Raw genomic sequence first — 72,089 nt, 5'->3', positions numbered from 1 at the left:
ATGACTTTCGTAAATTGAACAGTGTGTCAAAATTGGATGCCTACCCAATGCTTAGGGTGGATGAACTAATTGAAAGGCTGGGGACAGCCAGATATTTAACTACTATTTACTTAACCAAAGGGTATTGGCAAGTACCATTAACTGAGAACACCAAAGAAAATACAGCTTTTTCTGCACCAGAGGGGTTGTTTCAATAGAAGATGTTGCCATTTGGGCTACATGGGGCACCTGCTACCTTTCAAAGAATGATGGATAGGATTCTAAGGCCCCATAGACAGTATGCTGCTGCTTATCTGGATGATGTAGTCATTCATAGTCCTGATTGGCAGTCTCACTTGCCCAGAGTTCAAGCAGTGTTGGACTCCATCTATAAGGCAGGTTTGACAGCCAACCCAAAAAAGTGTTGTCAAGGGATGGAAGAAGTAAAGTATCTTGGGTACACCATTGGCAGAGGTTTGATAAAGCCACAGCTCAATAAGATAGAGGCAATCCAAAACTGGCCACGACCCCTGAATAAGAAGCAGGTGAGAGCCTTCTTAGGGATCACTGGGTTTAATAGGAGGTTTATACCCAATTTTGCCACCATTGCAGTCCCACTGACTGACCTTACCAAAGGTAAACAGAAAGTCATGGTGGAATGGAGTCCTGAAGCAGAGAATGCTTTCCAGGAGTTAAAAATAGCATTATGTGCCCAACCAGTTCTGATGACCCCTGATTTTGACAGAGAGTTTGTTGTACAAACTGATGCATCAGATGTAGGCATTGGAGCGATCCTGTCCCAAATCAAAGAGGGTGAAGAACACCCGATTTTTTTCTTAAGCCGGAAATTAAATGTACATGAGAGAAACTATGCTACGGTCGAGAAAGAAGCATTGGCCATAAAGTGGACATTAGAAACTCTCAAGTACTACTTGGTGAGAAGGAAGTTCAGATTGATCACTGACCATGCCCCTCTGAAGTGGATGTCAGAAAACAAAGACAGGAATGCGAGAATAACAAGATGGTTCTTGGCATTACAAATCTTTCAATTTATAGTAGACCACAGGCCAGGAAGCCAGCTGGCCAATGCAGATGCTTTGTCACGTGTCCATTGTTTGGGGGCTGCAGTTGTTCCGCCCCACAGGTCAAAACAAAGGGTGGGATATGTGATAGAAGCACTGGAGAAGTGTGGAATGGCTTCTATATCTGTCCCAGATTCCTGTCTTATGTCTTTTAAAACCCCCAGGAGAAGTCTGTTGGATAAAACAGACTAGTAATGTCGGCGTCTGTGAAAAGCCAGAATGGGTCCTGGGGGTGTGGATGTGAGGAGAGGGAGGGCTCCATCCACAGGCCACTCCAGGTGTTGGGCCTTTCAGCCTGGTAGCAGGCTCATTAGGGCTTGCACCTGGGAATGGCTGATTTATGCTGGGTTTAGTTAGGGCTGAGTGTCTCATACCTGGGAGAGCAGGCCCGCAGGTTAGCTTGCTCTGAGACACTGCTGTCTACAAACCAGAAGGTACTGTGGGATGGGGATTTATTTAGTGTTATGTTAGTGAGGGAACTATCTGTCTAGTTTGTGCCCAGCCAGGCTAGGGTTTATTTTATGTTTTGTTTCTTTGATTATTGATATTGCACAATAAAAACTGATGCCGACCACCTTGTACAAAAATCCATGACTGGAGTGCTATTTCCTGGCTGCTGTATGCAAGGTGGTGTCCGTCTACCCCAGGAGAGGGACCCCTTACCCCGACCTTATCACAATAGCTAGAAAGTTTGCCCACCAATTTTGATTCAGTCAATATTTTATATTATAAATCTACAGTTTATAATAAGTGAGAAAGTGTGTGTGTGTCTGTCTGTTTGTCCTTTATGCATGGCCAGAGTTTCATACCTAGCTTCACCAAATTTTCCATTATTGTGTTCAGGTTTCTGGCTGCTTGAAGTTAGTCAAGGACATTGAGGACTATATGGTGCCCACCAAGTACGGTGTGGAGTCTCTGATTTGAAATTTTGGTTTAAGTAAGTTCACTCAGGATGTCTTCCAGTGCCTAAAACTGCACTGATCTGAAGGCACAGACTGATATGTACCAGTGGATGGGCAGGCAGAGCTCCAACAGAAGAGCAGATAGTCAGAGGATCATCTGTCACACTGCACCTGCACTGATAGTTACTCATTTACTCCAATCACATTTTCATATGCCATGGTTTCCAATGTTGGTCTGCATGTAAATTATTATGGCTGCAGATGTATTTCAAGGTTCATTCTTCAACCCGGACAAGGCTGGGTATCTCAGCTACACTATGTAGAAAACAGTGATTGGACACCCCTGCACAAGTGAAATGGTGTTCTCCTGATCACATTAACTCTGAGGAGTATAGAGATGGTCTCAATAACTCTGTGCTCCCTACATTGTAGCAGTTCTATGGAAACAATGAATACTTTTATCAGGATGATAATGCCACCTGTCATGTTTCCAGGGCGACACTGAACTGGTATACAGAAAATTTGGCAACCCGGATAGACTGGCCAGTTCAGAATCCAGATCTTAACCCCATTGACAACCTCTGGGGCTAATTGGAGTGACAGGTGCATTCTAGGCCGACTCAACCTTATTCAATGTCACAGTTGGTCACTATATATAAGGCGGAATGGAAAACATATGGCCTGCTGTTGTCCAGGAACCTGTAGACAGTTTGCCAAGAAGGGTGTCTGCAGTAATCATTGCAAGTGCTGGACCTACAAAGTACTGATGTCAATAAATCTCATTGATCTATTTGCTTGTCAGTGTCCAATCACTTCTGTCTACATAGTGTAGTTTATAATAAAAATTGCTCTATTTGTATAGAATTCAAGGACAGAAAGACACAAAGAAGCAAGGATACAGAAAATATTTGATATCTTTATTGCCCATGTTTTGGCAATGCAAACAAAGATTGTTAATGAAAAATGTAAGTAAGCAAACATGTATTCTGATATACAGCAGCTCTCATACTGCAAATAATAAATTTCATCATTTATTACCTGTATTTTAACAATGAACCACTGACTTTTTACTGTGAATCACCGTGGGGCAGAGTGTTAGTATGTTTTTTGCTAGTTACAATATTTCATTCGATAGCATAGACCTGCAGTCATGGTATATTACCAGTAAGTCAACTAACTTTTAAATAATTACATTAGCTTTAATGTGATATTGTAAATGATAGCAACAGTACATGTACGTATTGTGTTTTTTTTCTTTGCAGGCAGACAATTAAACAAAACACATAAGGCCTGAATCAGATTTGTACACTATTCCGATGTTTATGGAGTTAAGCGATTATCAGCTAATCGAGTATGCTTCTAAGTTGCACTGTGCATGTGTCAAGGTACATTGCCGTAGTCGCATGCAGTGACTTATTACTCACAGTGTGACAGTCAAGGAGCATATGAGGGAAGTACCAGAGAGTGGCAACAAAGAACGTAGATGTGTTGCAACCATTTCGGGGGCATGTCACACTCTGCACCTGCGATCCCTTATATAAGAAATAGGGCTCCATCATTTCAGTCTCTGCAACCATTCTGCAGGACCATAGGGTTACTCAGGACTGTGATAATCGATTGCCACCCATGCTGCGTCTTTGTACACAGATGCTGAGATTTGCAAAGCTGCAGGAGGGCATCTCAATACATCTCCCAGTGGCTGCGACATTTGCATATTTTCACAAAGCCGCTGCATACACAGACACAGCAGCATTAGTGTACAACTCTGAATCAAGCCCATAGCCCAGAAAGATGGCTCTCCCAAGTTTATATTGGACCAAAAATTGTACCTAACTATTATAACAATAAAGATAACATTTAGCACCACCACTACTAAGGCAGCGTCCTAGTCATCCATAGTAATTTTGCACATCTTCTGCAATATATACACTTAAAAAATATTACTTTGTATTGTGTTAACTATGAGACTGCAAGTTAAGTTTTCTAATTAATTTTCTAAAAGCGTTCTTAACCTCTCTATTCCTGAAAGTATAAATGAAGGGGTTCAGCACTGGTATAACAACAGTATATGTGAGAGCCAGGAATTTGTCATAGTGACTACCCTTAGGTCTAACATACACAATAATAGCAGAGCCATAGAACAGAGAGGCTACAATGAGATGTGATGAGCAAGTGGAGAAAGTTTTCTTTTTACCCTCATTGCTTTTAATCTTTAACACAGTCCTTATAATATGAAAGTAAAATCCCATTATTGTAAAGAAAGGCAAAACAATTGAAATTAGGGCCGCCAAAATTGTGACCAAATTACTGACAAATGGGTCTGAACATGCCAAATTCTGCAGTGGTGCCAGGTCACAGAAGAAGTGATTGATCTCATTTGGGCCACAAAAATCTAAATGAATAGTAAAAATTGTAGGGAAAAGAGACACAATAAAACCAACCAGCCATGGAAATATAGCTAATTCAGAACAAAATTTACTGTTCATAATAACAGAATAATGCAATGGGCTGTTTATAGCTAAATATCGATCAAATACCATTAATGCAAGTAGGAAGCATTCAGTTTCCCCTAGTGCATTGAAGGTGTACATCTGTGTAAAGCATTCAAAAACTGATATGGTCCTCTTGGTCTGAATGAGGATAGCTAAGAGTTTTGGAACAGTAACTGAGACAAACATTATCTCCAAAGCCGAAAATATACCAATGAAAAAGTACATTGGGCTACGAAGACAGGGCTCAGTTCTAACTAAAATTAGGATAATAATGTTTCCGGTCATGCATATAATGTATGCCATGAGAACAACACAAAAAAGTACATATTGGTACTTGTGCATATTAGAAAAACCAAAAAGAATAAATTTGTTCACTGTCGAATTGTTCACAGCTTGCATTTTTCAAGAGAAAATAAACCTACAACAAAAATAAATTATAGTTATTTTTAATTCCTGTATCACATAAATGTTAGTTTTTTTATTTTATCACTAATTATAAAGTATAATTTAACATATTTGCTATCAGAATTAACCCTCAAAAATAGTATATATTTGTATATTAATATCAACAGGTAACACAACAAATGCAGAACATGTGAGGTATATGTAATAAAGTTATTATTCTTTATGGGCTATTTGCTAATTGGAATAAATGCTGATACAATTCTGTTTTTTATTTTTTTTGTAATCCCATGTACATTAATTTACACAATTGTTATTTTTTTTCTCAGCTAAGCAAGATGGCAGAAACTACAGGGTTGCAGAATTTACCTCGATAGCAAGGTTATTCCTGGGTCCAACCCGGGTCACGTATATTGAGATAGGCATAACCTGCGTTCCCTTAAAAAAGGCTTTGATTGGCTGGCTCAGTGGTGCTTGGAGATGACATCTCCAAGCATCCACTGCCTGACGGAAGACTCTGGACATTAGAAGACCCGGGTTCAGTGTGTAGAGTGATGACCTGGGAATAATCTAGGTCAACCCACATGTACAGTATGAATGGGGATAAGTACAAAAAACCCTGGCTTCAAACCGGGCTCAGTGTCTCGGGTTCGAGCCGGGCTAAAGCCAGAGTTTGTGTGTGAAAGTGGTATAAATGTGAACTATCTGCAGAAAAACTACTGGTTGGACTTTCAAATGGAAACAGCAGCATTTTGTGTTACTGGAGAAGATATTTTAAGGAACTATAAGGATGGATTCCAAGTTTAGCCCAACAATGGCGATTTAGACATCCTCAGAGGGGGCAGTAATCAATGTTTGCCCATTACTTTTAAGAAGTTGTTGAATTTTGTAGACTAACCTTTAATAACCTCAAAATACAAAGCATTCATAAATTAAGCTGTACAAATGTGTCACATGAAATACTGACAATAACAAGGCTCCAATAATTACTGTTTTACATTTGTCATTGTATACAGTACATTACCATAAGTACTTCAGCTTCCTAAATACCCTCATAAAGTATCTACTGTACATCAAAAAAATACTGAACTTGTGTGCGTACACCACAGAAAACTATGTACATTTTACAAAAATATCTACCATGTCACAATTTTTCTGATTATAAACTAGCCTTTTCAATTTTAATTTCTTTTATTTGTAAACATTAAACAAAAACATGGCATCACTTGGAAGGCAATGCTTTGAAGTTTAAAGCAGTATTTTAGAATATATTGTGGATAATGTATAAATGTTTTCATTAGCGTTATGAAAAAGAAAACATAGGTTTCTGTCTATACAGGAACTTAAATTGATAATTAATTAAACTACTTTTTTAACCACATTTTTCAGCAATCTGTACACTATGTTTTAAATAATATTTTGCTGCATGTAAAACAATTAAAAATGAATTTTAATTAAAATAAACAAAGGTTAAATTGTATTTGTGTACTAAATACATAACTTTTCCTCTTTGCAAGTTGACTCTATAATGGTCTGTGGTAGTACCCTCTTAGAATAATAACTGATATCAAATTATATTTATCATAATTATTATGGGTACATATCAATGTGATATATTCTGAGAATTTCCCTGTGTAATAGATACTTTTTCTGTTTCCATTTACTCTAATCCTAGCACTTTGTGCACACTCACAATTGGAAATATATGAGTAATAAAAATGAAAAAAGCATCTAATATCACAATGCATACCTTTTGACCCCAAGACCTATAACTGCACCAGACCTTGTACAAAATGCACATATTTTGCCTCTCCATTATAGGAAAAATTAGTGAAAAAATGTTGGAGTACATATCTACAGTAGCACTGATTACAGAAAAGTCATATTTGCAATTTCATGGAAATACATTTTTTATTTTTCTTAATATAAGGCCATATAAATAAATTCATGGAATTTATTGTATGTGCTACAAAAATAAACCCTATATTTTTTGTAAAGAAAATCTATAGAATATTGACTTCTGTAGACTAAAAAAAAGAAAATGTAATTACAAGTGAAAACTCCAAAACATAAAAGTCCAGTTATGAAGGATTTAAAACCACTTTTCTTTCAGTGATTAATTCATTAAATAATAGTGTCTAACATGTATATTACTTACTTGAAACAGACTGAACTGCTTATACAATGACTTGTTGCAATAACTCCATTACTATAGAAATCATTGTATGTTTTTTTAATATACATTATTTGAATTGTAACCATTATTTAAGCAGTATACAAACAAAAATGTAATACATGTGTATGTCCCTTTTATAGCATATTCATTTATGGAATTCTGGCAAATGGGAATATCACATCCTTTGATAATTCTATCTGAGATCATTATGAAATGAGATTTTGTTAAAAACAAGCCATAGTAGCAGATTTTAATTAGGCTTTTTGTTTTTATGTTGTACTTGATATCGACTTGCTTTTAGCTTCCATTTTGGAATAAGCTTTGTATTGTTTTTTAATCCTTTTATTTAATGCACAGTAAAATGATGTAAAGACTTCTTCACATAGATTTAGCCATTATTTAAAGGCACATTGTAGGTTCTGGTGAACCCTAAAAACCAGGAAAATTCATCTGATAAGGATGTACACCAAGATTATATGATGGCACCACATAAACATGTCATACATTGATACATCACTAACCACCTATGGAAACATCCATAATTATATAGACAGTCTTAAAGATTGTAAAAACATATGCTCATAACTAATAACATTGCACACAAAAATCTAATATAATGAAGCATAATGCTGATATTCTATGAACATAACTTAATTTCACCACTTAAGTTTTACTTCTATTAATTGAAAGTTCATCTTATAATAAGATACACAAAACTGGGATGCAAGGATGCGATAGATTCAACCCTAAGTTGGAAGCAAAGCAATAAAGGAAAGTCTCTTTACCTGTACTTATGGGTACAGGGTAATAAAGTTATTTTTTTAGTGCCAAAATCAGGCCTTGTAATGAAACCAAATGCCACTTTTCCAGAAATCTTAGGCCCTCATTCAGAGCCGTAGGCTTTGAGCAGAGCGCACGCTCTGAATGAGGGCCGCCCTCCATAAAAATGGAGCATCCTCCTGGATGCTCATATAGCTGTGGGTCACCACCCACAGCCTATACGAGCGTGCAGTTTGATGGCCGCAATGGTCGTGACCATCGCGACCATCGAATCTGCGAGCCGGAGCCTGCGGTTGAGGTTTTCAACCGCAAGCCCCGGAGTGATTTTGGCTCTATCAGAGCCAAAATCACTCCCACTGACATCACTAGTGGGCCGGCTTCTGACGGAAGGCGTTCCCATGGGAACGCCCCCGTCAGGGAGGCACGCCCCCGGCACGCCCACCAAAGGGGGCATGCTGTCAATCAACATCGACAGCACGCCCCCTTTGATCAGACACAACGAGCGAAGGACTTTCCTTCGCTCGTCGCGTCTGGCGCATGCGCACGACGGAGCTCCCTCCATCGTGCACATGCTCAGTGCAGACCATCGACCCACTTGCGAGCGGATAGCCGCTTGCGAGTGGGTCTGAATCAGGGCCTTAGATGTCACATTTTTTGACAGCATAGTTCACTCAATCACGAAGTGAACCAGGTTAAACGTATTATTCCCATAATTTTCTGTGCTCGCGTTTTGTTGATCACATATAAAGGCACCTTGAGGATGCTCATCTGCCATTTGACATGTGCACATATACTGTAGGCAAAGTATAATTGTTGATGTGAAGAGTGAATGACAGAGACACACAGGCAAATCGACAGATTGACATAGACAGGGAGAGACAGTTTAAAAAAGAGACAGGCTGAGAGGCTAATTGACTTTCCTGAAAAATTATCTATCTTACTTATATTGTGTGTACTGCAGATTATTGAATAAAAGTATCACAGTTTATCTGAGAATCTACAAAAGTTTGAGGTACTACTACCCTGGTACTTGTTAGTGAACTTACCCCTCAAAAAAAGATTTAATATTTTCAACACTGCTTAACAATAATATTGTTCCACTTACAGCAGTGGCTCCTGCCCTCTTACCTGAGGGGGGCTGCTGCTGGCAAATTAACATAAGGTCCCGGCACCTGCTCAATGAATCTTCCAATGGAAACTGCTCTCTGTTAATTGCAGCCCAGACTGGCAGTACCAGGGGGAGGAGACCCCTCCCTTCAGCGTGACTGGTAGGTGGCACTTCCATTGGGAAGCCACCTCCAGTCACTAAATGCACGGGCTCACTAAAGTGGCTGATTTTACTGGGGGGCTGCAGCCTCACAGCCCCTAGGTAAAATCTGCCACTGTCCGCTTATAGTGTGTGTAGACTATTATTTATTTAATAACAGTTGCTTATATAGCATATAAATATTCTGCAGCACTTTGCAGAGAATATTTGGCCAATCACATCAGCCTCTGCCCTAGTGAATCTTACAATCTATATTCTCTTTTAAGTACTAGCCAGAATCTTCCAGCACCAACAAAAATTCTCATTCATTTAGTCTTACAGTTTTTCAATCATTAGGGTATATTGATTAAATGTTTATGGTCCCTGAAACTCCAAGTGATATCTTTCTCTAATATTGAATTATAAAAGGGGTGTACTGCTTCATAAGCATCAAACTTTAAACAATTTATTACAGAAAAAGAAGAACATGTGAGTCTATTTAATAAAGCACACTCAGGATATTATCTTTAATCAGTTAAAAAGTGATTATCATTTTTATTGAATACATAACTTTATTCATAAGAAAATTCTATACACAGAGTAACAGTACTTGTATAATTTTTTTTAGAGAAGCGGTTATTATTACATGTAACTTATTTTCCTTATCCAGAAAACAATACATTTTTTAATATAGATTTTATTGTTAAATTTAATAATTACAATTTATCATTTTTGATAGATAACTTTATTAACATATTTTGAAGCATGATAGAAAACTATACATTTTTTTTTACAATTAATAGGTCCTTAGTTAAATATTAGTTAAAAACAACAGTGGAAACAGTATAGGAAAAAATATATAGTATATTTTAAAAACTGCTATAGCCTGTCTTATTTGATCCCTAATAATTTAGTAGTATTTCATACAATTTAAAGATAGTTGACTTGTTTAATAATCCTATTCAAATAAGTTTGTGGTGACTCTAGGTGGATTACTTCCCAGGATATTTGATTCCAAGTGATGGATTGCCGCAACGCTGCGTTCCTGCGATGCGGGTTTGGATGATCGGTGAATTTCAATGCGATTGGATCGGCATTCTGATCCAATCACAGGATCATGCAATCAGTCACCTAGTGTATGGGCCCCTTGACAGTGTACATCAATTCCTTGCAACAATAGTGGCTTTTCAGCAACATTCATATACAGGTTGAGTCTCCCATATCCAAAATTCTTGGGACCAAGGGTATTTTGGATATCGGAATATTCCGTATTTTGAAATATTTGTATACCATATTGAAATGTCATAGGAGTAGGGCCCAAATCTAAACACAGAATGCATTTATGATTCATATACACCTTATACACACAGCCTGAAAGTAAGTTAATACAATATTTTCAAGAATTTTGTGGTTCAAACAAAGTCTGTGTACATACATGAAATTAATTTATGCTTCATATACACATTATACACAAAGCCTATAAGTCATATGTCATTTTATACTTTAGTTTTAATACTTTTGTGCCTTAAACAAAGTTTGTGTACATTGAACCAATAAAAAGCAAAGGTTTCACTATCTCAGTCATGCTGAAAATATTCTGTATTTCGGAATAATTGGATATGGGAGACTCAACCTGTGTAGCAATTATATTGTAACTGTTATTTGTAGAATATAAAGTATGTATCAGAATGATGAATAGTGCAGAGACATTTTCTCTGAACAGGTATTTAGAACTTAATTTGTATTTATTCTGCTAATACAGTATTTCCTAAACTCATTCCTCAGGGAGCACTAAAGCTGGCCACACATCTAAAGATTATCTGTCCAACCAGCCAACTAGTTGATTGGTTGGAATGAAAATCTGGTAAGGTATGACAGCAAATGACAATCAGCAATTTGCTCCCAACGCTGTTTTAGACCACCCCCATCAACACCCACAAATGGCCCTTCCTGTCAATCAGCTATCGGGAGTCACTTCCTGCTCGCAGTCTGTACAAGCAAAGAAATATGTGATCACAAGGACTTGTTCGCACATGCGCAAAATGAAGTATATGCAAGCACGGTCAATGAACATCAGATGCATATGAGCGAGAGGCCACTTGTGTGAGGGTCCAAATCAGGTCCAATGTCCACTAGTGTTTGGTCTTTCTAATAATAAAGTTGTCTTCCATAGTTGTGCTGCCTTCAAATGGTATATTCTACTTACTTTGGTCCCTAGCTACATCCCTGTTAATATATATATATATATATATATATATATATATATTAATATATATATATATATATATATAAATTACAAACCCTCAATGCGCTAATAGTGATACAGGTTATTGTACACAATTGAATGACAACGAAAATCAAAATATGCTGATCCAGTTTGATACCTAAGTAAGTTTGGTTCAAACTAAATGCATTTGTGGTTCCTGCTCACCATCTTTCAAGTCCACACCCCTGAGGAAATACCACAGTCGGAGGTTCCCTGAATTTGGTACCACTCAGTTCGAACTATCCGGATTCCTGGTTGGGTGAATTGTCCTTGATTGATGTGTTTTTTGCCAAGTTATTCTTATGTACGTGTTCTTAATCCCAATTTTTAAACCATAAAGTTGTGATATTCTAACCTGTGAGTTTTCTTTGGTTTTGTTTTGGTACTGGGCTATATTCTGAAATTGTAAACTTCATGAAGGTCGAGTCCTGAGTCATCATACCATTGGATGGAATTGAGATAAGTGTGATTATTCTTATTAAATGTACAATAATAATCTACTCTGAAACGAAATTGTTTTTTTTTTACTTTTACATACTACACTATTAGTCCCTTCTTGTCTTTATTTTGTAATATATATATATATATATATATATATATATATAGTGCTGGGAACAGAGCAGCACTCAGAGGCTGTCAACTTCGTGAAACAAATGGTGATATTTAATGATCAACGTTTCAGGTTACGCAGCCCCGTCATCAGGATACAATCAAAAACTGTGTAAAGTGCACAAATAAATAACATAACTCTTACCTCAATCTCCTCACTGCGGTCACACCGGACTCCAATCAGTGCGCCCACTTCCGGCTCCAGGAAGCTCCGACAACCGGAAGTTGCATCACACTGGGCCGGTCTGTAACCAAGGGAATGCCATGAACATAACAAACTGTAGTCATGGTAACAAAACAAACTAACAGCATCTAGCTGTGTAAAATGTATATTGTGCTGAAAACCAAGAAACGTGTTACAACAAATGTGATAAAAATAAACAATGTAGGAAAAAAAGTGTTGTTAAAACATGCCTGAAACAGCTTAATGCAAGTGATAAATGATGATGCCTAAAAACATAATAAAAACAAGACATGTAAATGCATATATGGGTGAAACACTGTCAGATCACACCCCTATTTGATATAAAAAATGAGAATTCAAAATATAAAATCGCCAAATAGCTTATTAAGAATAAATATTGGCAAATATGCTAACTATGGGAATGGCTCAAAAATATTACTGCAACCCTATGTATAATACATAGCAAAGTGAACTCTTGATAATAAATACAGAAGTATAAACCAGATGTCAGAATGAAACTATTCAGAGGAAATTAGAAAGACCCAAAGAGTCATTTAGCCCTCGAGGGAATAAACTGTCCAGGCGATAAATCCACCTGGATTCAAGTTGCATTAATTTTTAGGTCTATTTCCACCCCTAAGGGAATTGGGAACATGGTCCACTATCTTGTAGCATATAAAGTGGCCATGCTATGCTTTAATGCAGCAAAAAGATGAGCCACTGGCTGATCACTAGTGCAAGAGATCAAAGCTGCCCATATGGCACTCCTATGTTGGGCCATACGTTCTTTAAATTGGCGTTCCATTTTACCAACATACTGGAGGCCCCACAGGCAAGACAACACATATATGACAAATTTGGAAGAACATGTTAGGGGCCAGCGAATATCAAATTTTGTTCCTGTATATGGATGACATACCTCACTGCCCAGGATGAGATAATTGCAAGTTATGTATCCCAAACATCTAAAGCAACCGTTTTTTCTACTTAAAAAATGTTGTGAACTGGATTTCTTGTTGAATCCAGTAATATCAGTTTTCAGAACATGATCTTTAATGTTTTTACCTCTTGAGTAGCTGGGCATCAAGCGGGTATTATGTAGCAAAGGTAAATCTGAATCCATGGACACAATTGGCCAAAGCTGTTTTGCTCTTTTACTGGTATATTTACTTTGGGAATTATATTGATTAACCCATGGGACCTTGTTTACCAATGTTTTACAAATAGTAACCTCCAACAGCTGTTCTCTATTTTTTGATAGAGCTTTAACTTTTCTGAGTTCTTTAGATGGATATTCTCTGCTAATGAATTTGTCCATCATTATATTCAATTGCTCCACAGTGTCCAAGGGGTCACTAGTAATGCGGCAAACCCTTCGAAACTGTGAGTAAGGGAGACCTTTGGTGGTAGAAATAGGATGGAAGCTGTCGTGCCGCAAAAGAGTATTGCAGTCAGTGGGTTTCACAATAAAGAGGTTTTGATGAAGTTATCACTGATTGAGATACAGATATCTAGAAAATGCATCCTATTCCTGTCCATCGTAAGGGTGAAATTAATCTGATTATCAGATCTATTTTGGACTTTGATAATTTCTGTTAATTCCTCTTTCTCACCTACCCAGCAGATAAATAGATAGTCTATGTATCTATAATACATGTTGATCTTCGAGGACACAGAGATAGATTAAAAACAGACGGCTCTTTCTATTGTCTGCATATAGGCATTAGCGAAAGAAGAGGCCACCGGGGAACCCATTGCACATCCTGTGTTCTGGTGGTAAAATTTACCGTCAAACAAGAAGAAATTATGGGTAAGCATGAACTCCAATAGATTTATAAAAAAATCTGTATTGGGACCTTCATATACTGAATTGTTGGTAATCAACTGCCTTACTGCCTCAAGACCTGCTGCATGAGGAATGCAGGTATACAGACTAGCCACATCGAGGGTTACCAACCAAGAATTCTGAGGGAAAGAATTCACCTCCAATAATTTTCTAAGAAGCATATTGGTGTCCTTTAAATGTGTAAACGTGTTCTGGATGCAAGGCTGCAGAAACCCATCCAAATACTGAGCCACTGGGTCACACAAGGACCCCCTGGCTGAGATGATAGGTCTACCAGGGGGATTTTGAGCGTTTTTGTGGATTTTTGGAATAGCATAGAATATTGGAACAATATAAAGATGGACGCTCGCCCTGGTGCCCTCACAGGTATAGGAACCTGATGTACAAAGGAAAAGAAACAGCAGCACTCACAGGACCTCCAAGAGAAGACTCATAACACAACAGTGTCAACCATACTGTTGTGTTATGACTCTTCTTTTGTAGGTCCCATGAGTGCCGCTGTTTCTTTTCCTTTATATATATATATATATATATATATATATATCCACGCAGAAGAATCAGCGGCACTCCCAGGCTTAATTCTTAATGAGGTACGACTTTAATGCATGCCATACAGCCAACGTAGCAGGGCCATTCCTGACCCTTTTCTCAAGGCAGGCGTTGCAATAACAAGTTACATTATAAACAGCAGACGTCTGCTGTTTATAATGTAACTTGTTATTGCAACGCCTGCCTTGAGAAAAGTGTCGGGAATGGCCCTGCTACGTTGGCTGTATGGCATGCATTAAAGTCGTACCTCATTAAGAATTAAGCCTGGGAGTGCCGCTGATTCTTCTGCGTGGATATTCAATTTATCACAGAAGGCACCCTAGCACACAATCGTTATATTTTTTGAGTGCCGGTTCTCACTTTGAACACATTATATATATATATATATATATAAATATATATGTATATATACATACACACACATACAGCAGATCTGCGGCTCTCCAGGATAAGTAAAACAGATATGCAGGATAATGTTCCAATGTTTCGATGCTTTATTGCATCTTTGTCAAGGTACAAAATGCATGACATAAACACACTTACTTATACCCCTCACCACACCACATGCGTCGCTGCGGCTTCCGGGTCCGGATAAGGAGCGCCCACTTGTGACATCATCAGCACGACCCCCATTACCCGGCAACCATACTAAAAACAAATAAAACATAACAGCATATCATGATGAGGAAAGGATAAATATAATCCAAAAAAAATATAAATACAATGTTCACAAAAGTTCACATAAAGCATAAACACATAATTAATGCAAATCAAATGACAGTAATGAGCATTCTTAATAATAAACTTACAAAAAATCTTAATACACCTACTACATATACCAACACATCAAATTAGCAGATAAATGCAGCAAGGGAAAACATTACAAATGCTGATGTTAACCCAACATACATATCATACTAAATATTGTAAACACTACCCCGTATCAAAATACAAAATGAACACATTTCTATTAAGGCTCCATAACCAACAGGAAACAATGTAGTCCTAAATTCTCATTCAATCCTTTTGGTTGTAATGTACCCAATCTATGAATCCAACGTGACTCGCACTGGAGCAATTTATGCGATCGATTACCACCCCGATTAGACAATGGAATATGTCTATGATAATATACCTAAGGGCTGATAAATTATGGCCCGCCTCCAAAAAATGCCATGCCACCGGCTGATCACTAGCACCAGCTGAAAGGGCAGCCCTAATGGCCGACCGGTGCAAGGCCATTAATTCTCTAAGGGTCCGATCCGTTTTGCCAATATAGCTGAGACCACACAGACAAGTGATCATGTACACCACAAACTTAGTAGTACATCCCACCTGATGATGGATAGAGTACCGTTTGCCACTGTGTGGGTGGAAAAAACTATCACCAGTACTCAAATATCTACAGGTTAGACAATTCAGACATTTGTAACATCCATTTTTTGTTTTTAAGAAATGATCCTGTTCTTTAACCCTTAAATGACCGATGTCTGTCTTGACCACCCAATCACGTATGTTTTTACCCCTGCTGTAACAGGGCATAAGAGATGTTTCTGCCAGATTGAGGTCACTATCCTTTTTTATTATAGGCCAATGTTTCCTAGAGATGGTGCTAATCTCCTTACTTAGAGTGTTATAATGATTCATCCATGGTAATCTTTCCGACCATTGTACTTTATCACTAGGGTGCAATAGATGTTCACGGGGTAACGACATGGCTCGAGCTTTTGCCCTATCCAATAAGTCTCTTTTATACCCCCATTTTAAGAACTTTACAATCATCACATCAATATTTTCAGAAGCCATCTCAGTACTACTACAAATACGACGAGCGCATAAAAACTGTGAAAATGGTAGACCATATTTAGACAATCTTGGATGAAAACTATTAGCGTGCAAAGTCGTATTTCTATCTGTAGTTTTACTGAACAAGGACGAGTTTAATTTGGTCCCACATTTGAAAATCTCAACATCAAGAAAAGTCACCTTCAATTCATCAATAATGTATGTCAATTTAATCGGACTCTCTGAGTGATTATGTTTGTCCATCAATTCCTCAAACAGTTCTTTTGAACCGGACCATATAATAAAGATGTCGTCTATATATCTAGTATAAAATTTTATATAGCTCGACATCTTAGAAGAAAAAAAATATATCACGTTCCGCATATATCATATACGCATTGGCGTACGATGGGGCCACATTTGACCCCCATCGCACACCCACTGCATTGCAAATAGATTTTCCCATCAAAAATGAAATTTTTATGGGTGAGAACTATTTCAAGCAATTTGGTAGCAAATGATGTAACTGGCCCCTTATATAGAGGATTAACATCAATCAGACTGTATACTGCCCTGATTCCGTCATTGTTGGGGATGATAGTGTAAAGGTTTGAAACATCTATACTACACAAATAACATTCCTGTGGTATATCGCACAATCGTATTAATTTATTTAGAAAAGATGTAGTGTCTAACAAATGATCCGGATGTCCCATGACACACGGTTGTAAAAGTGTGTCCAAAAATGCAGATGTCGGCTGAAATAGAGATCCCCGGGCCAAAATGATTGGATGCCCAGGGGGATTGTCCAAACATTTGAGCACTTTCGGTAGAGTGTACAATAAGGCAGGTGATGGGATACTGGGGCAATAGGGCATCACACAACTCCATTGAAATTATGCCCTCCAGTACCACCCCCTCCAAACATTCCTGCAAAATCCCTTTAAAATTTGTAGTAGGATCCAAATCAAGATGCATATATACTAACTCATTCCTGAGTTGTCTCATCACTTCTTCTGTATATTTGTCAAGATCTTGTATTACAATTGACCTGCCCTTATCCGTGGGCCGTATAACATCGGAGTATGAAGACAAAGATTTTAGCACTTGAAATTCTTCCCTACTCAAATGACTAGAATATCTAGGTGCTTTTTTATTTAACACTTTAACGTCCCTATCAACCATATTGATAAAAGTTTTATACTATATATATATATATATATATATATATATAAGCACAAGTAGAGCCTGCACACACAAAACAGAGGTCACTGCATGTGCCTGGGGTGAACATCCATAGGTCCAGGAATGAACCCAATAATATCACACAAACAAATAGGATTCACTCACCAGGGCTTGTAGTAAAAAATGTCCGATTTTTATTCCATTATAACTATAGTTTCAGGTGCATGATATGTCAACGTTTCGACTGCTAAAGCGCCGTCTTTTTCAGGACACCACCAGTGCACAGGACACAGACAAACCCTAACAAGACTCCTACAAAGATCCCCTGTTTATACCACTATCAATAACCACTTAGATAGGCTCCGCCCCTACTGCCCGTCAGCGACTGGAAGTGGCTAAAAGCGCTAAGCCAAACCACCTAGTAATACACCAACCTCTGGACAAGCATTCCCCAATGTAAGGCACTAACATATGTATAAAGAGCAGCAAGAACGGGCTGCAAACTCAGCTTTGGCATACTGTATCTCTGGTGTGCATTCCAAACACCGGAACCACCTAACTTCCGGTTTGCGCTCCAGCAACCGGAAGTGTGCCTAAATAAGGTGAAACCAGGAAACTCAGGCTATAGAACAATAGTTCCGCCTCAAAGCAATAATATGCAGTGCTACAGCAGGGAACAGTGGAGAAGTGTGAACTTAGTGCAAACAAATAAACAGAGCCACCACCACAATAGACAATATAAAACAATTGCTTAAACTCAAAACTGGGCTTCTGGGTTAATTTAAAGAAAAATAATGTATATATAAATATTGGATAGGGCAAAAGCTCGAGCCATGTCGTTACCCTGTGAACATCTATTGCACCCTAGTGATAAAGTACAACGGTCGGAAAGATTACCATGGGTGAATCATTATAACACTCTAAGTAAGGTGATTAGCACCATCTCTAGGAAACATTGGCCTATAATAAAAAAGGATAGTGACCTCAATCTGGCAGAAACATCTCTTATGCCCTGTTACACCAGGGGTAAAGCAAAACAAAGTCCAGCAAAACTTTCTACTGAAAAAAAGGCAGATAAATCATTAAAAAATTATGTAGATGGTTATATTCATTTAGGCCTCAAGGGGCTACAGTTCCCAGGGTATGGATCCAGTGGGACTCTCTCTGGAGCAACATACAACCTCTGTCACCACCTATCTTCAATGGAGCAACCCAATCGATCATCATATATTTCAGCCAGGAGACTTGATGTCCCAATTTCAAAAAAATGAGCTGCAATAGGTTTATCAGTTGCTTTATGCACAAGTGCTAACCAGATATCTGATCAATGTTGGGTCATACGCTCTCTTTTTTAATTATATATATATATATATATATATATATATACACACACACACATACAGTCAGGTCCATAAATATTGGGACATTGACAGAATTTTCATATTTTGGCCTCTATTCACCACCACAATGGCTTTGAAATGAAGCAAACAAGATGTGCTTTAACTGCAGACTTTCAGATTTAATTTGAGGGTAATTACATCAAAATCAGGTGAACGGTGTAGGAATTACAATGGTTTCTATATGTGCCTCCCACTTTCTAAGGGGCCAAAAGTAATGGGACAAACTAAACAATCCTAAATCTAAACTTTTACTTTTTAATACTTTGTTGCAAATCCTTTGCAGGCAATTTCAGCCTGAAGTCTGGAACGCATAGACTTCACCAGACGCTGGGTTTCATCTCTGGTGATGCTCTGCCAGGCCTCTACTGCAAATGTTTTCAGTTCCTGCTTGTTCTTGGGGCATTTTCCCTTCAGTTTTGTCTTCATCAAGTGAAATGCATGCTCAATCGGATTCAGGTCAGGGGATTGACTTGGCCATTGCATAATATTCCACTTTTTAGCCTTAAAAAACTATTTGGTTGCTTTTGCAGTATGCTTCGGGTCATTGTTCATCTGCACTCAGAAGCGCCGTCCAATGAGTTCTGAAGCATTTGACTGAAAATGAGCATATAATATTGCCCGAAACACTTCAGAATTCATTTGGCTGCTTTTCTCAGCAGTCACATCATCAATAAATACAAAGGAACAAGTTCCATTGGCAGCCATACATGCCCACGCCATGACACTACCATGCTTCACTGATGAGTTCCTTTACTTCTCCATACTCTTCTCTTCCCATCACTCTGGTACAAGTTGATCTTTGTCTCATCTGTCCATAGGATGTTGTTCCAGAACTGTAATGGCTTTTTTAGATGTTGTTTGGCAAACTCTAATCTGGTCTTCCTGTTTTTGTGGCTCACCAATGGTTTGCATCTTGTGGTGAACCCTCTATATTCACTCTTGTGAAGTCTTCTCTTGATTGTTGACTTTGACATATATACATCTACCTCCCGGAGAGTGTTCTTGATTTGACCAACTGTTGTGAAGGGGTTTTTCTTCACCAGGGAATTAATTCTTTTGTCATCCACCACAGTTGTTTTCCGTGTTCTTCCAAGTCTTTTGGTTTTGCTGAGCTCTCCGATGCGTTCTTTCTTTTTAAGAATGTTCCAAACAGTTGATTTGGCCACACCTAATGTTTTTGCTATCTCTCTGATGGGTTTGTTATGATTTTTCAGCCTAATGATGGCTTGCTTCACTGATAGTGACAGCTCTTTGGATCTCATATTGAGAGTTGACAGCAACTGATTCCAAATGCAAATGTCACACCTAGAATCAACTCCAGACCTTTTACCTGCTTAATTGATAATGAAATAACGAGGGAATAGCCCACACCTGTCCATGAAATAGCTTTTGAGTTGATAGTCCCATTACTTTTGGCCCCTTAAAAAGTGGGAGGCACATATTGAAACTGTTGTAATTCCTACACCGTTCACCCGATTTGGATGTAATTACCCCCAAATTAAATCTAAAAGTCGGCAGTTAAAGCACATCTTGTTTATTTCATTTCAAAACCATTGTGGTGGTGAATAGAGGCCAAAATCTGAAAATGTCCCAATATTTATGGACCTGACTGTACATACATACATACATACATACATACATACACATACACACACACAGACAGTACATTTTCTTTAAATTAACCCAGAAGCCTGCCTAGTTTTGAGTTTAAGCAATTGTTTTATATTGTCTATTGTGGTGGTGGCTCTGTTTATTTGTTTGCACTAAGTTTACACTTCTCCACTGTTCCCTGCTGTACCACTGCATATTAGTGCTTTGAGGTGAAACTATTGTTCTATAGCCTGAGTTTCCTGATTCCCATTATTTAGGCACATTTTCGTTTGCTGGAACGCAAACCAGAAGTTAGGTGGTGCCGTGGCTCCAGTGTTTGGAACGCACACCAGAGATACAGTATGCCAAAGCTGAGTTTGCATCCCATTATTGCTGCTCTTTATACATATGTTAGTGCCTTACATTGGGGAATGCTTGTCCAGAGGTTGGTGGATTACTTGGTGGTTTGGTTTAGCACTCTTAAGCCACTTCCGGTCATGGAGAAGGGCAGTAGAGGTGGAGCCTAAGTGGTTATTGGTAGTGGTATAAACAGGGGACCTTGGTAGGAGTCTTGTTAGGGTTTGTCTGTGTCTTCTGCACTGGTGGTTTCCTGAAGAAGACCGTGCTTTAGCGGTCGATACATCAACATAACATGCATCTGAAACTATAGTTATGATGGAATAAAAATCTGACTTTTAATTACTACATCCCTGGTGAGTGAATCCTATTTGTTTGTAATATATATATATATATTTTTTTTTTTTTTTTTAGCGCAACTAAGCCATGTAGGAGATACAGGATATCAGCAAATACTTATGCACATTTCGCAATGGAGTTCTTTTTCACAAACAAAAATGCCTTATGTAATACTTTTTCTTGTGAATAAAAAGTGTTTAATGAAAATGACAATCAATATTTTAACTGATTAAAGTTAATATCCTGAGTACACTTCATTTATTCTTTTTGTTTAATACATCTACAGTATATTCCCTACCACATGCACAAATTCATGCAAATTAGGGATACGTTTGTCAGGAGCCAATTAACCTACCATTATATTTTTGATTTTTGGGAGGAACCCAGAGGAAACCCGTGCAAGCACGGGGAGATTATACAGACTCCACACAGTTAGGATATTAAAGGCAAAATGCTGGTAATGTACTGCAGTAATGCTAACCATTACACCATCTGTGCTGCCCACATACATTATATCACAGAATACCTAGGAAGGAGCAACAATTTTGAAGTATTACAGATGTGTCCTCATATCTAGCCTCAATATCCTGCCAGGTGTCCTATTTTCATCTTTTATGCCAAAAATGCATCTTTGTCACACTGCGACATACTAGGATGCACCAGGAGACTGTGCTGATTAATTTCATATGCAACACTTGTACATCTGTGTGCAACTGAGCCTGTATTCAAAGTACAATAGAACTTAGCATGGAAAAAGCCCATGGCCGCTGCATCATAGCACTTTGTATAAAGATTCAGAGACTCAGTTGCACACAGATAAGACTCATTTAAAAAAAGATGCAAAACAGGTGTCTGGCACTAGCAGAGTTGCACAGGACCTGGCACACTAAGAGGGGCTGTTTGGTGCAACTGCACCAATGATGAATGATGACACATTTGTACCCTGGTATTTTATTTTCATGAGCTGCAAGGTGTCAGTCTCTCACTTCCCTGTCTTACTGTATGTAACTTATTGATTACTTGTTGTAATTTAATTGTAAAATTAGACTGTATTCAGTGATGGATCAGTGATGGGTTAATATGATCATACTAGTACTAGCAGCACTGGCCCTAGTAATAATTTAATTACTCCTACTAGTGGAAAAAAGTAATGTGAGAAGAAGAAAGTTGGAGAGGCCCCTCCAAATCACATAAATCTTCCTAAATGACAAATAAAACATCAGCTGGTGGTAATGTAACTGGCAGTGGAAAGGCATTGATGATGAATGTAGTGATTTGGCCAAAATATGGAAAATAGCTAACATTCTATACAGCACCTGTAGTGGCAAAGAAAGGCACAGACCTGGCCACTTATTGCTTGATATGGTACTAGAAAAAATCCCAAGTCAAAAGAGAGTGTCCAACACTGTCATGTATCTACTGCACCTCCCAGTGCACTACTACTGTATCTTGATCAGAGTGTAGTACTAGTGGGGTATATTTACTAAAGTGCAGGCTTGTAGAAGTGGAGATGTTACCCATAGCAACCAATCAGATTCTACTTATCAATTATCTACCACCTTCTAAAAGATAATAGCTAGAATCTGATTAGTTGCTATGGGCAACAACTCCAGTTCTATAAACCCGCATAATAACAAAATACTGTAAGTGTTCACAGAAGAATCCAGAAGAGAGTCCAAGGGTGTCCATGAGTGATGTGTGTGTCAGACAGATTACATTTTGAAACTGTGATACATTCTGCCATGGGTAACATCTCCACTTATATAAACCCACACTTTAGTAAATATACCCCCAGTAGTGGTTTTGGCTTTATATGGTTAGGTTGGTCTAACTCAATAGGTGCTTCATCCATACCAAAGAGGAAAACTCATTAGGTGCTTCATCCAAACCCAAGAGGAAAACTCAATAGGTGCTTCATCCATATCCAAGAGGAAAAATCAATAGGTGCTTAATCCATACCCAAGTGGAAAAAACATTATTTATGTAAAGGTGAAATTTGTTTCCAATTCTTTACTCTTTCCTACTATACCTTTGTACCTGCCTTATTACTATATTGAAATTCTATACACATCATTTATTGTGCTGTCTCTCTTTTTAATAGAGATATAGAGGCAAAGTGAGACATTGTCAATACTCAAGACCCCCTCAACTCATTAAGTCATCAATATGGGTCAAGCAGTCTGACAAATAGGGACAGGGTTAACCATCAGACTCCCAATATGTGTGCGTGTGTGTGTATATATTACATATATATATATATTTCAATTTATTTGTATTTGTGTTTTAGTTTATTATGTAAAAAACAAATTCAGAATTATTTCTAACCAGACATGGTGATTTTTTTATTGTCTAAATAATAATATGTGATTAGTTCAAGCACAAGTTCTATATGTATGTTATAATGGGGTCTATTTACTAAGCCTTGGATGGAGATAAAGTCGACGGAGATAAGGTACCAGCCAATCAGCTCCCGTCATTTTTTAAAGGTGGCTGTTAAGAGTTGATTGGCTGATACCTTATCTCCGTTCACTATATCTCCATCCAAGGCTTAGTAAATAGACCCCCATAAATGTTATGTCTTATTTGTTCATGCCAATATTACTGTTCCTATAATTACTTAATCTGCATAAGATCACAACATAAAACTATATTTTTTATTATGAAATGGGTATCCGGCCAGAAGGTCGTCAGTAACCATGTTGACATTCATATTGCTGACACCACAATGTCGACATTAGAATGCAATAACAGACAGCACAGACAGTGTAATGGTTAGCATTACTGCCTCACAGCACTAAGGTCATGGGTTTGAACCCACTATGGCCCTAACTGTGTGGAGTTTGTATATCTCCCTGTACTTGCGTGGATTTCCTCCGGGTGCTCTGGTTTCCTCCCACACTCCAAAAATATACTGGTAGGTGAATTGAGCCCCAACAAAAATTAACCCTAGTGTGTATGTGTCTGTACATGTCATAGGGAATATAGATTGTAGGCCTCACTGGGGCAGGGACTGATGCGAATGGCCAAATATTCTTTGTAAAGCACTGTTCAATATGCGTGCACTATATAAATAACTGTTAATAAATAATAATAAATAAATCCATGCAAGCGAAGCTGCTGGGAAACACTAGTTCTGAGAATAAGAACTCAAATGGAACAGTGACTATTTTTATTTCAAAAGCTGCAGATTTTAATATTTAATGTGATCTCTTGCAATGGTTAACATGTTTGAAATTAAGCCACCTTAGCAAAACATCTGGATAATGTGAAAAAAAAAAACCCACATATATTCTAAAAATAATCACAAAGTGAAACTTAGTCGAGTTATGAGTCAAGAACACGCTTCAATAATCTTGATTTTCTTACTGCTGACTGTACATCCTTGTTCCTCAATGTGTAAATAAATGGGTTCAACAGTGGAGTAATAACAGTGTACATAAGAGCCAAGTATTTATCATATTGGCTGCCATTGGGTCTGATGTACACAATGATGGCTGTCCCATAATATAGACTGGCTACAATAAGATGGGAGGAGCAGGTGGAGAAGGCTTTTTGCTTTCCTTCAGAACTCTTAATTTTTGAGATTGTGTTTATGATGTGAATGTAAAAAGCTATAATAATAATGAATGGGACAACTGTAGCAAGAACAGCTGCTAAGAGTGTGACCACTCTGCTGATGAAGGGATTGGAACATGCCAAGTTTTGCAGTGGAGCCAAGTCACAGACAAAATGGTTGAGCTTATTTGGTCCACAGTATTTCAAACGTGCTGTGAAAATTGTAGTAATAAAAGAGACGGTAAAACCAACAATCCGAGGAGCAACTGCTAGCTCAATATAGAGTACCATGCTCATAATAGATGAATAGTGCAAAGGACTATTAATTGCTAAGTCCCGATCAAAGGCCATGACTGCCAAAAGATAACATTCTGTAATTCCTAAACCATTGAAGGCATACATCTGTGTGAAACATCCAAGCAATGATATCTTCTTGTTCCCAGAAATTAAATTATCAAGAAGTTTGGGAACCGTAACGGACACAAATAGAATTTCCAAAACTGCAAAGGTACTTATAAAATAATACATTGGAGTGTGTAGCAACGGTTCAGCTCTGACCAAGACAATTATGAAAATGTTTCCGATGACACAGATGATGTATGCTATCAAAATGGCAGCAAAAAGTAGAATCTGCAACTGCTGCAAGCTGGAAAAGGCCAGAAAAATAAATTCTGTCACCGTGGTCTTATTCATGTCTCCTGTTGTGTGAGAAAGTGAGCTCTGTAACAGAAATATGAGAAGCAGTTATTAGTAAATTACCATATACTTTTAAAATATACTTAAAAAAGTACCAGATTATTAGTTTAAAAGCAACATGTATCTTTTTTTTCCTTTATTATTTTATTTGTATAATAGCTATCAATGGTATATGAGGGGAAATCAATTTACCACAAATAATTGATCCCCCAGGAGCTATTCAATTAGACCTGAAGACAGCAGTCAACAGGGTTTTTATTTCACTTTCCAAATGGCAGGTGAAAACAATCCCCAATAATCAGCCTCGTTATCATGATCGAAGCCGCAAAAACATAGGTCTGTGACCTTTTCATGGATTCTATGTGTTTTCGCCCCAAAAATTGATTATTTTTCCGTGCAAAAAATGGGGGCTAGCTGAATAGCATGAAAAAAAAGTCACAAAAAAGTGAAACTAAATTGAGAAAAACCCAGTTTTCAACACCTGAAAAAAATATTGGGGCTAATTGAGTTCTCCCCATTGTATAACATCAATGTAATTATTTTAGTGCTGTCTGCTATGTTTTAGAATGCCATGTTTTGCTATTGAAAGCACTGTCCTTTTACATTTTGGGCTTAAATGCCCTTGGAAATGGTGTTACAATCCACTGCTTAGTAAATAAACTCATGTAGCACCAACCACAGCATTTTGAAGCTTCATACATTTCCCTCTACACCTAGTTGGTTAAGTATTTATTCTACAGCAAGAGAATTACTCAAAACACCCTCTAGGCTACAGTATGCCACAAGTTAAGAACTTGGTAGGCTTCAAATCATGGAATGGCCACACAGTCTCCAGACTTAAACCCTATTCAGCTGATTTGAGAAGAACTTGACAAAAATATAAAAGCACAGCAACCACCGACAAGTGCAACAATGTTGGAGAGAACTTCTCTAACAATATTTAAATGTCCATTGTAGAAGAAATGCCACGGGTGTGTTTGGTGGTTATATCTGCAAAAGGTGGCTACCTTGATTAATTAAAAATGTTTTATAAAGTTTGTTAAACAAAATGATTAGATGATTTATTTTTTATCTGCAATTATTAATTTGCTCTGTTTTTTTTAAATTGAGTGTTTTTTATTATATTTAAAAACAAACAAACAATCAGTACAAACAAGACAATACATTTCCTATACAATTGTAAGCACATATAACTTTATCTTGCAACAAAAAGAAAAAAAGAATTACATTTCACAGAGTGTAAATTACCATAGGCTTTGTTTTATGCATTAATTAAAAAAACATTGAGACATTAAACTATGTACATTTCAATAAAAACAGTCAATAAATGCTAAAAGCAGTACATATATTAGAGATGTGCACTGACCCCTATGTTATGGTTTTGGATCTGGATTCATCTTTGTGTTTTAGTTTGGTTTTGCATAACCACCCTTAAGTGTTTTGTTTTTGGATCTGCCTTTGTTTTAAACTTAATATGTTTTGAAAAAGGGTAAAATCATGTACTTTTTGCAATCTAAAGCCCGAAATTCAGATTTTTTGGATCTCCTCAGGAGATTATAATCGTGACTCGGATCTGTCCAGATTCATAACATTTGGGTGGATTCAGATTTCTGGAGAACCAGATCACACATCTCTAGTATATATAGTCTATAATATGTACTGTTGAAAAGTTACAAAGTTATAATTTGCTGAGTAAGGCAAGCTTGTTTTTTAGAAGTGGTATGGATTCTTGGTGTATCACAACAACAGCGTGAGGTGAATGGGTGGTGGGTAGGGGATTCATGAGGGGATTGAAAGGGATAGATCTAAAGTGGTTGGCAATTATACACAATGTACTGTAGGATAAAATAAAATTTATTAATATATTAAAAACAATAGTTTCTAAATACCAAAAGTGCTCTTAGTTTGCCTAATCATCTTGCAGAATATAATTATTAGCTCATTAACACAATCAAAGATAGTTCCATTGGGTGGACATTTTGTTTTGTGGTAATTCTAAACTAACCAATGGAATTTACTAACATTTGGGTTTCATTTAGATTTAAGAACTAACCCATTGATAGGGTGAGAATACAGACGTGGACAAATTTGTTGATGCCCTTCGACGAAAAGAACCCATATTTTTCTCTGAAATAAATTGAAACTGACAAAAGTAATTGGAATCCATCATGGTTTATTCCATATTTAATAGAAATCAGACTTTGCATTTTATTTATGATTCAACAGAATCATTTAAATAATAATATAAGTGAAAATGGTATGGACAAAAATGATGAGACCTTACCCTAATATTTTGTTGCACAACCATTTCAGGCAATCAGTGCAACCAAACTATTTATGTAGTTCTTAATGAGACGTCTGCACCTGTCAACAGGTACTTTGTCCCACTCTTCCTGATCAAACTGCTCCAGCTGCCTCAGGTTTGATGGGTGCCTTCTCCAGACTGCATGTTTCTGCTCTTTCCATAGATGTTTGATAGGATTTAGATCAGGGCTCATAGAACACCACAATAGAATAGTCCAATGTATTGTTCTCATCCATTCTTGGGTGCTTTTACCTATGTGTTTTGGGACATTGTCCTGTTGAAGGACCCATGACCTGAAACAGATCTTTCTCTCACTGGGCAGTGTGTTTCACTCCAGATTGCTTTGATATTCTTAAAATTCCATTGTGCCCTGCACAGATTCAAGTTAAGCAGCACCAACACATGTTTCACAGTAGTTACGGTGATCTTTTCTTTGAAAGTTTAATTTTTTCATCAGCGAACATAGAGTGGTTGTGACTTGCCTAAAAGCTCCAGTTTTGATTCAACTGCCCAAAGGACATTCACCCAGAAGTATTGTGACTTGTCAATATGTATTGTAGCAAATTCCAATCCCTCGTGGGTATTCTTCCATGGAGCCCACTGTCACGCAAAAAAGTGTTGGTTGGTGCGAACACTGATGTACCTTGACCTTGAAGTTTAGCTTGTATCTCTTTTGAAGTTTTCCATGACTTTTTCTACCATTCTCGCTAACCTTCTGTTTAATCTGGGGTCATTTATCCTCTTGGGAAAATAAACTCAATTAACTTTTATCTCCTCACATCACATTTCAGGTGAAATGAAGAGCATTTCTTCAATGAGCAGTAAGGGTACCAACACATTTGTCCACATCACTATGTACATAGACAAACCATGCTCTGATGTATTGAGTGCAAATGCATTTTGCTATTTCATGCAGAAAACAAATGTTTCCTTCTCTTGCATGTACAGTAGCACATAGATTCTAACCAGCTTTATTTTTACCAATGCAATGGAGAGTTCTTGGGCCCTTAGCAAGCTGAAAAGCTGTCTGTATTTTAAATTTGTATGCAAGATGCAAACTAACACCTAATACAGAGATTCCCAAACACGGTCCTCAAGGCACCCCAACAGTCAAGGTTTTAGAGATATCCATGGTTGAGCACAGATGGTTAACTTAAACTAAGGGCATGATTCACTATGGATTGCTATTGCGATTGCAACTGCAATTATGCACACAGTTCTGCTGAAAAAATATGGTAATGCCTGCAACTGCTCACCCAACATAGAGACACCCACTACCACTTTCGCACATCCGTAAGACCTCACAATCCTGCATATACATTGGTAACATCAACTAACATTGGACCCTTATGCAGAATTACAGCAGGTCTGACATGTCTCACAAATTGCAACTTTCGTTGCACGCAGTAAGTACTCCAGCTGCGTATGCTGTTGGACCGGCGGCATGCCTGCATTTCTCCAACCACTCTACCGTCACCACCGCCCAACTCTGACGTCCCATCAAATACATTGATAAAAGAGTATTGGGTATTACCAAACAGGCAATGAGATATAAAAGCCTTGCCCACAAGCTTACATTCGAATTATAAAGGAGAGAACATTTTTGGTGGGGATATATGATCTAGTATTGTCCAGCCCCACCATTGTGGTTTGGCAATCAGTTGATTATTTCAGTAAAAATAAATAAATGTACTGTAAGTTTTGCATGAACTGTGTGAGGAGCAGCTAACTACTGCAGGTAAAATAGGCCACGGAGGTTAATTTGGGAGTTGAGTTTTCAGAAACCACTGGAAGGTTTTGAGGCTGGAGAAAGTTTTATTGTATACAGAAATTAATTTTATTGGGATGTCGCCAGGAATAGTGGTAAGCAATGAGTATATGAGATTGGTTTGATGTGCCGACAATCACAATGTTGGCACAGGTAAAGTATCTTTAAAGTTCTAGTTCCAATTACAATGCCTTAAATAACATTAGTACCAAGTTGGCATACTGTGTTCCACATTATACTGCCGACAATGTATTTCTCAGCATTGTGAATGTCAGATAAATAACTACCTCCTAGTATGTGGATGAGAGGTGCAGATCTTGAACACAGCAGAAATGTTGATGAATCTGAAGATATTAGACACAACTTACAGTATAATTAATAATATAACAAGAATTCTGAGTTAAAAAAAATACAATGTATAATAGTTTATGCTTTAATTGGCTTGCTATTCATAATTCAAATGCATTTTAATGGGGAAATCAGATATTAAATCTTAACTTTAATCCACAGAGCTAAAATGAATGTTTCCATGTTTTTTTATAAAACTATAAATGTGCGCAATGTTAATGCTGTGGCTATAAAAATAAATGATGATGACGATAATAATAATAAATAATATTCTTAGAAGTTAATTTGCTACTCTACTAGATATGCTTAATAAAAATGAGCTAACTTTCCACAATTCTAGTTCTAGTTACAGAGCCGGCCCTAGGCATAGACAAACTAAGCAAATGCCTAGGGGCATCCAAGCCTGCTGCCGGCTGGGCAGAGACTCTGGCAGCTGGTACTGGAGCTGCGTAGCATCCACAGTTGAAGATCAGCTGACAGACCTGATTGGGCCTGGGAGCAGCAAACAGTGAGTGGGCAGCAGCGGAACAGCCGGCTGCAGTTTGCGGGGGCGGAGCACCTGGACGGCGCCTAGAGTTTAGAGATGGACCAGCTCTGAGGCATCACACAATCAGAATAAGCTTCTGCGCATGGGCAGAGGCTCATTCAGCACTGTAAGTAAATGGTCACGGGAGGGCTGCTGCACCATGGGCCTTAGCGGAGTCTCACGGCTCTGGGTTCCACGTTCAGCAATCATCACACACAGCTGCGGCCTGGGAAAAGCGGGTCCACCACCTGCAGCTTGCTGTACCTTGAGTCGGACAGCTCTGCAGCCTGAGTTTAAGTAAAGTAAGTTTGGAACTGGAAGAGGGCTGAGGTGCTCACTGCTGGGTGAGGGGTGCTCACTAGTGGTGGTGGGTGAGGGTGGGTGCTGATACTCGTTCTGTGCTGACCACACCCCTTTTCAGGATCCCACGGGAAGGGGGGCACCACCCAAAATCTTGCCTAGGGCACTCATTTGGCTAAGGCCGGCTTTGCCTAGTTAGGACTGTATAAGCAAATTAAGAACATGTTTAGGGCACTACTTTTCAGGGTATAATGAGTAAACAGTTTTATATCTGTGTGTTTTATTACATAGGGTATTTAAGTGGTTTTATTAGCATGTGTGACCTTGTAGTCCATCAGTCAGTGTCAATCTTGATAGATGTGAATCAGTACTGTGGTTAGATACTAGGATCAAAGAACCTTTACAGTTGTCAACTAATAGCAGATACAGAATCATGTCTGAGCCCCTTGTGACATTACATTTACACAATAGTTGATTAATGTCTCAGAATAATGGGATGTCTAGTTATGTAGAATTTTTTTGTAACTAAAATAAAGAGTCTAATTAGCTCAGCGGTTCAGATACAGTAAAACAAAATAAAAAAGCTTTTTTTCCAACAAGAAAATGTATCCAATATGCTCAGCTGTGAAAACTGAAGCAAATTTTTGATATTTATTTCTGTGCCATTTTAGTTTTTTCTGTATAGATCTGAATTGTCTAATTTCCAGAATAGATGTTTAACCACAATGAATGATATTCTGGGGAGACAAATTGTAATCGTTAGACCTCATAGAAAAATCAGGAGGGATGAGCAAAGTGGTGGCCACTGTAGTTAATGGAAATAATTTCGATTGCCTTTCTGTGGGTCCAGAAGCCACTCCTGCGACATACCTTTCTCATCCCTTTTTTTTCACAATTAATTTGGTCTTTTGCAGCAATTATATAGCTAAAATAGCACCCATCTAATAATTTATACAATAAAACATTTTTTTTTTCATTTGTAGCACCCATTAGACTTGTATATATTTGGAATTTGAATAAAAATTACTAGGTCAGTAAAGGTTATGAATGTGCCTAATTTGGATATATGTTGTAAGAAAAATTTATATTTATAATAACCACCTAATTTTGAGGTCCCCAAATATCTGGTACCTGAGACTGCTACCTTAGATTAATGATCTCCTATGTTTCACATATGATCATACAGGATAGAAACTAACACAAACCAACCAAGCTCTTAAAAGGTTTATGTTGTACAAAATCACCCCTAAAACTGTTAAAGTGGATGCAACCTGCTGGGATCAAACAAAAAAAACAACATATGAGCTGAGCTAAATTAGAGGCAGTTCTAAAATGATTACTTTTGTTTAATCATTTGTGAATTTTGCCCCCAGTGTTTATAATGGACATTAAAACTTTAAAGTCTTAATATACTGTACACTAAGTTACACATTGGTAAAAACTTTTCGGTGTTTCAGTAGATAGCAAGTTAACCATACAGGAAAGTCAAGAATTAAATGACATCATTCCCAACACCTACTAAATATCATTAAAGCAAATGGCAATAATTTATTTGGGCAGGTTCATGCTGTTTGTGTATTACTGTCACATACAATTGTTACAGTACTATAACAATGGTAAATACTGGCTGCTTTTGCATGTAGCCCAAAAAATACTGGACAGCTTCATTTTTGCATTGCAATATGTTTTAGTTTGGACATGTCTCACACAAATCTGAATCTCACTATACATTTTACTGTGCATCTGCCCCACCTACAATGCAACATGGTTTTATCAAGGTGCAAAGTTATAGAATCAGCCTTTCAGTGAGCCATGATTGTTTTATAAGGTTATTTCAGGCATGATAGATTTTTTTGAAAGCAATTTTTTTCAAATTTCAATAATACAAATACTGAAAAGTGAAACTCACAAATTCTCAGGAGAGGAGTTAGATAATGGTAAATATATATATATATATAAACACAAAAAATGTGCTAGCTGCACTGTCAAACATTTAACCAATTTGATTCTTTTTTTTACAGCCAAGTGCCAAATTTTATTCATGACCATCTTTAGGGGTTGAAAGTTGATGTGTAATAATGACTTTACTACAGTTATTTCCTTTGCAATGTACTTTTACATACTGTGATAGAATAAATCTACTTAAATCTAGCACAGAATTATTTATAACATTTGAAACACTTACTTGAGATATGTCGCCCATATTTCAAATAAAAATAAATTCAACTGTAAAATAATAATACAAATAAACAAGTTTTTTTATTTTTTGAATATCAGTAGAGAGAGTCTTTAAAAGACTCACATGTATGTAATGTTCAGCAATTTATAGTTTAAGACGTACACATTATGGACTTGTAGATTTGCTTCATAGGGAACACTTATCCTTTGACACCAAGCTATCTTTGGTGCATATTGTTAATAGGACACCTGAGAGTAGATAATAAGAAAGTCCTTCAAGAATAAAAAAAGAAAACACAAATTCAAAGTTCTGCTTTTGTAGTAAAAATCTTGTGCTCATTTTCACTGAGATAAGATAAAGCTACATACTATAGGGGGAATTCGATTGGACGCTGTAATTTACCGCAAGCTAATTGAAGCAGTGGGGCATTTCAAGTAGAGCCATAGGTAACCCACAAGCTGCAGTTAACAAGGATTTTTTAAACAGTAATCTGCATTAAATAGCCTATTTGCGGGTTCAGCCACCCTTAGGTCTGGAAACTTTTTTGCATACTATGGGTTAACACACATTAACATTTATCACAGTGTTAAAGCCAGAGGTTACCGTGGTGTTAAAGCTTGAGGCTACCACCCTTTTTCACCCATGGTAAATTAATGCTGCTAACTGAATTCCCTCCTATAGATGTTTTAGTGGCCAGTGAGATCTATTGAATTATGTCTATTTAAATATTACACTTGGGATAACAGGAGCTATTTTCACATTGGATGCTGCCATATTAGTGACACATCATGATGTATACTTAAAAAATATTTTTAAACATATGTCCAGTATAATAAAGCATTCCCTCTCTAAACCAAGAGATAAAGGACTGCTATTTAATATTAAATGCCTTGCCTATTTTTCAGCAAACTAGTTTCGAATCTCAATGTCACAAATCATACAGGAGTCGCAGAGTCCCGGATTTCCATCTAAATTTCCTTTTGCTTTACCTGGCATGACTATATGTTATCATGCTGGGTTGACAAGATAGTGTAGGAAACTAATTTAGACACCCTGTCCCCAAATAATTCAGATGTGACATTCCCGTGTGAAGTTTCAGGAGTATATTTACTAAAGTGCTGGTTTTTAGAAGTGGAGATGTCCATAGCAACCAGATTCTAGCTATTATCTTAGAGATGGTGCTACATAAATGAGAAGTAGAATCTGATTGGTTGCTGTGGGCAACATCTCCACTTCTAGAAACCCGTACTTTAGTAAATATATCCCTCAGTGTCAACAAAGGGAAAGATTACTAGCATAGTGATAGGGACCTGATTTTGAGTCAGTTATTTGGCTAATGTACAATTGCTGACAGAAAGAAGTATTAGAGTTGATCTTCTAATACAATACATGAAGAACTACTTAAAAACACATAATTTAATACTAGTCACAATGCGCAAGGGACAATGACAGGTGAAGCACACCTGTTCCAGGAGGGAAGGAAAAGAAAGGAAGGGAAAGGAGTTTACCAAGAGAGGATGTGAGGAGCAGGGCCGTAGCTAGGGTAGTGCTACCGGTGCCATGGCACAGGGCACCACAGGGCAGGGGGCGCTGTTTGGGCCTGTCACATTTCTGTTTATTATCATTCATGCTTGTAGCTTCCTCTTATTTCATCCCCAGCATCTCCTGGCCTCCCCTATCTCTTCCCTAGCCCTTCCCCATGAGGCCTTAGCCCTTTTTTGGGTGCATTATGTCCCTTTGAAAAATGAGGGGGCGCCATTGCTCTTTCTGACACAGGGCACCAAAAAGTCTAGTTATGGCTCTGGTGAGGAGTAAAGCTGAAAATGGAAATAATAACAATTTGCATGGCAATATGACTCTAATTGCTTTACATTTGCAATTAAAAAACACAAGATATGAAACAGAAGAGAGAACTAAGCATTTGGATTGTATTTTTTAGAAAATAAAGTGACAATAGTGAAATGCAAGCATAAACAGATACGTCATTAGTCTGTTTTTTTAAGGATTCTAAAGTGGACACTTTTTAATCTGTACAAGGAAGTGAGTTCCATAGAGTTGGAGTCGCAAAGCTAAATGCTCGACCCTCAAATACATTAAGGGAGATTCTAGATACTGCTAATAGTCCTTCATCTACATATTGCAGTAAGCAAGGGGGGCAGTAATAAATCAGAAGTTGCTTCAGGTACCTTGGGCCCTGGTCATGGAGGGCTTTGAAAATCAGTAAGTCAATCTTGAAATACATTCGCCATCTTACAGGCAGCTGAGTATTATGTGGCTGGCTGGAACAGGGCTGGTTAGTTAAAAGCCTGTCAGGTGAATTTTGTACCAGCTGCCAGTAGAGCAATTATTTTGCTGGTGGACTCAGGAGTGCATTGCATTAGTCTAAAGCTGGCCATCCACTATACAATTTTCTGTCAGATATCTGTCCAATCTGGCTGGTTGGAATGAAAACCTGGTAATGTATGGGAGCAAATGACAGCCAATTATATGGTTTTAAACACTGAAAAAAGGACAAAAAATTGCTCAAATTGGTTACATTTGTGTGTTTTAACCAATTTGTCTGAACAACCATTTTTGGCTATTTTCCAGTGTTTGTGAGCAAATGGACGATTGTCATTTGCTCCCATACATTACCAGGTTTTCATTCCAACCAGCCAGATTGGACAGATATCTATAGTGGATTGTATAGTGGATGCCCAGCTCTAGTGTGATGATACCAATTTATGTATGACTACTGTATGCTTCTCAGATGAAAGAATAAGCATTTGATTATGGATGACACTGCATGTTTAAATAAGGGTCACACCAAGTAGATTGAGACAATTGTAGTGTTGTTAAACATAAAGGTGATTTGATGGGGACTCCAGGTAGAAGGACAATTATTATAGGAAGTAAGAAGATCATGTGCTCTGTTTTTGACATGTGGAAATAGCAGAGAGGCATCCGTCTCAAAACATAGAAAAGTTGGGGAAAATTCAAGGGAGTAGAGCTAGTAATGGATGGTGTCAGTACAGAGGTGCTACTGGGAGGTTACAAAACTAAATTACAGTAGTTCATCTACAGTAAAGGTGTATTGTCAGTGGGCCGAGTGCGATAAAATTATGTGTGTGCAAGGCAAGAGGGTGAACAATCTGGTCAATAGTGGCAGAGAGATTTTGGAGGATGACTATGGTGAAGTCACTCCTGGCATTGTAATTAGTACATTGTTGATCACTTTGTGCTCATGAGCACTGTCACAGTGGATTTTTTATCACATAATTCCAACAGCAGAGATTAAAAAAAGAGAGTGAGAGGTGAGAAAATTAAATAGGAGGTTGTGCAGAAGCTTCTCCAGTAGTTTGTTAGAAAAATTAGGATAGAGATAGATTCTGTAGTTGGAGAGAAAGGCTGATTAATTCATCGCATATTTTAAGATTGGTAAAAGAGCAACTTGTTTAAAGGTGGATGAAGACAGTAGCTATAGATGGGAAGAGGTGGGCAATAGGAAATGAGGTTTCAGTGGATTGTGAGATGGGGCAATAAATACCCAATATAGAGCAGAAATAATTAAAATTGCCATTGCTGGTTATTCACCAATGACTCCTGTCTCCTCTCTGTGCGGAAAGTTAAGCCATATATGATAATCCTTGCAAGTTGGACAATACTTCCACCATTTTATTCTCTGACTCTCTGCAATATTGTTTTCTTGTTGGAAAGCAACATCTTGTTTAATTTTTTACCTGTTTGGCTTACTTAGAGAGTGCTCATAACAATATTATTGAGAACAACAGGTAGAATGTAAAACTAACACTACTGTTGTTAACCTTCTTTACATTACATTACAGAAAGTTGTAGGTAGATGGAGTGGGTGGGAAGGGTGTAAAAGAAAGCAGGCATCTTTATCTTTGTGTCAGAGTCAGACACGGATTCTTGTCAGATACTAGCTAGTGACTGCAATCTGTAAACAGGCTCCAGTGTCACTGTATGTTTGTTAGAACCTGAAAAGAGCTGCACTTATTTACAATTGCTTTTCAAAAGGGCATCTAACTAAACTGCAGTATTTATTTTGTATCAGGACACAGACAGTACTATGATAAAGCTTAGCTGACCAAAAAATACTGTGCTGTGTCTGAGCAAGTTGCACCCCAAAGAAGATATCTTTTTGTGGTTTAAAAAGTGTTTTAGAATTCAATGTATATATTTAAAAGGAACAGTTTACAAAAAAATGTTTTGTGGTTTAAAAAATATTCTCAAGTGTTTTTCTGTAATTTAATTTAGATATTTTAAAGAAAGACTGTGTGATGAGAGGCAACATATATTACTTTACTTACTGGGTGTTGTGGTCCCGTCAGCTGCTTTTCAAAATAATAAAAGTTTTAAAAAAAAATGTTGTGGTTTACAAAAAATGGTCAAGTATTTTAATTCAATTCAGATATTTCAAGGGAAGATGGTGTGTTTTTAAGATGTAGTATTTATTAATGTACTTACTGGGGTTAGTGGTCCCATAAGCTGCACCCCAAAATAATGAAGGTTAAAAAACAAATGTTTTTGTTGTTTAAAACAAATATCAAGTCTTTTATTTATTCAATTTGAATATTTCAAGGGAATATTGTGTGTTTTTCAGAGGTAGTTTATATTACTGTACTTATTGGGTGGAAAAAAATATATTTTTTGTTCAAATTTAAAAATAAATCTCAAGTCTATTGTAATTCAATTTAGACATTTCAAGCGTGTTGCGGCCCCTTCAGTTGCACCCCAAAATAATAAATGTTGAAAAAATATATTTTTTGTGGTTTAAATAAATTCACAAGTTTTAATAAAACTACATGTTAAAGATTACAGTCCCTCATTTCCCTATCATATTGTACATTCATTTATTGTGGTGGCAGACTTACAGTTACAAATTCAAGAACATTAGCTTTACTCCTGTACTGGTGTAAATCAATAATAAATGAATCTATAGTAGAACAGGAGCAACCAAGTACTAGTGCTGACACTGGCAATCATAGTACTTCTTCTACTTCTACTTTTAAAGAAGGACATTGGGGAAAGAAGGTGTAAAAAATGACATTTCAAATCTAAACAATGTGTGACAATCTTTAAAAACAATCACCTCTAACAATGAAGGGAAAAAAGTTACTGCTGAAAAAATGTAAATTTGCCAACAGGTCATATACCACACACAGAGGCAAGGAAATACTCAGACCAAGGCCGTTATTTGCAAGTTTTGGTCCTGCTACTGCTTTCTTATGCACTTGAATGTTGATTGTGAAAGCCAGGGCCCAAAACAGTCAGGCGTCTTCTGTAACTGTGAAAATCTGAGAGGCATAGATGTGACCAGCGTTTGGAGGGCATGCTGGTTCCTGTAGTGCCATTAGGAGGACCTAGGGGTGACTCCAAGGTAAGCTGGCTCTCATTTTTAGATATATTTGTATATGTGCCATTATTATGTGGCCTTATATTGGGCAAATATATGCACTAGAAAAAAGAAGGGTGTGAACCGCGCTAAATATATCTAATGATTGTACTGATATATATAAATAAAAAGCACAAATAATACCTAGTTCAGATCAATGAATTAATACATGAATAGTGAAAATATTCTGTCAAACATAAACAATGAATATTCTATATGGCTAGATCGATATAATCAATGTGTTTTATTCCTCAAAATATAAAAAGTACATTTATTGGTGTGCACAAGGAGGTTTAAACATATAATATGTAAACATACACAGGCACAGATAAAAGGTATATGTAAAAAGAGATCCTGAAATCAAGAGTCTCTAGGTATAGATGAGCAATTCCGTCCACAAGATGATAATTATATTAAAAATCTCTAAGAAAGAGTAATAGTCTCAATCCAAATGATGGTGCCAATTTGGTGCCAACAATCACTGGCCTATGGGTGTCTCCGGAATAATGTCCAGCTATTATATTAATTACCAGACTCGATAGAAGCATCCACAGCCCGTGATAGGTGTAAAATTCCTGCACTGGCATGCTGACGATCTTAAACAGAGGCTGGAGAGTGAAGAAAATTATGCCGGTCCGGAAAACAGTCCAAATGTCCCAAGAGATGTATGCAAAAAGTGGGGAGCTAAACGCGTTTCACTGTGGTAGGACCCACAGCTTCCTCAGTAGCATATATCCCCATATCATCTGAAGGGCTCTTTATACCCTGGCATAATTGGAAATCATACACAGCTGTTGTTCAATCAGAAAATACAATTGATCAAGCCATATAAAAAATCACTGTATATTATACAAACAAAAGATCCTAACATCAAATGCTACCATTGAATATTAAGAGTATATAAATATATACCAAACCAGAGAATATCTTCATCTCCGGAGTATAACACCCGATCATGTGATTATGTGACCAGTCACGTGACCCAGAATGGACTGCAAAGACTCCGTAGCGGGTCACGTGTTGTAAACAAAAGCAGCTAAACTCAGCGGAGCTGTGTAATATAAACTTATCTATAGCCGATCACGTGTTGTAAATACAACTCACGTGGCTCCGTCTAACTAGGTCGGAGAATGACTTTGTTAGAAATGTTCACTCTGATCACGTGTTGTGTAAATAAATCACATGATCGCTGTCAAGTGATTTTCATCTTACAATAATAGCTTGCACATAATGTTTTATTTAATAGCATCATATAGACAGTTCAGGAGATCACTATAAGATAGTTCTAAGTGGATTAAAATATTAATATAAATGTTATATTTTATGAAGACATATAATAATTTTTTGCATAGCAAAAATAATTAGTTCAATCTGAAGAACAAAGTTATTGTCCACAATAGAAATCCATCTACTTCAATTAGTATCCATTAGATCATAACACATATTCATTAATTAAATTATAAAGACATTTCAATTAGCATCTATGACCATAATAAATCCTATGAATAAAAATTATGATGGTAGAAACCAACTGGTAAATCTAATATGAAAATATACAATAAATGCAATACAGGTATAAGGAGTGGGGTGAAGGGGACCCTATCTACCTCACAATACGCCTGTCAAGATTACATAATCGTATTCAATTCAATAGACTCGTTGAGGCCGTCTGGATGCAAAGAGTTGAGTCTAAACATCCAGAAGACCTCTTGTCTACAAAGATTTTTAAACCTATCACCACCCCTTATTGTAGATGTAATGTGTTCCAAACCTATAATGTTGAGTGATTGTGGATCACTATTATGTACTTTTAGTTAGTGAAGAGATAAGCTATGTGTAGTCATTCTATTCATAACATTCCGACGATGCTCCATGAAACGTCTTTTAAGGGGTCTGGTAGTTCGACCCACATAATATAATCCACATCCACATGTGATTAAATAAATCACATATGAAGAGTCACAGTTCATGAAATTTTTAATTGTATATATATTCTTCGTCTCCTTTTGAATAATAGTACTAGTTTTTTTGTTTGTATGGGAGCACATTGTACACCTAGTTTTGCCGCAACGATGGAAACCTGGCGGTCTATAGGGAATCCACTGTTCTTGATTATTTGTAATTATATCAGTAATTTTGGAGTTCGATCTCAAATAGCTCAGTGCCTGAATGGATTTTAAAGATTTGTTTTTTCTATATATTATCAATGGTTTGGAAGGCAAGATATTCCTCAAAAGATTATCTTGCTGAAGAATATGGTAGTTCCTTTGGATAATGTCTCTGATCTGCCTATGGCAAGAGTTGTATTTACAAATAAACGCAACATTATTATTTTCAGCATTAGATTGTTTTTCTGTATTTTTTGTACTCCTATTTTTCACACTATTATTCTTTGTCACAAGCAGATCAGATCTATTTATCTTCAATGTTTCCTGTAAGGCTTTCTTTAAAATGTATTCAGGATAGCCCCTTTCTCTAAAGGACAACAGCATCTTATTCGCTTGTGTATGGAAACTCTCTAGGGATGAGCAGTTTCTGTGCAATCTGATCAATTGTCCCTTTGGAATAATAGCTTTCCATGGATAGTAATGAGCACTATTAAAATGTAGATATGATTGAGTATCTACTATTTTAGTATAGTTACAAGAATGTATGGTGTGATCCCTCGCCTCTAGAGTCACATCTAGGAAATCTGTACGACTAGGATGGTACTGAAAAGTGAACGTTAAATTATAAGAATTTTGGTTGAGTGCAGAAACAAAATGTGAAGCAGAGGATAGATCCCCATCCCAAATAAAAAATAGGTTGTCAATGTAACGGCCATAGAAGACCAGGTTCGCACCAAACTCGCTCCCCCACACATGGTGATCCTCAAAGGCACCCATGTATAGGTTTGCATAGCTCGGCGCAAACCTGGTCCCCATGGCCGTCCCCATGACTTGGAGATAAAAGGTGTTGAGAAACAAAAAATAACTATGTGTAAGGATAAAGGAAATAGAATCCGTGATGAATACCCCATGTTCCTGTCGGAGATCTGGATCATATGATAAACGGGATGAAATGCACTGTACACCAAGTGAATGAGGAATATTGGTGTACAGTGCAGATACATCCATCGTAAGGAAAGCATAAGTGGATTTCCATTCTATGGATTCAATTTGTTGTAAAAGATGAGTAGTGTGTTTTATATAAAATCTCAATACAGGAATGTAGGGTTGAAGAAAAGTGTCAACATAACAGGAAAGATTGGAAGTGAGGGAATTGATACCAGAAATAATGGGACGCCCGGGTGGTGAAGAAAGGGACTTGTGGATTTTGGGTAAATGATAATAAATGGGAACAGTCAGATGAGGGTTATAAAGAAAATGCCAGATTTCTCTAGAAATGACTCCAAAGGCGAGAGCCCCATCCAATAAAGATTTTAATTCAAGAAGAAAGGAAGGGGTCGGGTACGAGGGTAAAGTACAATAGAAAGATAAATAATTGAATTGATTATATGCTTCTCTTATATAATCCGTTTTATCCTGAACCACCAGACCTCCCCCCTTATCTGCCTCCTTGATAATAATAGTAGTGTCTTTTGTTAGAAGGTTAAGTGCTCTCTTTTCCTTCCTTGTCAGATTTGAGGCAGGTCTATCTTTTTTTACTTGATGGCATAAAGATTTAAAATCTTCAAAAGTGATCTTATAGAAGGATTCAACTGTGTTACTTTTAGCAGAAATAGGGAAAAATTCTGACTTGAGTTTCAATTTATTATGTGAAGCCTGTGTATTTACATCAAAAGTTTTTATAGTTGTATATGATCCAGCAGGGGAAACATTCCCTTCCTCCCAAAGATCTTCAAGTATGGAAAGGGGCAGGGAATCCGTTTGATCCAGAAGAATTGGGACTGAATCGTCCCCATTCTTCTTAAGATGTTTGTTGGCAAAGTACCTCTGTCTACACAAATTACAAATGAATTTATTAAGATCCACAAATAGATTGAAAATATTGGGATCCATTGTAGGGGAAAACTTAAGTCCCTTCTTAAGTAGGGACATTTGAGCCTGATCTAAATTCTTAGATGATAAATTGAAAACATTAAATGGTATAGTGTCAACATTATTTACACTTGTTCCCTGCTGATCACTCCTTGAAGAACTTATAGTCTTTTGAAATTTTTTCTTATTGGCGTGGGAACCTCCCCTTCTGCCTCTAGGCTTCTGTCCCTTTGTCTTTTGTAATTTGAAGCATAATAACGGGATTTGTGATCTCTCTTCCAATGATCGGGTAATGAGCATTCTTCCTGAAAATCCTCTGGGACAATACGTTGTCTCATAGGACGTTCTTGATTAGAGAAGCTAATCTTAGGTTTGGTCCCAAGATCCAAATGTTTGGAAAACTCAGTTCCCATTGAGTAATTTTGGGTTCTATGTTTCGACTCCATCCGATTTTCATGGATGGATTTAGGATCAGATTTGGTATGGAAATATTTATCATTCCTGTAATACTTATGTGTATATGTATTTACAGGAAAATTGTACTGTGTGTTTCTCTCGTTATTTCTGTTCTTATTATATGATCTAATCCTGTTCTCTTTATAATCGATTAGATCTCTCCTGAATTTTTTCTGTTTATTTTCTAGGAGTTGTTTCTCATATCTTTCTATTCTTTCACTAATAATCCAATCTTGTTCTATAAATTCTGCAGATTTAATAAAGGGATCCAGATCCTTATTCAGGTCCTCTATTTCCTTCTCACATTCCCGAACTTTTTCACATCTATATTTTATAACTAATTTCATAAGGGATAAGGAACAGGAATCTAGAGTTTTGTCCCATTCTAGTTGAAATTCTGAGCCCTCTGAAAAAATCGATGGTTTGGATAACCTGAGGCCCCGATGGACTATCCCCTTATCTAGATATTTCTCTAAATTCAAGCTATCTAACCAATGTTTAGATTCAGTTCTAAGACAATCTTCAAGTTTATATAACAATTTTTGCAAACTGATGTTACCAGGTTCTTTAAAAGTATCTGTATCAGATTCCCACTGAGTTAAGTAGGAGCGTCCCCTCAATTCTCTACTAGAATAACTGGTCATGACTGCTGCCACTGAAAAAGGACTATACAATATAAAGATGAAGGGAAAAAGGAAGGGGAGGATCAGTAGGCGCTGACAACCAAGCAGCTGGTTCAATGGAGTAGTCAACTCCCAACAAAAGCTTGTAACAAAAAAAGAAGGGTGTGAACCATGCTAAATATATCTAATGATTGTACTGATATATATAAATAAAAAGCACAAATAATACCTAGTTCAGATCAATGAATTAAGACATGAATAGTGATAATATTCTGTCAAACATAAACAATGAATATTCTATATGGCTAGATCGATATAATCAATATGTTTTATTCCTCAAAATATAAAAAGTACATTTATTGGTGTGCACAAGGAGGTTTAAACATATAATATGTAAACATACACAGGCACAGATAAAAGGTATATGTAAAAAGAGATCCTGAAATCAAGAGTCTCTAGGTATAGATGAGCAATTCCGTCCACAAGATGATAATTATATTAAAAATCTCTAAGAAAGAGTGATAGTCTCAATCCAAATGATGGTGACAATTTGGTGCCAACAATCACTGGCCTATGGGTGTCTCCGGAATAATGTCCAGCTATTATATTAATTACCAGACTCAATAGAAGCGTCCACAGCCCGGAAAGTTGTAAAATTCCTGCACTGGCGTGCTGACGATCTTATGCAGATTTAATAAAGGGATCCAGATCCTTATTCAGGTATATATGCACCAGGTTGTATGTTTTTTTGGGGATGAGTTTGTGGCATGGTGCTCCCTGGGTTGGTATGGCTGGGCTTCTTTGGGGGGGCCACACTAGAACACTCCACTTAGCACTTTATTAATACTTATTTTCTACTAATACTACTTTACTTAGCATTTAAATTACACCCTTCACCTTTGTATCACACCCTAATGCATAGGTTTATTAATATATTATTAATACTTACTAACACCTTTAGTTTAGTTTTTCACTGGTGTGCTGCCCTGGGGTGGCTGGCCTTTGCTGGCTTTTTAGGGTTCCGCGCCCCAGGCTTTAATCTAGAAGTAAAAACCTCCAGTATCAGAGATGCTGTGATGTGGCCTGGATGCTCACACATATCTTTGCAAATACAGTCAGGTGCATAAATATTGGGACATTGACAGAATTTTCATATTTTGGCCTCTATTCACCACCACAATGGCTTTGAAATGAAACAAACAAGATGTGCTTTAACTGCAAACTTTCAGATTTAATTTGAGGGTAATTACATCCAAATCAGGTGAACGGTGTAGGAATTACAACAGTTTCTATATGTGTCTCCCACTTTTTAAGGGGCCAAAAGTAATGGGACAAACTAAACAATCCTAAATCTAACTTTCACTTTTTAATACTTTGTTGCAAATCCTTTGCAGGCAATTACAGCATAAAGTCTGGAATGCATAGACATCACCAGACGCTGGGTTTCATCCCTGGTGATGCTCTGCCAGACCTCTACTGCAAATGTCTTCAGTTCCTGCTTGTTCTTGGGGCATTTTCCCTTCAGTTTTGTATTCATCAAGTGAAATGCATGCTCAATCGGATTCAGGTCAGGGGATTGACTTGGCCATTGCATAACATTCCACTTTTTAGCCTTAAAAAACTCTTTGGTTGCTTTTGCAGTATGCTTTGGGTCATTGTCCATCTGCACTGTGAAGCGCCGTCCAATGAGTTCTGAAGCATTTGACTGAATATGAGCATGTAATATTGCCCGAAACACTTCAGAATTCATTCTGCTGCTTTTGTCAGCAGTCACATCATCAATAAATACAAGGGAACCTGTTCCATTGGCAACCATACATGCCCACGCCATGACACTACCACCACCATGCTTCACTGATGAGGTGGTATGTTTTGGATCATGAGCAGTTCCTTTCCTTCTCCATACTCTTCTCTTCCCATCACTCTGGTACAAGTTGATCTTTGTCTCATCTGTCCATAGGATGTTGTTCCAGAACTGTAATGGCTTTTTTAGATGTTGTTTGGCAAACTCTAATCTGGTCTTCCTGTTTTTGAGGCTCACCAATGGTTTACATCTTGTGGTGAACCCTCTATATTCACTCTTGTGAAGTCTTCTCTTGATTGTTGACTTTGACACATATACGCCTACCTCCTGGAGAGTGTTCTAAATTTGGCCAACTGTTGTGAAGGGGTTTTTCTTCAACAGGGAAATAATTCTTCTGTCATCCACCACAGTTGTTTTCCGTGGTCTTCCGGGTCTTTTGGTGTTGCTGAGCTCTCCAATGCGTTCTTTCTTTTTAAGAATGTTCCAAACAGTTGATTTGGCCACACCTAATGTTTTTGCTATCTCTCTGATGGGTTTGTTTTGATTTTTCAGCCTAATGATGGCTTGCTTCACTGATAGTGACAGCTCTTTGGATCTCATATTGAGAGTCGACAGCAACTGATTCCAAATGCAAATGTCACACCTAGAATCAACGCCAGAAGTTTTACCTGCTTAATTGATAATGAAATAATGAGGGAATAGCCCACACCTGTCCATGAAATAGCTTTTGAGTTGATAGTCCCATTACTTTTGGCCCCTTTAAAAAGTGGGAGGCACATATAGAAACCGTTGTAATTCCTACACCATTCACATGATTTGGATGTAATTACTCTCAAATTAAATCTGAAAGTCTGCAGTTAAAGCACATCTTGTTTGTTTCATTTCAAAGCCATTGTGGTGGTGAATAGAGGCCAAAATATGAAAATTATGTCAATGTCCCAACATTTATGCACCTGACTGTATATACAGCTAAGAACTCTGATTTATCTACCACCATGTAGTTTTTCATGTCTTATTGCTGATATCATACTGAGTGCTGGGGGATACCATTTTTGTCTTCTGTAACCATGCATGCAATACCTTCTCATTCTGAGCCTAGATGCGTCACCTCTAATTAGGGAAATTAGAGCACAAAAAGAACACTAAGGGGTATATTTACTAAAGTGAGAGTTTTTAAAAGTGGAGATTTTGCCTGTAGTAACCAATCAGATTCTACTTAACTTTTCACTAGCACCTTCTAGAAGATAATAGTTAGAATCTGATTGGTTGCTATGGGCAACATTTCCATTTCTAAAAACTCTCACTTTAGTAAATTTACCCCTAAGGCTGAACAATTGTGTGATCACAAACTTCACAGGTTCCTGAGGAAAGTCTAAGGATCTCCACAAGTGCTATGTGTGAGTTTGACATTTTTGATTCTGACGCCGTAATCCTAGAGAAGTCTCCTTCCCACATTACAGAACCCCCTGCAAATGTGAGGATGAGTAGTAGTAATAAATGTGATGATGATGGTTTAGACATTTAAATTAGGAGGAATTTGATGGTGAGTTTGTTGATCAAGAACAAGTTGATTAAATTCAGGAGGATGATTTTGTTTGTGTCTAAGTAAGTCAGCCATCAGTAGCAGCACGTCATGCCTGTGACAAAAGGTGCATGGTATTGAAAAATTGTGGGGAAGGGAGTGCATGGGAGTACAAAATAGGCAAATCAGGGTGTGTGTATTTATTTAATAAATATTTGATCTACGGTGTGTAGGTCCTGTTTATCTTTTAATATTTATTTTACAGATGGACTACAGGTGCCAGTGGACCTTGATGTTCAGGCATGCTTGCACTTGTAGTTCTAAAATGTGCCATCCTGCCTTGGCAGGCTTGCTGGGGCCAGTAGTGTAGTTCACCCACAAAATAAATATTATTTATTATACTTACCATTAGGGTATGAAGAAGAACAGTGCTATTGGTACTAGGGCTCTTAGGACCTAGGTGGGGTGGGGCCGCATGTATTTTTGGAAGGCCCCACACTCCTGGGGGAACAACCCCAGTCCCAACAGTCTAGAATTGATGAAATGATGGTGGTTGCAACCCCTTTATGGTTCCACTAACCCTGGGAGGTCAAGAATAGCTCTGGTATCAGAAGAATTAGGGGAACCCAATACACATTTTCCAATACCAGTCTAGACACAAGTGTTAGGGCTGGTTAAGCTTACAGGGGAACCCTACATGTTATTCTTTAACCCTTTCACGTATCTGTTTTCTCAAAGATAGCGCAGGTAAAAAAAAAAATCCAGGAAAGTAATGTTTTAGGGCATAATATTAGATCTCTTGATCAAATACTCAATTTATTTTTTTCACAGTTGATATAAATCATATGTCCACTTCAGTGTAAGTTGTGCAATAGAAAGGTCCATAGCCTTTCTTGAGAAAAATAGGTAAAATTTAAAAAAACAAATATCTTTGTTTTAATCATGTTGCTTAAATATTTTTGAAAAAAAAACTTGCATAGTTAAAATCCTGTTCCACGATAATATGGCAATTTTTTAAAGTTGCTGGTGCATGTTGTTAACTCCTGGGGACATGTGTATACCTTCTTTAGTTTTACATAAAAAACAATAATATTATAACTTTTGTGTTTTATGATAAGCCCATAAGACTAGTATTTTTTTTTTTTAATTTTGCATTAGGTTGTCAGAATTAATTCATGAAAGTGTTAAATTATTTATTTAAATGTGTACAATAAAATAAGGAGCACAGTGAGATAGTTGCATTAGCAGCTATCTTGCTGGCCTCTGGGTTGTCTATAATTAATTGCAAGTTTCCATCACGATTCCAGCTTTCTTCAAGCTCACACACTATTACATCCGGCAAGTTGTATGGTTAACATTAGTTACACCTGGAGGGCAAAGGTAATCTCACCCAAAAATTGCTACTTTCACAAAAACAAACTATTACATTACCCCCCTTGGACTGGTCAGCTCAAATCTTTTTGTTAATAAATACATCTGCATGATGTATAAGCCTGAAGAAATTGAAACTTCAAGGCAGAGCCTGGTGCTATACATAATAAGATAGCTGGGTATGGTAAGATTAAGTTTATTGTTCTGTTGGTGGCCATAGTTAGGCAACCAATGAGAGTTTAAGGGGAGGGAGTTTTTGGCCTAAAATAGGACTTTTTGTCTGGAAAAATTTCCACCCTCCCTGCCCTGACTGTGTTGAGTTTGTTGTTTTGTCTTGTTTTGTTGTGTTGTGTTTGGGATGGTAAAGTGCTGCAAACAGTGGACATTGTAGTGCACATTTGGTTGAGAGTAGAAATGTGTGCTGATGATCCCCTTGTATTGGTTTTGGATCTGGATTCATCTTTTTGTTTTGGTTTTCTAAAACCACCCAAAAGTATTTTGGGTCTATAAAGACTTTAAAAACAACCAAAATCATGTAATATGTACAATCCAAAACCCGAAATCTGGATTGAAAATTGGAATTCTGAACCGCAGTAAGATCAGAACTGCAACTCGGATTTATCTGGATCTTCTCAGGAGATCAGAACTGCGACTAGGCTCTGTCCGGATGCACAAAATTCAGATTCCGATTTTTCGAGACTGGAACCGCACATCTCTAGTTCATAGTAATGTCTATATGTATATGGAGATACAATATTTTAGGAAAGGGAAAGTAAGAAGGCACTCATTTGTAGACTATGTTGCACAGGTATACCCCCTTTTTTATGTTAGTAGAATCCCAATATTGGACCTCTGTTTGCGTGTGCTTTAGTCTGGAAATTCTTATATTGTTGTTAAGTATCAAGGTTTCTACCACTATAGAAAATTAATAAAATATTTGGAAACATCTAATAGTTAAAACCATCTCAGTACTAAAATTCACAAAGACGTTGGCAACTATGAAATGCAATTAAAGCTCCACTTAGTCATTTGCAGTTCCTATGATGTGTAAGTCTCTTGAACACTGCAGCCTCATATCACTGACATATTCTACCTTTTATTTGGAGAGTTTTGTTATTCTATATCACCAGGGCCAGATTAACAATGGGATGAATGGACCTACAGCTTCAGGCCACCATGTTAAAAATTGGCCCATTGTCATTACACCTTGAAAATTACCATCCTCCCTCCTGGCCACATGGTCGGTTACAAATTCTAAAAGAATATTAAAATAGTATTTCTATTTCACTCCTAACATGATACAGGTTTTCTACTTTTACGTGTATCGGGAGACATTGGGGATAGCAATCTCAACTTGATTATGCTTTCTTAATTGATATAATTAGTGATCTTTGGTAGGGGCAGATTCTGAATTGGGAGCAAAGCAAAAAAGAGCAAGTAACTGTGCATCTTGGTAAAGCATGCTGTACTGCAGATGGGGACAAATTTAAAATGTGCAGAAAGATATAGAAGTGGGAGAGGCATGTCCAAACTCAAATCTAAAATGCAGTGTAAAATTAAGCTGTCCAGTATTTGTGGGCAACATGCAAAAGCAGCTAGTATTTACCCTGCATGGAAAAATAATAAATGCATTTGCTCCCCTTACATTGACACATATGGGCTTATGTAATTGGTTGTGAGCTGCTGCAACCTCTGTTGGAATTCATGCAAGTATTCCCATATTTTAAAAGCAGCAATCATTCTAAAGGCAAAGCCAGCTTGCTTTTGCCTTTTTAATTATTGCCGCTTTAAAAATACGCGAAGACTCGCATGAATCCCCGCAGCCGTTGCAGCTTGCAACCTATTACATAAGCCCTCATGGTTTGTTCCAGATACAAAGCTACTTGCTTATTTATTTTTTTAAATTTGCTTTCATCTCAGAATCAACCCTCTAGTGCAGTCATTCCCAACCTCAGTCCTCAAGGCACACTAACAGTCCTGGTTTTAGTGATAGCCATGCTGCAGCACAGATGGTTAATCAAATTAACTGGGATACTAATTAAGACACCTGTGCTCAAGTATGGCTATTCTTAAAACCAAGACTGTTAGTGTGCCTTGAGGACCATGGTTGGGAACCCCTGCTCTAGTGTCTAGAAGGTTACCCAATTACTACGTGAGAGGTACTTCAAAGATCACCAAAGTTCTTAATCACAAAATCAAAATACTAAGTCAAGTGAGTATTATGAGGCAATGGATTTACTGTATAATGATGGCTTTCAGAGTGTGGGACGAGCATCAAGGTAATTTGTATGGAGATGGCACTAAACAGTTTAAAGATAAAAAATATGTAATGCTAATTATAACTATAATAAACATACAAACATATAAAAGTATCATTAGCTTTTCTTCAAGTATCCTCATTTTCCTCTTGTCATCCTAATGAGAACTCTAAATGATTTTATGAAAACTATCTTCACATCTTTGTTTCTCAATGTATATATAAAAGGATTCAACAATGGGGTTATAACTTTGTATATTAGGGCAAAGAATTTCTCATATCTGCTGCCATTTGGATATACATAGACAATAATGCCCGTGCCAAAGAAAAGGCTGGCTACAATAAGGTGTGAAGAACAGGTGGAGAAGGCTTTATGTTTACCTTCTCCGCTCTTGATCTTTAAGATTGTGATTATGACATGTATATAGTACACTATAATGATGACAAAGGGGAAAAGCACCACAAAGATGGCTGTTATGCTCGTGATTAGATTGCTGATGAAGGGATCAGAACATGCTAAACTCTGTAGTGGAACCAAATCACAACAGAAATGGTTGATCATGTTAGGACCACAGAATTCTAAGCGAGCTGTGAAGATGGTGGGGATGGAAGCAGCAACAAACCCAACAATCCATGGGAGTATGGCAAGTTTTATAAATGCGCGGTTCATTACCGCATAGTAATGCAAAGGGTTAGTAATGGCTAAGTGTCTGTCAAAGACCATAATAACCAGGAGATAACATTCAACAATCCCCGTCATGTCAGTACAGTACAGTTGGATAAAGCAGCCAACAAATGATATCCTGTTTTTACCTGCAATGAGGATATCCAAAAGTTTTGGGGCAATGATAGAGATAAATATAATTTCCAAAATGGCAAATGTACTGATAAAAAAGTACATTGGCTTATGAAGAGAAACATCAAACTTAATTAGCAAATATATGATAATGTTCCCAACAATGCATGTGTTGTATATTACTAAAACCACAATGAAAAGCAAAATCTGGAATTGATGAAGCTCTTGAAAAGCTAGTAGAATAAATTCAGTAACAATTGTACTGTTAACTTGTGCCATATTCAAACTAGATTTCTGTGAGGGAAGAAAAAGAAGAAAAAATCATGAAAAATAACATTGTTGGTTTTACTTTTATTTAGAGATGTGCGGGTTCGGTTTTACTCGGATATGTTCCGATCTCAAAAACAGCATCTCATTGGCTATCGGCTATCAGGTATTTTGGATAGCCAATAAAATAAATCCGAATTTATCCGAACTTGCGATAATTATGGCGAAAAGAACCCACACATATCTACTTTTATTTAACTTTTCAAAATTGTAAACAAGATGATTATGTACTTTGAACAACCAATTAGTTATCTGTGTTATCAACATGTACAGTAAATAAAAAATATTATGGTCCACTATAATTGACTGAGAAAAGATATAGTGGGAGATTTATCAAAACTTTCAAAAAAGTGGGGGTGTTGTACATAGTATCCAATCATATTCTTCCTATAATTTTATAATGTGGACTAGATAAATAATAGCGTGAATATACTTGTTTGCTCGGTAACACCTGCACTTGTCCTTTTTAGAAGGTTTGATCCATATAACTCAAAGTCACACTTTTATGCTTACAATTAGATACATTATTTATGCATTTTTATGGGATGTATTTATTAGACTGGTGGCCCTGATGCCGCCGGTCTCAATACCAACAGGGGAATCTTGACAAGGGACTTAAGATAGGTGTTAAAATACCAACAATCCCGATGGCCGAACACCAAAGGATGCCAGCCCAAAGGAGGTAAGAAAAGAAAAATGGTAGTTGCTCAGATCAGCTTAATTGCATAACACAGCATGGTGCTTGTAAAGGGCGGGGTTTACTCTGAACACAGAAAAAAAAAGAAATTTGCCCTCCAGCACACTGCAGCAAAAACAATACTTAAATCCTACATAATAATAGAGATTTAGAGGTATTGGTTACACATATTTGCAAATATATGAATAAGCGCCAGGCCAATCATCAAGGCTCCTCTATACTGGCGTCCCTAATATTAAGGGGCTCACGTCCGAGAAACAAGGCACCCCAAAAAAAATTCCAACCAAGGGCCATCCCCAGGGCATCACACGAAAAAGGGAAAAAGGTGATAGTGAAATATGTAGAAAAGATGTGTAAAGATAAATCAATAAGTGTTAATGAAATGATAAAGAATTAAAATGACATATATAATGTACAAACAAATAGATAAGTGATAAAAGTATTCTAAGTTAGAATTAGGTAAGTTAGCTCTCAGCTTACATATGTACTGTTATCATGCAGTACATCAATTGTAATTATATGACCCAGAGTGGGTGCTACCATTATGTAGCAATAATTATTTTGGGGTGAGCGTTTGGGAGTGGGGCCCCCGGGGGGGTTCTGACTGGGCCTTTCTCATGGCATCACCACTTAATTCACATAGAATACTTTTATCACTTCTCTATTTGTTTGTACATTATATATGTCATTTTTATTCTTTATCGTTTCATTAACACTTATTGATTTATCTTTACACATCTTTTCTACATATTTCACTATCACATTTTTCCCTTTTTCGTGTGATGCCCTGGGGATGGCCCTTGGTTGGAATTTTTTTTGGGGTGCCTTGCTTCTCAGACGTGAGCCCCTTAATATTAGGGACGCCAGTATAGAGGAGCCTTGACGATTGGCCTGGCGCTTATTCATATATTTGCAAATATGTGTAACCAATACCTCTAAATCTCTATTATTATGTAGGATTTAAGTATTGTTTTTGCTGCAGTGTGCTGGAGGGCAAATATCTCTTTTTTTCTGTGTCCAAAGGAGGTAAGTCCAGGAAGTGCTTAGTGTTAGCTGCGGGGGGGTTTAGGGAGCATAACAGGGTTAGGTTTTGGGGGAAGGTTAGGGTTAGGCACTAAGGGGTGGTTTAAGTTTAGGCACTAAAGGGGAGGGTTAGGGTGCATGGTGTAGAGGGTTAGGGTTAGGCTACAAAAAAGGGTGGGTTAGGATAAGGGGGGTAAGGGGAAGGGTAAGTATACTAACCCGAACCCTGTCAGAATACCAACCATTGCGTTGCCTCTGTCGGTATTCTGACTGGAGGCATCCCGACAGCCAGCATTACATACCCATTACTTTTTTTATAAGGTTCCCAAATGTTACAAAACACATTTATAAGGTAATTTTTTATATCATTTTTTATCTCCTTTTTATCCATAAGTAAGTTTGGGTAGGAAAACTTGTGCCAATCAAGTCAGAAGAAGAAGAACACCAGCTGAGATCACAAAGAAAAATCATATATTATTATTTATTAACAGTTTCTTATATAGCGGAGAATATTCCATTAAACTTTACAATTGGAAAGAACATTAGTAGAACAAAACTGGGTAGTAACAGACAGACATAAAGATAAGAGGGCCTGCTCGCAAGCTTACAATCTATAGGGAAATAGGTGTTGATACACAAGGATAGGTGCTACATATTGCAAATTGGTCCAGCCAGATTGCAGATGTTCTTGGGGAGCTATATGATCCAGTCACACAGAAAAGTTGACACAGGGTTAGAAGTATGTGAAAGTGAAGAAAGAGAGAATATGTGAGGTTATGTATGGACTTGTAAGAAGGGATGTAATTAAATGGAATCTATGCAGGTTATGTTGGCAGTTCTGGAATCTGATAAGCTTGTTTGATGAGGTGAGGTTTTTTTTAGTTGTGACCAGATTATTCACTACCTTAGTCATTGCTGTCTCAGTGGATTGTTGGGAATGAAAGCCTAACTATAGTGGGTCCAATAAGTTGTGAGAGTTTAGAAAGTGTGTTAGGCGAGTGTAGGCAAGTCTCAACAGTAGCTTGGAAGCAGCATGGGAGCTGGGGTGGTAATTTGAGCTAGAGTTCGGGAGTAATCACTGCATGCTTGCACAGTGATGGAAAGATACCAGTAGAGAAAGGGAGATTACAGATTTTAGTTAAGGGTGGGATGAGCACAGGAGACAGAGCTTTACTGATTTGTGAGGCTATAGGATCAAGAGGAGAGGAAATAGAGTAGGAAGATCAGATGAGTGTTTGAATATTATCAATCTTGTCCTTTAAATAGGAAGCAAGATCTTGTGCACAGATAGTAGCAGGTGGGTTGGGTGAAGGAGGGGTAAGAAGCAATTTAAATATATTAAAAAGTCGTTTGGAGTTATAGGCTTTGGCAGAGATGAGAGATTGGAAATATGTTTGTTTGGCAGTGTCCAGAGCATTATAATTAGAGTGGTAGATAGTCTTATATGTGAGGAAGTCACTTGGAGAGTTACACCATTGATGTTCTACTTTACATGAGAGTTTTTGTAGGGGTCTTGTTAATTTAGAATGCCACGGTTGACGTCTAAGTCTATGTGGAGTGTGATGGGTAGCTGGAGTCACTTCTAGGCTATTTCTAGGGTCTGGTTCAGGTGTGATACAGTTATCTCATTAGAAGTGAACATATCAATTGGTAAGAGTAGTTGTTGCAGAGTGGTGGCTAGATGTTGAAAATTAATAGCATTAATAATTCTGCAGGTTTGAGGAGGCTTGGTAGATTTGATTGACATTGTGATTGACATAATGGAGGAGAGTATGCAGGTGATAAGGGTGTGATCTGAGAGAGGGAAAGGAGAATGAATGAATTCAGAAACTGAGTATAGTCTGGGGAATACAAGATAAAGACAGTGGCCCTCCTGATGAGTAGAGGAGTCAGTCAATTGGGAGTGGCCAAGAGAGGAAGAGGCAAAAAAATCTTCCAGAAATTGTTGGGGTGGCCCAGGTGGGTGATAGATAGCAGCAATGTGCAGATGGAAAGGGGTGAAAGTCCAGATAAAATGTACTTCAAATTATGTAGATGTGAGTGATGATACCTGTGGGAGAACAGGGTTTGTGAAATATTGGGACAGTAATATTCCAACCCCACCTCCTTTACTATTACCATGCCTGGAGGTGTGTGTGTGAAGTGTATGCCACCATATGAGAGTGCTACAAGAGAGGAGGTGTCCGATTGTGTGAGCCATGTTTCTGTTATCGCCAGAAGGTTGAGGTTATTTGAAAAAAAAGAGGTCATGGATGGATGTTAGTTAATTGCAGACAGAGCATGCATTCCATAAGGCACATTTTAGTGTTATGGAGGGTGACGGTAGGCATGTGATGTATCTGAGGTTTGCTGGATTTATATTCCATTGTGAGTGGGGCATGTTGGTGGAGCCTGGATTTGGTGATAAGTCACCAGCTAATAGAAGTAAAAGGAGAGAGATATAAATACAGTGGTGGCAGGTTTATGAAAGTTTTTTATGGCAACAGGTTGCGGGTGTTATTGTCCATGTATATAGAGAAGTAAAAAGCTCATGTGTGTTCATAAGAGGGGAATAGATTATTGAGGCTGCAATGTGTACAGAGTGGTGAGATCCAGGCAGAGTGAAGGATGTAATAGCCTTAGGGAAAATACCATGGAGTGAAATAAGAAAAAAAACAATATTTGGTACTGTACATGGTGATTTTGAATAAAAGGAGAAATTTTAAGAATAGTGCATAAACAAATATAAAGTTTGCTATAGAAATTACCTGATCTCAGATGTTGTTTAAAGTTTGTTCAACTGTTTTTTTTAACTGTTCGGTTTGGATAATTTGTGAATAGAATACTTTTTGAAGAGAATACTTTGTGAATTGAAAGCACAGCTCAAATCGAGCACAGCTCTCCTTGATGTGACTATTTAAGGTGCCTACACACACAACGATTTTTTGAACGATTATCGTTTAACGATAATCGTTTGAAAAAATCTTTCACTTTCTGAGTCAAACGATTAACGATTATTGTTCATGCACATTCACGTTTGTAGTTTGTAGTTCAGTCAGACTTGTCAACTCAACGATTTTCATTAAGTTAATATGCAAAAATCATTTGTAGTTCATAAAAATCGTTCATTACATTTAAATGAACATAGTAAATCAACAACTTTAGTAAATGATTTTAGTTCATTTTTTCAAGGTAGAAAATCGTTTACTAAAATCGTTCATTAACTCAGTCATTGTGTGTGTATGCACCTTAAGAAATCCTGTGGCTTATTAACACTGGCTACATCTGAGACAAATGTCTATCTGATCCTAAGTTGTAAATTGCCCTGTGTTTGACTATGTAAACAACAGCCCAGTAGGCCATCATAAACTATGCTTCACTGAAAAATCTCAAAAACAGGTAATGACTATTGCTTCAATTTAAGAAATTACATACATTTAGATTAGATTGATTGCATAAAATTCAGAGAGTATGAAGATTGCAGGATGGTGGATATCACATACCTGACAGATGAAAAAAGGAAAATGGTTAGGTCCAGATAAATGGAAACTGTTTTTTCAACTGTTCAATTTGGATACTTTGTGAATAGAATACTTTGTGAATGAAAGCACATCTTAATTATTCCAGGAGGTTACTCTATGGTCCTTGTGGTAGGCACCAATATCTTGTGATGCAGTTAGAACTGGACTACCTGAGACAGGGTGTAATGTTTGTACAATATATGCGCTTACCATAGGGAGTTGTAGTGGCTATTTTGGGTCATGGAATGGAAACCCTGGATTTCTTTAGGTACCACACAATATGGTGATGTGCTTTAAGACAAGGATTGTACAGGATGCTGACCTAGGTTAGTCTTGACCTAGGCTAGCCATCTACTGACTGACATGGTGGTGGCCACCAAACAACTTGAATTGAGGACTGGTAAAACATATTCAAAGGGGTAATTAACAATGGTTCACAAATGGCTAAACAAAGAGGTAACTAGCACACAGTATAATTAGAACACTCAGGTCAGTACACAGATTCTTAGGGCCTGACTCTTAGATGGGAGTTAAAATAGATTATGTTGCATGGAATTCTGTTGTGTAAATCTTTCTGAAAGGCTAATTTAGTCAAATAAATGTACTTTATGAGAGATAATGATGTTTTTGAGAGAAGGAATAGTTTGTCCTCTCATATTAGATCATATCAACATAAAATTGATTGAGGAATTTGATGGGGAAGCAGAAAGAACAGATAGGGGAGGCATAAGTCACTTATTGACACAACATAGTCTGCCATCTCCTGTAACAAATACACACTCGTGCATGACACTTAGCCTGATTAGAACTATAGTTTGCCCCACCTTACTAAAACAACAACAATACACAACACAGAACCCTGACCTAAAAACTTTCTAATTGGTCACTTGCTTTAAGTAAGCGAACAGTGGTGTATGTACCAACAGGTTAACAGTACTTCACATCCAAAGAAAACAACACAATATAGACAGATAATGCAGAAATGGAGACAGCAGTAACTACAAAAAGAGTCTTGCCACTTAATAAGCTGGGAAGAACTACACCTGAAGTTATATATATATATATATATATATATATATATGTCATGTCACATAGGAGAGGGGGTAATTAAAACAGACTGCTACTCCTGTAGGGACCATTAATTAATGTTTCATTATTGGAACAAAGAGTATAAACTTACCTATTTTCTTTCAATCATTATGATTACACAGTATGTAAATTATATAGTATATTAGATAATTTTTTATAAGCCCTTTCTGATAGTTTTATGGTTTTCCTTTCTTTATTACATTTAGTAGATTTTTTTCTATATTAATAAAAGTCTGTATGTACACTCTGGGTGGATGTGATCGCAACATGTTTAGCTCTACTGTATGTGTTGTTTTCAAAACATGCCGGTTTTCCCAATATTCTACAACAATTGAAAATAGTGTTTTTGATAAGTAATTTTTTGTTTATGTTTGGATATGTTGCCGGGTAACAGCAGATTATATTCAATTTCAAGTTTAGACACATGTATATATCAAGTGGGAAACAATAAGGATAACCAAAAAATATTTGATATTAAATCAAGTATATATCAGGTGCACAAATTATATAAATAATAAATAACAATAAAAAACAACTAATCAAGCAGCTTTCAAAAGGAGTGTTGGGAGCACTCCATAAATACACAAACATGAAAAAGATAATTATAGAAAGTGCTAAAAAATAAAGTAAATCCCTCTGATAAATATAATGTCACAATTTTAATAACAGCCAAAGTATGCCGGCTCCATATGTACTCACAGCCTCCACCTGTAACGGAGTCTCCGCAATGTCCCGACTTCTATGCCTTACAAGTGCAGTAAGAAGCAGGTAGCGCCCATCAGGGCTTTCACTTGTGATGCGGTCCCTATGGTCCCCAAATCTCTATGTCTCACGAATGTATTAGATGGCTGGTATCACCCTCAGATGAGACATTGCGGAGACTCCATTACAGGTGGAGGCTGTGAGTACATACGGAGCCAGCATACTTTGGCTGTATAGCTCCACTTACTACAACTTGGCCGATGCTATTAACCAGCCAGCTGTCTTGATTGGTGCTAAATGGAACTCTGATTAATTCCCCAACAGTCTCTCTGGAATTGTATCACATGGAATTTTATTATATTACCATTTGAGCTGGTAAAGTGAACTATTATTGATCATATATATATATATATATATATATATATATATAAATATAAGAGTTAAACCTCTATTCCGGAACATTGTTGCTTTTTTTCATATACATATATATATTTTTCTCCCTTATTTGGATGATAACACACGGGACTTCAATTTACCACTAAGGAGTAGGCTTCATTATTCTTTTCAGAATTAGTATCTCTATATAAAATTTGGACTATAAATCCATTTGTCCTCATTGCTTATTATGTAAATCGGCAATTAGCTGGTTTACGGCATCACTTTTGAAGTGTTTTACTAGCTGCTTTTAAGAATCTATTATGTTTCATGATTGATTGTTATTAAAATTGTGACATTATATTTATCAAAGGGATTTACTTTATTTTTTAGCTTTCTATAATTATCCTTTCCAAATAAGGATAACCGTCAGGTGAATTTTTGTATGACATATGTTTAAGTTGGAACTGTTTGATGCAATTTTGGCACCATTAGGGGTATTTAATAGGGTTCATGCTCATAGTAGGTGTCAAAGTAGCCCCTGAGGAAGGTGTGGGGCATGGAAATGGCCATTTAACATGTTTTAACTGCTTCCATGACTTTAAGGATGCTGTTCCTAAATAAGTGTGTCTGTTTTTATCAGTATGATTAAAAGCTCTGAATACAGTAAATATCACTTTTTTGACATTACTGTGTTAAAGAGTGTGATCATCATACATACACAAATAAACACCCCATCAACCATAACTTTAAAACCACCTGCCTAATATTGTGTACGGTAGGTCCCCCTCGTGCTACCGAAACAGCTCTGGCTTCAATGAGCAGTAAGGGTACCAACACATTTGTCCATGTCTCTATGTACATAGACAAACCATGCTCTGATGTATTGAGTGCAAATGCATTTTGCTATTTCATGCAGAAAATAAATGTTTCCTTCTCGCTTGTACAGCAGCACATAGATTCTAACCAGCTTTATCTTTACCAATGCAATGGAGAGTTGTTGTGCCCTTAGCAAACTGTAAATCTGTCTGTATTTTAAATCTGTATGCCAAGATGCAAACTAACACCTAATGCAGAGGTTCACAAATGCACCAGAACAGTTCATGTTTTAGAGATATCCATGGTTGAGCACAGATGGTTAAATTAAACTGAGGGCTTGATTCGCTACGAATGGCAGCTGCGATTATGCACACAGTTCACTGCTTACTCAACATAGAGATGCCCACTACCACTTTCGCACATCCTTAAGACCTCGCAATCTTGCATATACATTGGTAACATCAATTAACATCGGACCCTTATGCACAATTACAGCAGGTCTGACCTGTCTCAGAAATTGCAACTCTCGTTGCACCCAGTGAGTACTCAGGCGGCGTATGCTGTTGGACTGGCATGCCTGCGTTTCTCCAACCACTCTCCCGTCACCACCCCCAAACGCTGACATCCCATCACGCACTCTGTGATGGCTTTGTATCTTGTACTGTGATCGCAATACTGGCCGGTGCATGTGCAGCACGCACCATCAGCCGATCTGCATACACTGTTCCATGATTAACACCTGTGATCAAGAATGGATATCCTTAAATCCTGTACTGCTAGGGTGCCTTGAGGGCTGAGTTTGGGAACCTCTGACCTAATAACTAGATCTTACTACTAACTCTATGTAATACACAGTATATATATATATATATATATATATATATATATATATATATATATATATATTAAAGTTTAAATTGATTTAATTGATTGTATTTACTCTCTGTACTGTAGAGAGCAAATACATCAATAAAAGAGTATTGGGTATTACCAAACAGGCAATGAGATACAAGGGCCTTGTCCACAAGCTTACATTCAAATTAAAAGGAGAGAACATTTTTGGTGGGGATATATGATCCAGTCTGACGATCTTGGTTTAGCAATCAGTTGATTATTTCAGTAAAAATAAATATAAATGTACTGAAAAGTTTTGCATGAACTGTGTGGAGAGCAGGTAATTACTGCAGGTAAAATAGGCCACGGAGGTTAATTTGGGAAGATGAAACAGTTGAGTTTTCAGAGACTGCAGAAAGTCTTATTGTATACAGAAATTAATTTTATTGGGATGTCGCCAGGAATGGTGGTAAGCAATGAGTATATGGGATTGGTATGATGTTCCGACAATCACAATGTTGGCACTGGTAAAGCATCTTTAAAGTTTTAGTGCCAATTACAAAGCCTTAAATAACATTAGGACCAAGTTGGCCACATTACACTGCTGACAATGGGTTTCTCAGCATTGTGAATGTCGGATAAATAACTACCTCCTAGTATGTGGATGAGAGGTACAGATCTTGAACACAGCAGAAATGTTGATGAATCTGAAGATATTAGAGTAAACTTACAGTATGTTTAATAATATAAATAAAAAAAATATACAATGTATTATAGTTTATACTTTCATTGGCTTGCTATTCATAATTCAAATGCATTTTAATGTTGAAATCAGATATTAAATCTAAACTTTAATCCACAGAGCTAAACTTAATGTTTCCATGTTTTTTATAAAACTATAAATATGTACAATGTTAATGCTGGGGCTATATAAGATGATGATGATGATGATATTTTTAGAAGTTAATTTGCTACTAGATATGCTTAGTAAAAATTAGCTAACTTTCCACAATTCTGGTCTTAGTTAGGACTGTGTAAGCAAATTAGGAACATGTTTAGGGCACTACTGTTCAGGGTATAATGAGTAAATAGTTTTCTGTGTTTTCTTACATAAGGTATTGAAGTGGCTTTATTAGCATGTGTGACCTTGTATTCCATCGGTCAGTGTCACTCTTGATAGATGTGAATAAGTACAGTGGTTAGATACTAGGATCAAAGAACCTTTACAGTTGTCAAATAATAGCAGATACAGTATCATGTCTGCGCCCCTTGTGACATTACAACATTTACACAATAGTTGATTCATGTCTCAGAATGATTGGATGTCTAGTTATGTAGAATTTTTTTGCTACTAAAATAGTCTAATTAACATCATCGGTTCAGATACAGTAAAACAAGTAAATGTATCCAATATGCTCAGCTGTTAAAACTGAAGCAAATGTATGATATTTATTTCTGTGCCATTTTAGACTTTTCTGTATAGATCTGCATTGTTTAATTTCCAGAAAAGATATTAAGCCACAATGAATGATATTCTGGGGAGACAAACTATAATCGTTAGACCGCATAGAAAAATCTGGGGGGGATGAACAAAGTGGGGGCCACTGCAGCGAATGGAAATAATTTAAATTTCCAGGCTCCTCCTTTCTGTCGGATCAGAAGCCACTCCTGTGACACACCTTTTCTTATCCCTTTTTTTCACAATTAATTTTGTCTTTTGCAGCAATTAAAATAGCACCCATCTAATACTTTATACAATAAAACATTTTTTCTTCATTTGTAGCACCCATTAGACTTGTATATATTTGGAATTTGAATAAAAATGACTAGGTCAATAAATGGTATGAACGTGCCTAATTTGGATATTTGTTGTAAGAAAAATTTATACAGTATTTATAATAACCACCTCATTTTGAGGTCCCCAAATATCTGTTGCCTGAGACTGCTACCTCAATAGATGATCTCCTATGTTTCACATAAGATCATACAGGATGGAAACTAACACAAATCAACCAAGCTCTTATAAGGTTTATGTTGTACAAAATCACCCCTAAAACTGTTAAAGTGGGCGCAACCTGTTGGGATTAAACAAAAAAAAATGAAGCAACATATGAGCCGAGCTAAATTAAAGGCAGTTCTAAAACGATTACTTTTGTTTAATCATTTGTGAATTTTGCCCCCAGTGTTTATAATGGGAACTAAAACTTGAAAGTCTTAATATACTGTACACTAAGTGACAAATTGGTAAAAACTTTTTTGTTTTTTCAATAAGACCAAAAAATTTCATAGCACAGATCTAATTATGTGAAATGCACAGACTATAAGCAGGATCTTTCCCAAATGCAATTTTGAGTTAGATTTTTTTTAAATATTAGATTTATAGTGTAACTGGGCATGGTATCTACTAGATCTAAACAAATTTGAGGATTCTACACAGAAAAATAGAGGGAGGAATAAAATTGTTTTGTTTTTTTGTTGTGATTGCTAAATATGATTCCAGATGTACCATTATTCAGAGTATGTTTTATAATCATACAGCAGATAGTAAGTTAACCATACAGAAAATTCAAGAAATAAATTACATAATTCCCAACACCTACTAAATATCATTAAATTAAATGGCAATATTTTATTTGGGCAGGTTCATGCTCTTTGTGTATTACTGTCCCATAAAATTGTTACAGTATTATAACAATGGTAAATACTGGCTGCTTTTGAATGTTGCCCAAAAAATACTGGACAGCAATATTTTTACACTGCAAATTATATTTTAGTTTGGACATGTCTCACACAAATCTGAATCTCTCTGTACATTTTACTGTGCATCTGCCCCACCTACAATGCAACATGGTTTTATCTAGGTGCAAAGTTATAGAATCAGCCTTTCAGTGAGCCATGATTGTTTTGTAAGGTTATTTCAGGCTTGATAGATTTTTTTAAGCAATTATTTTCATATTTCAATAATACAAATACTGAAAAGTGAAACTCACAAATTCTCAGGAGAGGAATTAGATAATGGTAAATATATATAAGAACAAAATGTGGTAGCTGCAATGTCAAACATTTAACAAATTTGATTTTTTTTTTTTTACAGCCAAGTGCCAAATTTTATTGATGACCATCTTTAGGGGGTGAAAGTCGATATGTGTAATAATGACTTTACTACAGTTATTTCCTTTGCAATGTACTTTTACATGCTGTGATAGAATACATATTCTTAAATCTGGCACAGAATTATTTATAACATTTGAAACACTTACTTGAGATATGTCGCCCATATTTCAAATAAAAATAAATTCAACTGTAAAAAAAATACAAATAAACAATTTTTTTTTTTTTGAATATCAGTAGAGAGACTCTTTAAAAGACTCACATGTATATAATGTTCAGCAATTTATAGTTTAAGGCGTACACATTACGGACTTGTAGATTTGCTTCATAAGGAACACTTATCCTTTGACACCAAGCTATCTTCAGTGCGCATTGTTAATGGGACACCTGAGAGTAGATAATAGGAAAATCCATCAAGAATAAAAAAGAAAACACCAATTCAAAGTTCTGCTTTTGTAGTAAAAATCTTATGCTCATTTTCTCTAAGATAAGATAAAGTTACATACTATAGGGGGAATTTGATTGGACGCGGTCATTTACCGCAAGCTAATTGAAGCAGCGGGGCTATTCAATTAGAGCCATAGGTAGCCCGCAAGCTGCGGTTAACAAAGATTTTTTTAAAAAGTAATCTGCATTATATAACATGTTTGCTGGTACAGCTACCATATTAACCCTTAGGTCTGGAAACTATTTTGCTAGTCACAATGCGCAAGGGACAATGACAGGTGAAGCAACACCTGTTCCAGGAGGGAAAGGGAAAGGGAAAGAAATGAAAGGAAAGGAGTTTACCAAGAGAGGATGTGAGGAGCAGGGCCATAGCTAGGGTAGTGCGGCCGGTGCCATCGCACAGGGCACCACAGGTCAGGGGGTGCTGTTTTGGCCTTTCACATTTCTGTTTATTATCATTCTCACTTGTAGCTTCCTCTTATTTCATCCCCATCATCTCCTGGCATCTCCTATCTCTTCCCTGGCCCTTCCCCATGAAGCCATGGCCCTTTTTTGGGTACATAATATGCCTTTGAAAAATGAGGGGGGCGCCAATGCTCTTTCTGGCACAGGGCACCAAAAAGTCTAGTTACGGCTCTGGTGAGGAGTAAAGCTGAAAATGGAAATAATAATAAATTGTATGGCAATATGACTCTAATTGCTTTACATTTGCAATTAAAAAACACAAGATATAAAACAGAAAAGAGAACTAAGCATTTGGATTGTATTTTTTAGGAAATAAAGTGACAATAGTGAAATGCATGCGTCAACAGATACGTCATTAGTCTGTTTTTTTTAAGGATTCTAAAGTGGACACTTTTTAATCTGTGCAAGGAAGTGAGGCCCTGATTCAGAGCCGGACGCTCTGACAGAGCGCTCACTCTGAATCAGGGCCGTCCTTCTTATTTTTCAGAGCGGCCTCCTGGCAGCTCGCATAGCTTTGGGTGACCACCAACAGCTATAGTGTGTGGCCAGGAAGATGATCGCAGTGGTCAACACCATCGCGAACATCGGGCTTGCAATGAGACCCTTGTGGTAGGGTCTCGTTGCCGCAAGCCCCAGAGTGCTTTCGGCTCTAACAGAGCCGAAAGCACTCCCACTGACATCACTTGTGATGTCAGTGGGGCCGGCCCCAGATGGTAATCATTCCCATGGGAACGCCTCTGTCTGGGCATCCACGCCCCCGGCCCGCCCACCAAAGGGGGTGTGCTGTCACTCAACATCGGACAGCACACCCCCTTTGGAACGAGACCAAGAGCGACGGATTGCCCTTCGCTTTCCGGGTCTCTCGCATGTGCACGACGTAGCCGGCTCCATCATGCGCATTGGGCCCCCATCGACCCGCTTGTGAGCGCATAGCGCTCGTGAGCATGTCTGAATCAGGCCCTGAGTTCCATAGAGTTAGAGTCGCAAAGATAAACTCTCGACCCTCAAATACATTAATGGAGATTCTAGGTACTGCTAATAGTCCTTCATCTACAATTACAGTAAGCAAGTGGGGCAGTAATGAATCATAAGTTGCTTCAGGTACCTTGGACCCTGGTCATGGAGGGCTTTGAAAATCAGTAAGTCAATCTTGAAATACATTCGCCATCTTACAGGCAGCTGTGTATTATGTGGCTGGCTGGAACAAGGCTGGTTAGTTAAAAGCCTGTCAGGTGAATTTTGTACCAGCTACAAGTAGTGCAATTATTTTGCTGGTAGACTCAGGAGTGCATTGCATTAGTCTAAAGCTGGCCATCCACTATACAATTTTCTGTCAGATATCTGTCCAATCTGGCTGGTTGGAATGAAAACCTGGTAATGTATGGGAGTAAATGACAGTCGATCATAAGGTTTTAAACACTGAAAAAAGGACTAAAAAATTTGTTCAAATTGGTTACATTTGTGTGTTTTAACCAATTTGTCTGAACAACCATTTTTGGCTATTTTCCAGAGTTTGTGAGCAAATGGACATTTGTCATTTGCTCCCATACATTACCAGGTTTTCATTCCAACCAGCCAGATTGGACAGATATCTGACAGGAAATTGTATAGTTGATGCCCAGCTTTAGTGTGATGATACAAATTTATGTATGACTATGTTTCTCAGATGAAAGAATAAGCATTTGATTATGGATGACACTGCATGTTTAAATAAGGGTTACACCAATTACATTGAGAAAATTGTAGTGTTGTTAAACATGAGGGAGATTTGATGGGGACTCCAGGAAGAAGGACAAATATTCTAGGAAGTAAGAAGATCATGTGCTCTGTTTTTGACATGTGGAAATAGCAGAGAGGCAGCGATCTCAAAACATTGAAAAGTAGAGGAAAACTCAAGGGAGTAGAGCTAGTAATGGGTATAGAGGTGTTACTGGGAGGTTACAAAACTAAATTACAGTAGTTCATCAGCAGAAAAAATTTATTGTCAGTGGGCCAAGAGCAATAAAATGATGTGTGTGCAAGGTAAGAGGGTGAGCAATCTGGTCAATAGTGGCAGAGAGATTTTGGAGGATGACTATGGTGAAGTCACTCCTGGCATTGTAATTAGTACATTGTTGATCACTTTGTGCTCATGAGCACTGTCACAGTGGATTTTTTATCACATAATTCCAACAGCAGAGATTAAAAAAAGAGAGTGAGAGGTGAGAAAATTACATAGGAGGTTGTGCAGAAGCTTCTCCAGTAGTTTGTTAGAAAAATTAGAGATAGATTCTGTAGTTGGAGAGAAAGGCTGATTAATTTATCGCATATTTTAAGATTGGCAAAACAGCAACTTGTTTAAAGGTGGTTGAAGACAGTAGCTATAGATGGGAAGAGGTGGGCAATAGGAAATGGGGTTTCAGTGGATTGTGAGATGGGGCAATAAATACCCAATATAGAGCAGAAATAATTAAAATTGCCATTGCTGGTTATTCACCAATGACTCCTGTCTCCTCTCTGTGGGGAAAGTTAAGCCATATATGATAATCCTTGCAAGTTAGAGAATACTTCCACCATTTTATTCTCTGACTCTCTGCAATATTATTTTCTTGTTGGAAAGCAGCATCTTGTTTAATTGTTTACCTGTTTGGCTTACTTAGAGAGTGCTCATAACAATATTATTGAGAACAACAAGTGGCATGAAAAACTAACACTACTGTTGTTAACCTTCTTTACATTACATTACAGAGAGTTGTAGGTAGATGGAGTGGGTGGGAATGGTGTAAAAGGAAGCAGGCATCTTTATCTCTGTGTCACAGTCAGACATGGATTCTAGTCACATACTAGCTAGTGACTGCAATCTGTAAACAGGCTCCAGTGTAACTGTATGTTTGTTAGAACCTGAAGAGAGCTGCACTTATTTACAATTGCTTTTCAAAAGGGCTTCTGACTAAACTGCAGTATTTATTTTGTATCAGGACACAGACAGTACTATGATAAAGCTTAGCTGACCAAAAAATACTGTGCTGTGTCTGAGCAAGCTGCACTCCTAAGAAGATATCTTTTTGTGGTTTAAAAAGGGTTTTAGAATGTATATTGTGATAGGATCACTGGTAAAGTGGTCTGTTGCAGGGACATTTATCCAAGATTCTTGTCCTTTGTATTTAAAATCCCCAGGAGAAAGTCTGCAGTGTAGCAGGCTTGAGTTTCGGCTTTTTGAAAAGCTGGTTTGGGTGCTGGGGGTTGTGGGTGAGAGGAGAGGGAGGGCTCCACCCACGGCCACTCCAGGTTTTGGTTCTCGCAGCCTGGTAACAGGCTTGTTAGGGTTTCCACCTGAGAGTGGCCAATATAAGCCTAGTGTGTTGAGGGCTGATTGTCTCACCTGGGAGAGCAAACAGGGAGTTTGCTCAGAGACACTTGAAAACCTAACTGTAAGTGTTGTGCTGTGCTTTTGTTGCTGGTGAGGGCATTAGGCCCTGCCAGGTTCTGGTAGTGAGGGAACTACCTGTGAAGTTAGTGCCCCGACAGGGCTAGGATTTACGTTTATGTTTTCTTTGTGTTATTTCTGACATTTCACAATAAAGACTGGCGCCGACCAGCTTGTACTTGCATCCAGTCTCGCATACTGTTTCGCAGCTGCTGTGTGTGAAAGGAAGGAGTCCTCTACCCAGGAGAGGGACCCCCTAACCTAACTGTGTCACAATATGGTGGAGAATGCGGGCAACCACACACTGAAGTTGCAGCGAGAGGAAAACTTTCCGTTTAAAAATTAAAGGGACAGACACCCAATTTGTGAGTGTGGAAATAACACTGTGTCCTTGAAGTCCCATAGAGGAGGTGTCAGCCAATGCTCAGAGAGGCAAGGTTCAGCTTCCAACCTACACCCCAGAACAAAATGGAGGAAATTATTAAGGCCTTGCTCCAAGCTACAGGAGCTTAGTAGGAGACGAACAAACTTCAGCAGGAGATGAACCAACTTCAGCAGGAATCTACCAGAGCTCAGCAGGAAGCTACCAGAGCTCAGCAGGAGACTAACAGACTTCAACAGGTCACCATTGAGGAAACCCGCCAGGCCTTAGCGGAATACAGCCAGGCCATAAGAGAGGTGGTACAGCACCTGGTCGCCCGGCCCAGAGATGTTAATACTGGTCCTCCCACCACCACTCACTCCGTACGAGCCAGTCACTTCCTCCAAAAGATGACTTCGGGCGATGATGTGGAGGCCTATCTCGCCGCAATTGAAAGAACGGCCGAAAGGGAGAGTTGGCCCCAGGAGCAGTGGGCAAGTCTGGTGGCACCTTTTTTGTCTGGGGAGCCACAAAAAGCATATTTCAACTTATGCCTGGCTGATGCCAAGGACTATAAAAAACTAAAACAGGAGATCCTAACTCGCTTGGGAGTCACCACCTTTGTTCGTGCCCAATGGGTCCACCGCTGGGAGTTCCATATGGACAAGCCTCCACGTTCACAGATGTTTGATCTCGTCCATCTGTCCTCAAAATGGCTACAGCCCGAGACGCTGACAGGACCACAGAACGTGGAAAGGGTCATGATGGACCGGTACCTGCGATCATTACCCGTGACTCTGCGCAAGTGGGGGAGCCATGCAGACCCTAAGACCGCGGACCAGTTGGTCGAGCTAGTGGAGAGGTACATGGCGGCTGAGGAGTATGCCCCACCAAGCCCCGATGGCGCACCGGCGAACTCCCACAGACACTGGTAAGACTGTTCCTGGGGAGAAGGGTGCTGGGAGGTGGGATGTACCTAAGACTGAGGGTGTAGAACCTGGAGACAGGCCTGCCAGGCCAGGAAGGTTCTTGCCCCGTAAACGACTAGACATTAATATGATTCAGTGTTTCCGGTGTGGTGACTTCGGCCATATTTCCGCTAATTGTTCACTTACAACTGAACCTATGCAATGTGATACTGCTCATGTCTACCGCAGGGGGTCTTTCATTGCACAGACAGCCTGTACGGCTGACCGGCAGGCTGAGACTGATAAGCACATGTGTGTACTCACTGTAGATGGCAACCGAGTAGAGGCACTGTTAGACTCTGGTAGCTTGGTGACACTTATAAAAGCTGAGCTGGTGAACCCCTTGAGGCATAAGGGGAAAACTGTTGATGTGACCTGCATACATGGGGATAATCGATATTATGTTACTGCTGAGGTGAACATCGAGACACCATGTGGCTCTGCTGTAGTTTCTGTGGGTTTGGTGCCTGGTCTGATGTACGATGCAATATTGGGGAGAGACTTTGCTCACTTCTGGAAATTGTGGGAAAGCCGTTTTGTTCCAGAAGTGAACAACCCCGGTCCACTTGAGAAGGTTGTCGATATAGTGGAGGAGGGAGTTTCTTCTGAGTCAGAGTTATTCCTTTTTCCTACTATGGTTGGCGAACTAGAGAATGCGGAGCGTGACGGTGGCCCGCCAACTGATGTGCCTCCCATTGAGGTGGGAAGTGTTGTTGGGCCAGTGGATCATCTGCCTGATTTAGAGGTCAGAAGAGAGGTCTTTGCCATGGAGCAGTTGAATGACCCTACTTTGGTAAAAGCCAGGGAGAATGTAAAAGTAGTTGATGGTAAACCCATAGACCCTGATAGTCCTTTGTCCTATCCCCACATGGTAATGTGTCAGGATTTGTTATATCAGGTGACTAAGAAGGGGGAAGATGTTGTGGAACAACTAATAGTTCCCAAAGCCTACAGAAGAACAGTGTTGGATCTGGCCCATGGTCGTATAACGGCAGGTCATCTAGGGGTAGAGAAAACCACTGAGCGAATAATGCAGAGGTTTTTCTGGCCCGGGCTTCATAAAGCGGTATCTGACTTTTGCGCATCCTGCCCTGAGTGTCAGTATCATGCTCCCAGACCACGTTTTAAGGGACCACTAGTTCCATTGCCTATTATAGAGGTGCCGATAGTGAGAGAGCACCTGAAACAGGCTCAACAGGCACAGCAGAGGGTATACAACCGCAATGCTTGGTTACGCAGCTTTGCTCCTGGGGACAGAGTGTTAGTGTTGGTTCCCACTGTGGAAAATAAACTTTTGGCTAAATGGCAAGGGCCCTTTGAAATCTTAGAAAGAGTGGGACAGGTCAATTACAAAGTTTACCAGCTGGGGAAAAGAAAGCTGGAACAGATATACCATATAAATCTGTTAAAGCCCTGGAAAGATAGAACGGTACTGTCGGCCGTCCGAGCCCCTCCAGTAAGTCCTGGGCCCTTAGTTCCCGAAGTGACAGTGGCAAAAACCCTGTCGGCAATTCAACAACGAGAGGTCAAGGAGTTCCTGGTTAGAAATAGGGTGCTGTTCTCTGATGTACCTGGGAAAACCTCGGTCGTTAAACATGACATCATCACTGACCCAGGGGTTAAAGTTAATCTAAAGCCCTATAGGTTACCAGAAGCACCAAGAGCATCGGTGTCGAAAGAAATTAAAAATATGCTAGAGTTAGGGGTTATTGAAGTATCACAGTGAATGGTCAAGACCCATTGTGTTGATTCCAAAGCCCGACGGGAGTGTGCGTTTCTGCAATGACTTCCGAAAGTTGAACAGTGTTTCAAAATTCAATGCCTACCCAGTTCCACAGTGGAGAAGGAGGTGTTGGCCATAAAGTGGGTGTTACAAACTTTTAAATTTTTGGTGGAACACAGGCCAGGGGGCCTGTTGTTTAAAGAAGACGCATTGTCACGCGTTCATTGTTTGGGGGCTTCAGTTGTTCCGCCCCATAGGTCGAAACAAAGGGGGGGATATGTGATAGGATCACTGGTAAAGTGGACTGTGGCAGGGACATTTATCCAAGATTCCTGTCCTATGTGTTTAAAATCCCCAGGAGAAAGTCTGCAGTGTAGCAGGCTTGAGTTTCGGCTTTTTGAAAAGCCGGTTTGGGTGCTGGGGGTTGTGGGTGAGAGGAGAGGGAGGGCTCCACCCATGGCCACTCCAGGTTTTGGTTCTCGCAGCCTGGTAACAGGCTTGTTAGGGTTTCCACCTGAGAGTGGCCAATATAAGCCTAGTGTGTTGAGGGCTGATTGTCTCACCTGGGAGAGCAAACAGAGAGTTTGCTCAGAGACACTTGAAAACCTAACTGTAAGTGTTGTGATGTGCTTTTGTTGCTGGTGAGGGCATTAGGCCCTGCCAGGTTCTGGTAGTGAGGGAACTACCTGTGAAGTTAGTGCCCCGACAGGGCTAGGATTTACGTTTATGTTTTCTTTGTGTTATTTCTGACATTTCACAATAAAGACTGGCGCCGACCAGCTTGTACTTGCATCCAGTCTCGCGTACTGTTTCGCAGCTGCTGTGTGTGAAAGGAAGGAGTCCTCTACCCAGGAGAGGGACCCCCTAACCTAACTGTGTCACAATATATTTAAAAGGAACAGTTTACAAAAAAATGTTTTGTGTTTTACTGTAATTTAATTTAGATATTTTAAAGAAAGACTGTGTGATGAGAGGCAACATATATTACTTTACTTACTGGGTGTTGTGGTCCCATCAGCTGCTTTTCAAAATAATAAAAGTTTTAAAAAAAAAATGTTGTGGTTTACAAAAAATGGTAAAGTATTTTAATTTAATACAGATATTTCAAGGGAAGATTGTGTGTTTTTCAGATGTAGCATTTATTCATGTACTTACTGGGGGTAGTGGTCCCATAAGCTGCACCCCAATATAA

General features: G+C 38.0%; 3 protein-coding genes across 3 annotated transcripts; all 3 read right to left on the bottom strand.

Annotated features, from left to right (window-relative positions):
* Nucleotides 1-3,918: 3,918 nt before the first annotated feature.
* On the bottom strand, nucleotides 3,919-4,854 carry LOC148481276 (olfactory receptor 10C1-like). Its single transcript, XM_088453731.1, has one exon. The coding sequence runs from the start codon at nucleotides 4,852-4,854 to the stop codon at nucleotides 3,919-3,921; it is 936 nt and encodes a 311-aa protein (XP_088309857.1).
* Nucleotides 4,855-24,435: 19,581 nt separating this feature from the next.
* Nucleotides 24,436-42,281, bottom strand: LOC148481275 (olfactory receptor 10A4-like). The gene is made up of 2 exons (XM_088453730.1): nucleotides 41,889-42,281; nucleotides 24,436-25,444 (listed from the first exon to the last, which is right to left on the bottom strand). Exons 1-2 carry the CDS (start codon nucleotides 42,279-42,281, stop codon nucleotides 24,494-24,496), a joined length of 1,344 nt encoding a protein of 447 aa, XP_088309856.1. The 3' UTR covers nucleotides 24,436-24,493.
* An 8,112-nt stretch (nucleotides 42,282-50,393) lies between these two features.
* LOC148481274 (olfactory receptor 10A3-like) lies at nucleotides 50,394-51,329 on the bottom strand. The gene has a single exon (XM_088453729.1). The coding sequence runs from the start codon at nucleotides 51,327-51,329 to the stop codon at nucleotides 50,394-50,396; it is 936 nt and encodes a 311-aa protein (XP_088309855.1).
* Between the last annotated feature and the right edge of the window lie 20,760 nt (nucleotides 51,330-72,089).

The sequence above is a fragment of the Taudactylus pleione genome, unplaced genomic scaffold (genome assembly GCF_031769625.1).
Source record: "Taudactylus pleione unplaced genomic scaffold, aTauple2 ptg000587l, whole genome shotgun sequence".
Lineage (NCBI taxonomy): Eukaryota > Metazoa > Chordata > Amphibia > Anura > Myobatrachidae > Taudactylus > Taudactylus pleione.
The sequence above is the reverse complement of the archived record's forward strand: the minus strand, read 5'-3'. Positions and strand labels throughout refer to the sequence as shown.

What these genes read in the sequence shown, in the direction of transcription:
- LOC148481274 (XM_088453729.1), bottom strand. Translation starts at nt 51,329, where the DNA reads ATGGCACAAGTTAACAGTACAATTGTTACTGAATTTATTCTACTAGCT.
- LOC148481275 (XM_088453730.1), bottom strand. Translation starts at nt 42,281, where the DNA reads ATGTCCCTACTTAAGAAGGGACTTAAGTTTTCCCCTACAATGGATCCC. An exon ending in TTAAATCTTTATGCCATCAA is followed by an intron (nt 25,445 to 41,888) that starts GTAAAAAAAGAT and finishes TTTCTGTTACAG; the next exon opens with AGCTCACTTTCTCACACAAC.
- LOC148481276 (XM_088453731.1), bottom strand. Translation starts at nt 4,854, where the DNA reads ATGCAAGCTGTGAACAATTCGACAGTGAACAAATTTATTCTTTTTGGT.